The sequence below is a fragment of the Mixophyes fleayi genome, chromosome 1 (assembly GCF_038048845.1).
Source record: "Mixophyes fleayi isolate aMixFle1 chromosome 1, aMixFle1.hap1, whole genome shotgun sequence".
NCBI classification, from domain to species: domain Eukaryota; kingdom Metazoa; phylum Chordata; class Amphibia; order Anura; family Limnodynastidae; genus Mixophyes; species Mixophyes fleayi.
Window position 1 is genome coordinate 162,227,183 of NC_134402.1, and position 72,089 is coordinate 162,299,271.

Here is a 72,089-nt window from a genome sequence, read left to right on the forward strand (position 1 = left end):
GTCCCTGCATCTCCCTGTGGACAGACTGTTCTACTGAATAGTGGTATGCCGATCTGTTATTGACTTTCTACGTTTACTCTGCATATCCGCTAGGACAAGTCTCCACTCTTAGGAGCGGTATCCATACCCGCTATAGACTGTTATTGTTACGCTGCTTATCTGTTTGGAACAAACCATACTACTCAGTCGTTATATGCACAAGTGTGATTGACTATCCGTTATTGGCTGCATATCTGTGCTGAGCAAGTCTCTACCAAGCAGCGCCACACATACCGTTATATAGACTTTGTTGGATACGCTGCATATCTATTGGGATCAAGTTTCTCTGTGCTATCAGTGTCTGCATCCTATTATCCTTTGTATGCTTCCACTCATCGACACCTGTACACCTCCTCACCTATTAAGCAGTGGTACAACTTGCTATACGCAGACCACTGACTTCCCAGCTACCTACCTGCACCTGGACAAGTCTTCTCACCATAAGCAGTGGTACAACTTGCTATACGCAGACCACTGACTTCCCTGCTACCTACCTGCACCTGGACAAGTCTTCTCACCATAGCAGTGGTACAACTTGCTGTACGCAGACCACTGACTTCCCCGCTACCTACCTGCACCTGGACAAGTCTTCTCACCATAAGCAGTGGTACAACTTGCTATACGCAGACCACTGACTTCCCCGCTACCTACCTGCACCTGGACAAGTCTTCTCACCATAAGCAGTGGTACAACTTGCTGTACACAGACCACTGACTTCCCTGCTACCTTTCTGCATCTGCTCACGTCCATCCTGATCTCCGTGTTCAAATCTGCCTTTCTACAACAGCAGCTAGTCGCTGACTCATTGACCAAGATAACTGCAAGTCACTGACTTTCCTATTCTCCATTGCCATCCTCTCTCCATCTGCTGTGATATATGTTCCGCTAGTCACCCTGCTACCAGAGGACCGTTGTGTTAACTTCACCGCTCTGGTAAGCCCAGTCATCTGGTGAATTCCTGGGCAAGACTCCTAGGGCCCGTGACAGTAAGATCAGGCCATGACAGACCCAGGATCGGAACCAACAGCTAAAGAGATGCTGCAGTATCTGGTCACCCGAATCGAACAACAAGATGTTCGCCAACAACAGTTGTTGCAATATTGTCAGGCTTTAGCCTCCCAAGGAATCCCTGAGCAAAATGTAGCAGCTACTGTTGATCCTCCAGTACCTCCATCTTCTTCCCCAGTGCCATCCCAGATGTCCATCGCTTCCACGCTACACCTGCCTACTCCTTCTAAATATGATGGAGATCCCAAAACCTGTAGGGGCTTTCTTAATCAATGCTCCGTTCATTTTGAACTTCAACCTCATAACTTTTCTACTCATCGTTCCAAAGTGGCCTACCTCATCTCTTTGTTTTACGGACAGGCTCTCGCATGGGCCTCCCCTCTGTGGGAAAGAAATGACCCTTTATTGCAAGATAGTGCCATGTTTATTTCTACGTTTTGAAGTATTTTTGACGAACCTGGTCGTGTTATCTCTGCAGCTTCCAGTATCCTCCGACTACGCCAAGGATCTCGGACTGTAGCTCAGTATGTCATTCAATTTCGGATCAGTGCCTCTGAACTTCAGTGGAACACTGAGGCACTGATCGCCGCCTTCTGGCAGGGGCTTTCCGATAAGATTAAATACGCACTGACCTCACAAGAATTACCCTCCTCCTTGGATGATTTGATTTCCCTTTGCCATCGTGTAGACATGAGGTTTCGCGAGAGAGAGATTCCGAGAGAGTAACTTCCTGCAAAGCGCCTTTTCGCTCAGTATCCCAAGTTCGTCACTCTCCACCTCCAGTAGAACCTATGAAGGTAGGTCGCTCTAAACTAACATCAGAGGAGAGAGAACGAAGAGTGAAAAATAGACTCTGTATCTATTGCGCTGACTCTACTCACATGCTGAACTCATGTCCTAGGAAGTCGGGAAATGCCAGGCCCTAACCAGTTCTGGAGAGGTAAGGTTAGGGTCCCTGGAGTCCTCTCCATGTTCTACGAATGTGAAAGTTTGTGCTTTTGATGTCACCGTTTCCTTTGCTACCAAATCCTTTGTGTCCCAAGCACTTATAGATTCTGGAGCTGCTGGAAATTTTATCTCTAGTTCCCTAGTGAATCAATGGTCCCTACCAGTGATTTCTTTAAAGGTACCTATTGCTGTTACTGCTATTGATGGATCACGTATAATTAATGGTCTCATTACTCAAAGTACGTCTCCACTGACTCTTCAAATTGGAGCCTTACACCAAGAAAAAATTTCATTACTGATCCTTCCTGTTACTACCAGTCCCATCGTACTAGGCCTTCCATGGCTCCAACTTCATTCCCCTCAGATTGACTGGAACACTCCTCAAGTCACTTCCTGGGGTCCCGAATGTCGACATCGTTGTCTCTCTCAAGTTGTTCCACTCAAAATACAGCAGTCTTCCATTTCACCGTGTCCACCGGGCCTCCCTCCACAGTATGCTTCCTTTGCGGATGTGTTCGATAAGGTTCAGCCAGAACGCCTTCCTCCTCATCGGGCATGGGATTGTCCGATTGACTTACAACCTGGCAAGAGTCCTCCTAGGGGCCATGTGTATCCACTTTCATTACCTGAGACTCAAGCAACATCTGAGTATATTAAGGAGAACCTCCAGCGAGGATTTATCCGACCTTCTACCTCTCCCGCTGGAGTGGGGTTCTTTTTCGTGAAAAAGAAAGATGGATCACTACGTCCCTGTATAGATTTTCGTGGACTCAATGCCATTACCATCAAAAATCGGTATCCTATTCCGTTAATTACCGAGCTCTTCGATCGCATTAAGGGAGCCCGGATCTTTACCAAGTTGGATCTTCGAGGTGCCTATAATTTAATCCGGATCAAGTCCGGAGACGAATGGAAGAGAGCTTTTAACACCAGGGATGGTCATTATGAATATCTAGTTATGCCCTTCGGGTTGTGTAACGCCCCCGCTGTCTTCCAGGGTTTTGTGAATGAGATCTTCCGGGAATTGCTGTATGTCTGTGTCGTCGTCTACCTGGACGACATATTAATTTTTTCCCAGGATCTGCCCACTCATCATCAACATGTGGCAGAGGTCCTTTCCAGACTTCGAAGAAATTCTTTATTTTGCAAATTAGAGAAATGTTCATTCGAGTTATCCCAGATTCCATTTCTGGGATATATTGTGTCCGGAGTTGGTCTCAAGATGGATCCAGAGAAGGTGAACGCTGTATTACGTTGGCCCCAGCCAACTACTCTCCGAGCAATCCAACGTTTTTTAGGTTTTGCGAATTATTACAGACGCTTCATTCAAGGTTTTTCGTCCATTGCCTCTCCTATAGTGTCCCTGACCCGCAAGGGGGCTAACACTAAACAATGGTCCTCTGAGGCTCTTCAAGCTTTCCAGTCTCTCAAGGAGTCCTTCTCTTCCACTCCTGTTCTTCGACAGCCTGACGTGACGCTTCCCTTCTTCCTAGAGGTAGACGCCTCTAATGTTGGCCTAGGGGCCATATTATCCCAAAGATCGGAGCAACAAAAATTCCATCCTTGTGCCTTCTATTCCCGAGGTCTTCTACCCGCGGAGAGGAATTATACCATCAAGGACAAGGAGTTGTTGGCCATAAAGCAGCATTGGAGGAGTGGAGATATCTGCTGGAGGGAGCTCGTCATCCTGTAACCATTTTTACGGACCACAAAAACCTGTCATATTTACAGTCAGCCCAATGTTTGAATCCCCGTCAAGCAAGATGATCTCTTTTCTTTTCCCGTTTTGAACTTATTATAACCTTCCAACCGGCTTCCAAGAATAAAAATGCAGACGCCCTGTCTCGGGCATTCGTGACGTCCTCAGACGTTGAAGATGGTCCTAACCATTCTATACTAGACCCCAAATGTGTGTGTCTGGCCACTTCGTCCACCAATGTGCTACCATTTGGGAGAACCCTCGTGCCTCGATCTCTAAGGAGGAAAATTTTGTCTTGGTTTTACGCCTCACGTTTTTCTGGACATTCGGGTGAACGCAAGACCTTAGAAGTCCTTTCTCGAAGCTACTGGTGGCCCTCTATGAGGAAAAATGTCAAAGACTTTGTGGCCGCTTGTGAGCTATGTTCCCAGTTTAAAACTTCCCGCAGAACACCGGCGGGATTACTTCAACCACTACCCATTCCTTCCAAACCATGGACCCATATTAGTATAGACTTTGTCACCGATCTTCCTCCGAGTAAAAAGTGTAATACCATCTGGGTAGTGGTAGATAGATTTTCGAAAATGGCACATTTCGTTCCTTTGACCGGTTTACCTTCTTCATCTACTCTGGCTGATCATTTCATCAAAGAGATTTGCCGAATTTATGGATGTCCTTCTGAGATTGTTTCGGATAGAGGAGTGCAATTCGTGTTCAGATTCTGGCGAGCCCTTTGTAAGACCTTGGGTATTTGATTATCACTCTCATCCTCCTACCATCCTCAATCAAACGGACAGACCGAGAGAGTCAACCAAGATCTTGAAACTTTCATAAGGATGTTCTCCTCAGCCAACCAAGACAACTGGGTAGATTTACTTCCATGGGCTGAATTCGCCCATAACAACATGTATCACGAGTCATCTTCAAGAAGTCCATTCTTTGTGGTTTACGGTCACCATCCGTCTTTCCCGGAATTTCCTGCCCTCCCTCCCACCCAAGAACCTGCAGTGGAGACTGTTTGTCAGACCTTCAAGGATATCTGGTCTCAGGTTAAATCCTGTTTAAAGAAGACATCTGCCAGATACAAGTCTTTTGCGGATAAAAAGAGGCGGGCTATTCCATAACTTAAGATTGGAGACCGCGTATGGCTTTCTACCAAAAATATTCGCTTGAAGGTTCTATCTATGAAGTTCGCTCCTTGTTTCATTGGTCCATATAGGATCACTCAAGTGATAAATCCAGTCTGTTTCAAACTTCTACTACCTAAGAACCTTCGTATATCCAACGCCTTCCATGTGTCATTACTCAAGCCTCTTATCATCAACCGTTTCTCTGTTCCTCCTTCAGCACCTCGGCCAGTTCAAGTTCATCAAGAGGAGGAGTTTGAGATCACTCATATATTAGATGCAAAAATTTTGCGAGGAGTTCTTCGTTTTTTTGTACATTGGAAGGGCTTTGGCCCAGAGGAGCGTTCGTGGATCCGGGCAGATGATCTCAACGCCCCAACTCTTCTGAAGAAATTCTATTCCAAGAATCCGGGTAAACCCGGCTCCATGTGTTCTGTGCCCACCTTTAAAAGCGGGGGTACTGTCACTCACCGGACCGTGAGTGTCTCTACGCTGGTGCGTGGCTCCCTAGCCTTCCTGCCGGCACCTGTCCTGAACCGCGGCCGTCCGCCATCCTGATGGACTGCGCATGCGCAGCACCCAAGAACTCTTGTGACCTGCCACAGTCTCCTGCTTCCTGCCTGTGTCCTCAGCTGGTCTCTGATTACCGCTTCTACTCACCTGTGGTTCCTATACCACTTTGCTGCCGTTCAGCGTCTCTGCAGTCCCTGCATCTTCCTGTGGACAGACTGTTCTACTGAATAGTGGTATGCCTATTTGTTATTGACTTTCTACGTTTACTATGCATATCCGCTAGGACTAGCTTCTCCTCTCGGCAGCGGTATCCAGACCCGCTTTAGACTGTTATTGTTACGCTGCATATCTGTGCTGAGCAAGTCTCTCTACCCAGCAGCACCACACATACTTTTATAGACTTTGCTGGATACACTGCATATCTGTTGGGATCAAGTTCCTCTGTGCTCTCAGTGTCTTCATCCTATTACCCTTTGTATGCCTCCACTCATCGGCACCTGTACACCTCCTCACCTATTAAGCAGTGGTACAACTTGCTATACGCAGACCACTGACTTCCCAGCTACCTACCTGCACCTGGACAAGTCTTCTCACCATAAGCAGTGGTACAACTTGCTGTACGCAGACCACTGACTTCCCCGCTACCTACCTGCACCTGGACAAGTCTTCTCACCATAAGCAGTGGTACAACTTGCTGTACGCAGACCACTGACTTCCCCGCTACCTACCTGCACCTGGACAAGTCTTCTCACCATAAGCAGTGGTACAACTTGCTGTACGCAGACCACTGACTTCCCTGCTACCTTTCTGCATCTGCTCACGTCCATCCTGATCTCCGTGTTCAAATCTGCCTTTCTACAACAGCAGCTAGTCGCTGACTCATTGACCAAGATAGCTGCAAGTCACTGACTTTCCTATCCTCTATTGGCATCCTCTCTCCATCTGCTGTGATATATGTTCCGCTAGTCACCCTGCTACCAGAGGACCATTGTGTTAACTTCACCGCTCTGGTAAGCCCAGTCATCTGGTGAATTCCTGGGCAAGACTCCTAGGGCTAGATTTACTAAGCTGCGAGTTTGAAAAAGTGGGGATGTTGCCTATAGCAACCAATCAGATTCTAGCTTTCATTGATTTAGTACCTTCTACAAAATGATAGCTAGAATCTGATTGGTTGCTATAGGCAACATCCCCACTTTTTCAAACCCGCAGCTTAGTAAATCTAGCCCCTAGTGTCCGTGACATCGTCCATTTTGGGCAGACTTTCGACCATCGTGTCAATGTACACACTGACCCAACTTTTGAACGAGCGGTCGTATGTCGGCTGATTTAGCCGATTATTGGATGAAAACTGTGTAGTGTGTACCCAGCTTTAGATAACAAATGAAAGCACAAATTATTTGTCCATGCAGACTCTTGCAACTTGAAATCACATTCTTCAATAAACTATATTTAGTAACATGCTCAACATTAAAAAAGCTGAATGGATATCATTAGAATAAGCAAATAAGACAAAGATTTCAGATATACAAATTACTTAACATATAATAACAGATCATCTCAGGAGTATATACAATTCAACCAGCTCTGAATTTAGTAACAGGATTAACATTATAGATCCATTTTATTTAGCTGCACTAGCAAGCAAGCATGTTTGATGTGAGTAATCTGATTCAGATAATTACCTATAGTCCTACTGAACAGCACAAATCATTTTTCTGTGCAGATTCTTTTAATAAGTCATACTCAGTAATGTGCTTGGTATTAAAAAAATTTAAACTAATAAAATCAAATAAACGGTATAAAATATTCTAGCCATATTAATTACTTTTATCTTAGTTTACAAGTTACACACAGATGGGAGTAATTGGCTGCATGATTATTTATTAGAATTTTAAAACGCCTCAGAATTGTTACTACAGTCAAGTCCATAAATATTGGGACATTGACACAATTCTCATATTTTGGGCTCTATACACCACCACAATGGATTTGAAATGAAACTAACAAAGTGTGCTTTAACTGCAGAATTTCAGCTTTAATTTGAGGGAATTTACATCCCAATTAGGTGAACAGTGTAGGAATTACAACGGTTTCTATATGTGCCTCCCACTTTTTAAGGGACTAAAAGTAATGGGACAAACTAAACAATCCTACATCAAACTTTCACTTTTAAATACTTTGTTGCAAATTCTTCTCAGCCAATTAGTCTGGAAGGCATAGACATCCCTGGTGATGCTCTGCCAGGCCTCTACTGCAAATGTCTTCAGTTCCTGCTTGTTCTTGTGGCATTTTCCCTTCAGTTTTGTCTTCATCAAGTGAAATGCATGCTCAATTGGATTCAGGTCAGGTGATTGACTTGGCCATTGCATAACATTCCACTTGTTAGCCTTAAAAAACTCTTTTGTTGCTTCTGCAGTATGCTTCGGGTCATTGTCCATCTGCACTGTGAAGCACCGTCCAATGAGTTCTGAAGCATTTGACTGAATAAGAGCAGATAATATTGCCCAAAACACTTCAGAATTCATCCTGCTGCTTTTGTCAGCAGTCACATCATCAATAAATATAGGGGAACCAGTAGTTTCATTGGCAGCCATACATGCCCACACCATGACACTACCACCACCAATGCTTCACTGATGAGGTAGTATGTTTTGGATCATGAACAGTTCCTTTCCTTCTCCATACTCTTCTCTTCGCATCACTCTGGTACAAGTTGATCTTTGTCTCATCTGTCCATAGGATGTTGTTCCAGAACTGTAATGACTTTTTTAGATGTTGTTTGCCAAACTCTAATCTGACCTTCCTGTTTTTGTGGCTCACAAATGGTTTACATCTTGTGGTGAACCCTTTATATTCACTCTTGTGAAGTCTTCTCCTGATTGTTGACTTTGACACATATACACCTACCTCCTGCAGAGTGTTCTTGATTTGGCCAACCGTTGTGAAGGGGTTTTTCTTCACCAGGGAAAAAATTCTTTTGTCATCCACCACAGTAGTTTTCCGTTGTCTTCCGGGTCTTTTGGTGTTGCTGAGTTCTCCGGTGCGTTCTTTCTTTTTAAGAATGTTCCAAACAGTTGATTTGGCCACACCTAATGTTTTTGCTATCTCTCTGATGGGTTTGTTTTGATTTTTCAGCCTAATGATGGCTTGCTTCACCGATATTAACAGATCTTTGGATCTCATATTAAGAGTCAACAGCAACAGATTCCAAATGCAAATGTCACACCTAGAATCAACTCCAGACCTTTTATCTGCTTAATTGATGATGAAATAACGAGGGAATAGCCCACACATATCCATGAAATAGCCTTTGAGTCGATTGTCCCATTACTTTTGGTCTCTTAAAAAGTGGGAAGCACATATAGAAACCATTGGAATTCCTACACCGTTCACCTTATTTGGATGTAAATGCCCTCAAATTAAAGCTGAATGTCTGCATTTAAAGCACATCTTGTTTGTTTTATTTCAAATCCAATGTGGTGGTGTATAAAGCCCAGAATATGAGAATTGTGTCGATGTCCCAATATTTATGGACTTGACTGTATAGACATAGTCATTTAGGTAGAAAGTAGCAGAGTTTATGGTTAAATATTGTAATGTTATATACATTTTTGTGAGATCAAAGGTTCAGGTCATAGGAAACATATCATGTCTGGTATCATTCGAATCCCCTATTTATTCGCAGACTTCCGGTTCAATCACCGAACTGATCGTACCTTGCGTATGCTAGATATGAATTGTAGGGAATAAATGGTTAAGAATGATATTGTTTGTGTAATGCAAATAGACCAGTTAAAACAGATTATTGGCGGGAAGATTAGGAATGCATCTCCAGGAGAGCTGACCCCCACCTTTGGATGTGATCTTTTGAACTGGCCAATGACCTGCATTGCACTGGACCCTCCTGAAGTTGAACCAATGGAAGCAAGCCAACTCATCTGTATTGTTTTCCCTGTACCACTAACTGTATATAAGCAGGGGTCCTGGGTCCAGTATGCAGTCTCTTTGACCACAGACTTCTGGATTGAATGCTGTATACTGGATCCAGGGCGCCTGCTAAGTAATGGCTGTACTTTTTTTATTATGACTTGTTATTCTGCTACTTTTGGCTATTAAATCACATTGTGCGTTGGAACCACATCACTGGAAGTGGACAATCGTTATTGGATAGCAATTAGTACGATCATAACAGTCTGACCATCCATCACCATCTCTGCTGTCTCCGGGCCTGTGCTGTGGTTTAGTATAACGAACCTACACTACATTGGAGTTAAGTCCTGGGGGCATCCAAGTACCAGTGAGCGCGTCTAGCTCTACGGGAAAGACGGCTGCTGTAGGTGAAGACCTCCGTCTATCAGTTCCGCAGGTTCGTTATCTGACCAGACAGCCTAACATTATAACCGGCCAATGAATTCTGGGGAGGATTGTTCATTAAAAGTAATGGGATGAACCCCTCTTCAGCCCAAGTCTTAGCAGGACAGATCCAAACTCTGTCCCAGATGGTCTAAGGACTTTCGCACCGTCTATCTGCTCAAGAGGAAGCTGCAAGGTCTTCTCAAGCCCAACAGGATTCCTCGACATCCGTTCCGGAACCTAATTTGAACTGGCCAGACCGCTTCTCCAGGGAAAGATTACTGTTCCGCAATTTCAAGGAATGCTGCAAGCTTTATTTCCTGATAAGATCCCGTTCCTCTGGGTCAGAACAGCAAAGGGTTGGTATTATTATATCCCTCCTCCAAGGTGACCCCCAGTCCTGGGCATTTAGTCTTCCTCCTGCAAGCCCATCACTACTCTCCGTTGATGCGTTCTTTAATGCTTTGGGCCTACTGTATGATGATCCAGATCGGGTGGCTTCAGCCGAGGCTCACCTTAGGGCTCTGAAACAGGGCTGGCGCTCTGCTGAACAATTCTCTGCCGAGTTCAGGCGTTGGTCTACCGACAGCAAATGGATTGATCATGCGTTACGCAGTCAACTTCGCTTAGGCCTATCGGAACAGATCAAGGAGGTATTGGTACAGTATCCTTCTCCAACGTCATTGGAAGACCTTATGCAACTCACCATTAAAATCGATATGCGGATCAGGGAGAGGAAGGCAGAGAGAGAGACACCGTCTGGTCTACCATCTGTATTTACTTCTGCACCATTGGATCCGGAAGAACCTATGCAATTAGCAAAGGAAAAAGCCAGAAGACGGACTCAAGGCTTGTGTCTTTGCTGTGGCACCAAAGGACATTTTTCTCGTTCCTTGAATGCCAAGTCGGGAAAAGATTTGGCCTAGGAGATAAAGAGGGCTTCACCTAGGTCCTCAGATTATCTTCTCTAAAAATGCTTTGTTGGTTCCCACTCACATCACTTATGGTGTCCACTCTGTCGACATTTCAGCTTTTATAGATAGTGGTGCCGCTGGGAACTTTCTAGACATTGGATTTGCTAAATCTTCTGGAATCTTTTTCCGGAATATCAAGACAGTTATTACTATATGTGGTCTAGATGGGGATCACTTCCAGGTGGCAAGGTTTTGTATGAAACTCCACCATTACACCTAACAGTGGGAACTCTCCATTGAGAATCTTTGATTTTCTACTTGATTAACTGTCCGTCTGTATCAGTGATATTGGGTCATCCCTGGCTGCGACTTCATAACCCTATAATAGATTGGGCACAAGGGGAGATTACCCAGTGAAGGGTCCCTTGTTCTCAGACTTGTTTGAAGCTACCTCTTCGGATTTTTCAGCCTGCTTCACCGTTACTACCTCCGCAATACCAGGAATTTTGGGATGTATTCTCTAAAAAAAGCAGCTGACACTTTGCCTCATCATCGGGAATACAATTGTGCCAACAAATTAATTCTGGGCGCTAAGAGACCTAAAGGGAGACTGTACACACTCTCCAGTCCTGAAACTCAAGCCATGCAGGATTACGTCAAAGAAAACCTTCAGAAAGGCTTCATTAGGCCTTCAAAATCACCAGTGGGAGCTGGTTGCTTCTTTGTTTCCAAGAAGGATGGCGGACTACGTCCCTGCATTGACTTTAGAGGTCTTAACAAGATCACTGTTAAAAATATGTACCCACTTCCTCTCATCTTGGTTCTGTTCGACCAACTCAGAGGTGCTACTATCTTTACCAAAATTGACCATCGCAGGGCATACAATCTCATCCGCATTAAAGGAGAGGAGTGGAAAATGGCCTTCAATATCCATACCGGACTACGAGTATCTAGTTATGCCATTTGGTCTCTGCAACGCACCAGTGGTCTTCCAGGATCTTATTAATGACGTTCTCCGGGAATTCCTTGATCAGTTTGTGGTGGTATACCTGGATGACATACTGATATACTCTCATTCCTTGTCGCAACATCGGCTCCACGTCCAACAAGTACTCCATAAATTACGGGATCATCACTTGTTCGCCAAGCTGGAAAAATGCGAGTTTGAAGTCCAGAGTGTATCGTTTCTTGGGTATATCATATATTCGACCGGTTTTTCTATGGACCCAAATAAAGTGGAAGCTATTCTTGATTGGGTGCAACCTGTGATCTGAAGGCCGTACAAAGGTTCCTGGGCTTCGTTAATTACTGCCGAAGATTTATTCAAAGTTTTTCTGATTTGGTAGCCCCTATTGTTGCCCTCACCAGAAAAGGGGCAGATCCCAGGGGTAAACGCAGGATTTGTAGAGGTGGGTTTCCACGCCACCAGTGGACTTAACCAGCATGCATGGGGTCATGGCTACAGTATTAGACAGTGCTTGGCTGCTCTCCAACTCTTCCTATCCCTATAATATACATGGACAATGCTGCATGCACTACTGTTAGGTACACGCGGCTCTCTCTTTTGAAGCAGAGCCGTGTAAAGCGAGGGCAAGGTCCAGCCACCTCAATTATGCAGTGCCCCAGGCTTGGAGGGGGGTTTCCAGGCACAAGGAAACCCCCCTTTGGTTTGCCTATGGATCCGGGCGACTGGTCTACAGAAGCTATCAGTTCCTTTGAGGCTCTAAAACAGGCATTCATCTCCGCTTCTCTCTTGCGGCATCCTAATCCTGACTTGCCTTTTGTTCTAGAGGTTAATGCCTCTGATGTTGGTGCAGACGCTGTACTCTCACAAAAGGATCTTGATAATCATCGATTGTTCCCTAGCGCCTTCTTCTCCCGGAAATTCTCTTCTGCAGAGGCCAACTATGATGTTGGTAATCAAGATCTCTTAGCCATCAAATGGGCTTTTGAGGAATGGCGTCATTGGCTGCAAGGGGCGATCCATGTCATCTCAGTCATTACTGACCGTAATAATCTCCAATATATTGAATCAGCAAAACGGCTGAACCCAAGGCAAGCCCGTTGGTCATTGTTCTTTACTCGCTTCCGTTTTATTATCATTTATAGACCAGGTTCTAAGAACACTAAGGCTGATGCCTTATCCAGAAGTTTTACCTCTCATCATGCACCAGCTCCGAAACCACTGCCAATTATACCATCTACAATCATTCACGCTGGTTTAGCCCAGGATTTCAGTTCAACCCTTCAGAGATTCCAAAAATTGGCTCCAGCTGGGACACCTGCGAACTCCTTATTCGTTCCAGTTCACCTCTAAAAGGCTGTCCTCACTGAGGCCCATGACCACAAAACCGCAGGACACCCCGGTATCTGTAAAACTACAGAAAACCTTTCACGTTCAGTTTGGTTGACTACCATGTCTTCTGATGTTCAAGACTATGTTATGTCCTGTGAAGTCTGTGCCAAGAACAAAACTCCTAGAAACCGTCCTTCTGATCAGCTTATGCCCTTATCTGTTACTTGTAGACCGTTGATACACCTGTCAATGGATTTTGTTGTGGAACTTCCTTTCTCAGCGGGCTACAATACTATCTGGGTAGTGGTTCACCGCTTCAGTAAAATGGCCCATTTCATACCTCTAACCAGACTCCCTAGTGCACAGACTTTGGCGTCACTTTTTGTTAAACACATTTTCCTGCTCCATGGTTTACCGGTGGATATTGTTTCTGTCCATGGTTCTCAGTTTGTGGCTCAATTCTGGAAGTCCTTTTGAACTCTCCTTGGAACAAACATCAGCCTCTCCTCAGCATACCATCCACAGTCCAATGGACAAACTGAGAGGGTCAATCAGTTCCTGGAACAAATTTTACATTTATATACCTCTGAGTTTCACAACAACTGGTCAGCTTTGTTACCCTGGGCAGAGTTCGCATACAACAATTCCTGCCATTCTTCCACTTGTACATCACTATTCTATTGCAATCTTGGTTTCCATCCTAGATCTAATTCTCTGGCTATGCCTAACTCTTCTGGGCTCCATGGCACACACTCTACGGCTGCTGCGCTGAAGAGCATCTGGAAAAAGTTTACACCGTTTTAAAACGGGCTTCATTTCGATCCAAAAAAATTGGCGGATCAACACCGTAGGAGCTGCTCTTTCAAAGTGGGTCAGAAGGTTTGGCTCTCTACCCGTAATATCAGGCTCAGACAACCGTGTAATAGCTTGGTCCTAGATTTATCGGTCCCTTTGCCATCATCAAGCAAGTGAATCCAATGGTCTTTAGATTGAAGCTCCCGTGCTCTTTAAAAATCCCAAACACGTTCCATTGCTACTTACTTAAACCTGTAATGTTTTCCAGTAAATTTAAATGTATTCAGCATCGGAGGTCTCACTCTGTTTATGTGGAAGGACATCTGGAGTTTGAGATACAGAAGATTCTTCATTCTAAGAAGGTCCAGGGGCAAATTCATTTTTTGGTCCAATGGAAGGGTCGTGGTTTGCAGGAATCTGCCTGGATTCCACAGAACCGCCTTCATTCTGACAGACTCATTAGTAATCTCTTCAAGCAATAACTCAGAAAGCCAGGGTGTCAGCGTTTCCTAACCCCTCCTCAAGGGGGGGGGGTACTGTTACGAGCCGCGGCAGTACTCACAGTTGCCGCGACTCGCTTCCAGTGCTCTCCAGCATCCCGGCCGTCACCTTGATGACCAGGACGTCACTTCCGGGATGCGGCGCTGAATAACTAGCGTCCGACCTTTGCCTTGGCAGCGGTCGGTTGCTAGTAATTCAGCGCCGCGTCCCGGCAATGTAGAAAGTCGGGCGCGCACGCAAACAGTCCCCCAGCCTGCGGGCTAAGTAATTTTATTAATTAAATTATATGCTGGGGCTGTAGATACTTGCAGAGCTAGGCTCTGATTGGCTTCCATTAGTATTAAAGGCAGGGAGGGCTGAGCCTCCCTGCCGGTTATACTGTCCTAGTTGTATACTATTGCTGACCTGCTCTGGATACTCTGATTGCTGGATACTTGTTGTGACTTTCTGCCTGTTTACTGGACCTTGCCTGCTTGCCTGTGACCCTAACCTTTTGGCCTGTACTTTGGATTCTGCTGTTCTGCTTGTGACCCTGACCTTTGGCGTGTATTCTGACTATTCTACCCTGCAAGTGACCCCTGACCTTCGCTTTCGTCTTACCATCCATCACCATCTCTGCTGTCTCCGGGCCTGCGCTGTGATTTACTATAACAAACCTATACTACATTGGAGTTAAGTCCTGGGGGCATCCAAGTACCTGTGAGCTAACTATACGGGAAAGGTGGCTTCTATAGGTGAAGACCTCCGCCTATAAGTTCTGCAGGTTCGTTATCTGACCAGACAGCCTAACATGTTTGTTTTCTTTCAACTACCACTTTGACAATTTAATGCTATGGCTGAGGAGTTACCTAGATAAACTGAATTGTTTTTCCATTTATGTAAGAAGTAAAAACCCTTAGGTTGTACCAGCCTATTTTTATATTCCTCTGGTTCTAGAACATTTTTATAGACAATTGTCCTTGTTTTGGCACAGAAAGAACATAGGCAACCCATCCACTTCTTGCTATTATTAAATGATCTAGAACAATAATGGATATGATTTTAAAATGTCCTTCTAATAATCACTAAAGAAGGGACAATTATTTTTGAAGGAATGTTTAACTTGTTGTCTAGAGATTCATAAAATTTGTCCCAAACTTGAAGAAAGAAACTCTGTAATGTTCACAAATGATTATGGATATCCCTAACTAAGTAAGGAGAAATTACTGCTAGGTGCTGTGAATTTAACGTAAACCTGACCTTGCTTTTGTGTAATGATTTGGTACTTAACCTTGCCTTTTGTGGTTGTCATTTACAAAGCTCACATGGGACCTCATTTAGAGTCAGACGCAAAGTCCATTTTAGGCGCATCCAACAAAAAACACTATCATGCATATGCAGAAAGCACCAAATCCGCCTGCATTTTGGACACTTGCGCCTGAAAGAGACTTTGCATCCGACTCTAAATGAGGTCAATGCAGGCCCAGCGCTCCCATTAAGCAAGGTTAGGCAGTTGCCTAGGGCGCCGGGCTCTGGAAGGCGGCACTGAAGCGGGGGACCCAGTAATAATTTAAAAATAAACGCTGGCGGTGCGATCACCTAGGGCAGATCGGCCGCCTGCCCTCAATTATGCGGTGCCTTTTAAAATACACCCGGCGCCTGGATTCTGGCAGCGTCATGATGTCACGACGCTGCCAGTGTAGAGGAGCCAATAGGAGACAGAAGAAAGAAGAAACGAAAGGCACGCAAGAAGAGAAAGGAAGAAAAGTGAGGAAGCTAAGGTGAGTACAGGAAAGAGGAGTCTGCAGAAAAGGGGGAGAGAGCGGAGGCTGCAGACAGAGGGGAGAGAGCGGAGGCTGCAGACAGACAGAGGGGAGAGAGCGGAGGCTGCAGACAGAGGGGAGAGAGCGGAGGCTGCAGACAGAGGGGAGAGAGCGGAGGCTGCAGACAGAGGGGAGAGAGCGGAGGCTGCAGACAGAGGGAAGAGAGCGGAGGCTGCAGACAGACAGAGGGGAGAGAACGGAGGCTACAGACAGACAGAGGGGAGAGAGCGGAGGCTGCAGACAGACAGAGGGGAGAGAGCGGAGGCTGCAGACAGAGGGGAGAGAGCGGAGGCTGCAGACAGAGGGGAGAGAGCGGAGGCTGCAGACAGAGGGAAGAGAGCGGAGGCTGAAGACAGAGGGGAGAGAGCGGAGGCTGCAGACAGACGGAGGGGAGAGAATGGAGGCTACAGACAGAGGGGAGAGAATGGAGGCTACAGACAGAGGGGAGAGAGCGGAGGCAGCAGACAGGGGAGAGAGCGGAGGCTACAGACAGAGGGGAGAGAATGGAGGCTACAGACAGAGGGGAGAGAATGGAGGCTACAGACAGAGGGGAGAGAGCAAGGCTGCAGACAGAGGGGAGAGAATGGAGGCTACAGACAGAGGGGAGAGAGCAAGGCTGCAGACAGAGGGGAGAGAGCGAGGCTGCAGACAGAGGGGAGAGAGCGGAGGCTACAGACAGAGGGGAGAGAACGGAGGCTACAGACAGAGGGGAGAGAACGGAGGCTGCAGACAGAGGGGAGAGAGCGGAGGCTGCAGACAGAGGGGAGAGAACGGAGGCTGCAGACAGGGGAGAGAGCGGAGGCTACAGACAGAGGGGAGAGAAGGAGGCTACAGACAGAGGGGAGAGAGCGGAGGCTGCAGACAGAGGGGAGAGAGCAAGGCTGCAGACAGAGGGGAGAGAGCAAGGCTGCAGACAGAGGGGAGAGAGCGGAGGCTGCAGACAGAGGGGAGAGAGCGGAGGCTACAGACAGAGGGGAGAGAACGGAGGCTGCAGACAGAGGGGAGAGAGCGGAGGCTGCAGACAGAGGGGAGAGAACGGAGGCTGCAGACAGGGGAGAGAGCGGAGGCTACAGACAGAGGGGAGAGAAGGAGGCTACAGACAGAGGGGAGAGAGCGGAGGCTGCAGACAGAGGGGAGAGAGCGGAGGCTGCAGACAGAGGGGAGAGAATGGAGGCTACAGACAGAGGGGAGAGAGCGGAGGCTACAGACAGAGGGGAGAGAATGGAGGCTACAGACAGAGGGGAGAGAGCGAGGCTGCAGACAGAGGGGAGAGAGCGGAGGCTACAGACAGAGGGGAGAGAACGGAGGCTGCAGACAGAGGGGAGAGAGCGGAGGCTGCAGACAGAGGGGAGAGAACGGAGGCTGCAGACAGGGGAGAGAGCGGAGGCTACAGATAGAGGGGAGAGAATGGAGGCTACAGACAGAGGGGAGAGAGCGGAGGCTGCAGACAGAGGGGAGAGAGCGGAGGCTGCAGACAGAGGGGAGAGAACGGAGGCTGCAGACAGAGGGGAGAGAACGGAGGAGGTGAGAGTTAATATTTTTATTTTAGAAATAGTGTGTTAGGGGCTGGGAAATAAAAAAATTTTTTTTGGGGTGGCGGGGGGTGTATTGGGCGGCTAAGCTTAGGCTTTGCCTAGGGTGCCGAGCAACCTTGCACCGGCCCTGGGTCCATGATGCACACTGCAAAACTCCTTGGGGTAAATGTATCTATCGGCGGTTACTTAAAACCGCCAATTCTCTGTGTTTTGATGTCATTTTTTTTAAACTGTCTATAGGCCTGATTCATTAAGGAACTTAGGCAAGAAATGTCTTACTTAAAAAAACAGTGTTTAAATTATGTGCAAAATAGAAAGCGAGATATCACCCCTTTTGTTTTAACATGGTTTTGTCCTGGAAACTTAAGTAAGAAATGTCTTGTTCCTTAATGAATCAGGACCAATGTTATCAAAGGCAAATAACATTGTACATTTAAAAAAAATTAAGGTATTTAACATTTAGTCAAATGATAAATCCCTCCATATTGTTGTATTAATCCCTTTGTAATAATACTTATTGTGATACTGACACAAATATTTGCTTGGAAAATGGTGCTTTCTATTGTTCACGTCACACTAGCACAACAGATTTTTGTCAGGATGAAACCAGACCACCCTCGCTTTAGCTAGACAAAGTTCACCTGCCTTACCACCGGCCAACTAGCTGGCCTTGGTCAACCTGCCCACAAGAACAAACAGTATTATATCCCGTGTTTTATCATCCAACCAAGCACTACAAGCCAGTCACACAAAAAACAACAAACCAATTACATGTGATCAACTTATCTGTTTGTGTGCTACAAGATAGACACAGAGGGAATTTAACCCTGTCTGTAGCCTGTTCTACAGACTCCTGGAGTTTTAACCTATCCCTCTGCAGCAGAGGTGTGTCACATTATATATCAGATATTACACAGGTGTTTGAAACCCAGAAGCAGATTTGTCATTTACATGGAAGGAAACAGAGGTTTCAGGTAAGTAATCAAACAAAATGGATCGAGAAAGCACAGAAGAGTGCCAGAAGTATACAGCCATGTATTTAGTAAAAGATTAATATCTATTATTATTATCATCTTTTATAAGGTGACACAAAGGATCTGTAGCACTGTACATAGGGGACATGCACAGTCTAATAATTTGAGTAGGTTGAATCCCTCTCAAGAGATGAGTAAACTAATGTATGTAATGTAAGTCCGCATTTGGAGTACCTTAGCAGATTCAAGACCAACCAGACCCGGATTACGACCCCATGGGCTATAATCAACATACTGGTTTGGCCCCCGCTTGCACTTTCCATTTGTTAAAAAACAAAACATAAAAATAGGTTAGGGTAATCTGGGCACTCAGTGTCCACTGGGCCCTAGGCGAGAGCCTAAGTTGCCTAATGGATGACCGGCTATGAGGCCAACTAATATATTTGCTGTAAAATATAGAATTAATCAGTAATTGTGCCCATTTTCACTATTGCAATAACAAAGTGAGTCTCCAGTTTATTGCTTTTTGGAGGAAAAAGGTCAGTGTTTGTTACTATAGTGTCTCGTGATTTTGAGGGATCACTGGTTACTTAGCACCTGAAGATCTACTGTGTAGAATATAAATTTTCCCTTCCAGTGCAGTACTGATGTAAACATGAACTACCATTTGGAATCTGTGCCTATGTTCATTTTTCACCTTAGCAGAGAAGGAGGAGTGTAACTTTAATGTAATAGTTTATTCTGTTCCGAGTGGACTAATGTCAGTTGACAATGAGAAAATTGTCCTTGCACCATAAGGTAGTTGACCATGTTACAGGAAATATTGCAGATGCTTGCAGAAATGTCTGAGCTCAGAAACGGCTCCAAGTTGTACTTCATTTGTATTAAAAGTAATAATAAAAGTTTTATATATATATTTATATATATATATATATATATATATATATATATATATATATATATATTTTAGAAAGTCATGGACCAGTATGTTGTTATTGAGTCCAATATTTAGCATTTATTTACCTTCACCTTTTTCATTTTTCCCATAGGATTATCATTCCAACTTTATATTTCTAATTATTTTCTGTTTGAGGCTGCTAGTGCAATAGTCATTTTGTTTTTGAGTTGTGTAAAGCACTTAAAATGGTTCCATCTACGAGTAGTAGAGTAAACCAATTATTGATGCTACAAATTTTACTTGCTGGATTTGTGTTCTGTGGAAACATATTGGTCTGGCCAACAGAAGGCAGTCACTGGTTAAATACCCAAATAATAATCGAAGAATTGATTAATAGAAACCACAATGTGACAGTGTTGATTTCTACAGGAGCCGCTTACATTAACCCAAATAATAAATTCTACTCAGAGAATTATGAGATCTATAAAGTTCCGTATGAGAAAAAGGATTTATTATCAACTATTGATGATTTTGTCAAGCTCTGGTTGTATGAAAAGCCAAACATGAACTTCTTTCAGTTTTACCAGCGTTTAAACCAACTGGTAACTCAAATAAATATGATGATCAAGGAAAACTGTAATTCTGTACTTAAAAGTCCAGACTTAATGGCAAAGCTGAAGTCCAACCAATACAATGTACTTTTGTCTGACCCTGTCACTATGTGTGGAGAACTTATAGCTGTGACCTTGGATATTCCTTTTATATATACTCTGAGATTTACACCTGCCTCAGCAGCAGAAAGACACTGTGGACAACTACCCTCAGTTCCCTCCTTCACCCCAGCATTTTTGTCTGAGCTGACTGACAAAATGTCCTTCTCTGAAAGGCAAAAGAATATTGTTTCTTATCTAGTCCAAGACTTCATCTTCTTCTCCCTCTGGGGTGAATGGGATTCATACTACAGTGACATTCTAGGTAAGATATATTTTATAAAATTAAATAGATGGTGTGGTCCTTATACAGATAAGTGTTGTACCTTCACTAAAACTGGTCTTTACCAAGGATGATGTGCAATAGGTCATGGCTTGTTTATTGAAAGTATAACAGTGTCAAATCTGGAAAAGGCAATATCTAGTTCTTTAGCCTCAGATCTACAATGCTTAATATTTCTCTCATTTGCTTAGTTTCATAGTAAATACCCAGTTTTCTTCATATCTATGCACAAATAAGAAAGGGTCAGTAGCAGTTATTTAACTGGAGTTGGCTGTCAGTTCTTATATATTTTTAAGAATTAAGTCTACAGTGATATTTTGCTTTATTCTACATCGCTGCAATAGTTGATCACTTATGGTCCTTAGGATGAAAGCACTACCTAACCAAAACAGCTAAGAACATATCCCAGTAAATATATAAGGATAGATTGCTGTGAATATTGTAAATGTATAATAATATCAATATTAATATTGGGCATAGTATTTCTTTACATCACACATTTTCCCAACTTGTTCCCCACCCAAAAAAATTAACCTGCATTTCTGTTGAACGACCAACTCGCCGCCAGAGTATAATCTCAAAAATAAATACAAAGCTTATTGCACATAGACACAAAAATAATGCAAATAAAAAACAAAATCAAGCTCAGTTGTATCAATCCTATTTATCAAAAGTAACAAATATGAATAAAAAATGTCATTTTAAAGAAGTCACCATAGGACACTGATATGCAAAAAATAAATATTAGGCAAGCATGATCTGTATTTCATAAAAAGATTGTTTTTGCAGTGCATACCGGTTTTGAATTGTCCATTAGATAATTACTGTCCCTTGTCCTGTGGGCTCAGTGGGCTAGTGAGTGAAACAGGTGTCATCTGTAATGCCGAAACCTTCAATTTTCCTCTTGCTTCATTAATGCTTAATACTCATAGCCTTTTCAGGAGTGACAGTTCATTTTGCTGCCCCAGAAACCCATCTATATGTAAGTTGGTGATTTTTTACTGCTAACAATAGTGTTGTTTGCTGCCCCATTTGTGACTCTGAGTTATACTGTTAAGTGTATGTACAGTATTAATTTTGGGATGGTGCACAAGCAATTATTTCTGTGTCCAGCAGGTCTGCAGTCCCCTCAAGGATATATGATTTGATTAAAAATCCGGTCCCTCAGACTGTTTTTTAAATCAATTAAAAATCCCCTAATTACTTCATATTGTTGCAGATCAGCACTTTGAAACGGCTCTGTACAAGAATCAGACCTACAATGTAAATCCTCTTAGTCACAAATTATTCAAATCATGGTACAGCTGTCTCCGGGCCTGTGCTGTGGTTTAGTATAACAAACCTACACTACATTGGAGTTAAGTCCTCGCTGATCTAAGTACCTGTGAGCTAACTATACGGGAAAGGTGGCTTCTATAGGTGAAGACCTCCGCCTATAAGTTCTGCAGGTTCGTTATCTGACCAGACAGCCTAACATGTTTGTTTTCTTTCAACTACCACTTTGACAATTTAATGCTATGGCTGAGGAGTTACCTAGATAAATTGAATTGTTTTTCCATTTATGTAAGAAGTAAAAAACCCTTAGGTTGTACCAGCCTGTTTTTATATTCCTCTGGTTCTAGAACATTTTTGTAGACAATTGTCCTTGTTTTGGCACAGAAAGAACATAGGCAACCCATCCACTTCTTGCTTTTATTAAATGATCTAGAACAATAATGGATATGATTTTAAAATGTCCTTCTAATAATCACTAAAGAAGGGACAATTATTTTTGAAGGAATGTTTAACTTGTTGTCTAGAGATTCATAAAATTTGTCCCAAACTTGAAGAAAGAAACTCTGTAATGTTCACAAATGATTATGGATATTCATAACTAAGTAAGGAGAAATTACTGCTAGGTGCTGTGAATTTAACGTAAACCTGACCTTGCTTTTGTGTAATGATTTGGTACTTAACCTTGCCTTCTGTGGTTGTCATTTACAAAGCTCACATGGGACCTCATTTAGAGTCAGACGCAAAGTCCGTTTTAGGCGCATCCAACAAAAAACACTATCATGCATATGCAGAAAGCACCAAATCCGCCTGCATTTTGGACACTTGCGCCTGAAACAGACTTTGCATCCGACTCTAAATGAGATCCATGATGCACACTGCAAAACTCCTTGGGGTAAATGTATCTATCGGCGGTTACTTAAAACCGCCAATTCTCTGTGTTTTGATGTCATTTTTTTTAAACTGTCTATAGGCCTGATTCATTAAGGAACTTAGGTAAGAAATTTCTTACTTAAAAAAACAGTATTTATCTTATGTGCAAAATAGAAAACTAGATTTTACCCCTTTCATTTTAACATGGTTTTGTCCAGGAAACTTAAGTAAGAAATGTCTTGTTCCTTAATGAATCAGGGCCAATGTTATTAAAGGCAAATAACATTGTACATTTTTAAAAAAATTAAGGTATTTAAAATTTAGTCAAATCAAAAATACCTGCCTATTGTTGTATTAACCCCTTTATAATAATACTCATTGTGATACTGACACAAATAATTGTTTGGAAAATGGTGCTTTCTATTGTTCACGTCACACTAGCACAACAGATTTTTGTCAGGATGAAACCAGACCACCCTCGCTTTAGCTAGACAAAGTTCACCTGCCTTACCACCGGCAAACTAGCTGGCCTTGGTCGACCTGCCCACAAGAACAAACAGTGTTATATCCAGTGTTTTATCATCCAACCAAGCACTACAAGCCAGTCACACAAAAAACAACAAACCAATTACATGTGATCAACCCATGTGCTTGTGTGCTACAAGAGAGACACAAAGGGAATTTAACCCTGTCTGTAGCCTGTTCTACAGACTTCTGAAGTTTTAACCTATCCCTCTGCAGCAAAGGTGTGTCACATTATATATCAGATATTACACAGGTGTTTGAAATCCAGAAGCAGATTTGTCAATTATACAGAAGGAATGAGAGGTTTCAGGTAAGTAATCATACAAAATGGATCGAGAAAGCACAGAAGAGTGCCAGAAGTATTCAGCCATGTATTTAGTAAAAGATTAATATCTATTATTACTATTATTATTATTATCATCTTTTATAAGGTGACACAAAGGATCTGTAGCACTGTACATAGGGGACATGCACAGTCTAATAATTTGAGTAGGTTGAATCCCTCTCAAGAGATGAGTAAACTAATGTATGTAATGTAAGTCCGCATTTGGAGTACCTTAGCAGATTCAAGACCAACCAGAGCCGGATTACGACCCCATGGGCTATAATCAACATACTGGTTTGGCCCCCCTTGCACTTTCCATTTGTTAAAAAACAAAACATAAAAATAGGTTAGGGTAATCTGGGCACTCAGTGTCCACTGGGCCCTAGGCGAGAGCCTAAGTTGCCTAATGGATGACCGGCTATGAGGCCAACTAATATATTTGCTGTAAAATATAGAATTAATCAGTAATTGTGCCCATTTTCACTATTGCAATAACAAAGTGAGTCTCCAGTTTATTGCTTTTTGGAGGAAAAAGGTCAGTGTTTGTTACTATAGTGTCTCGTGATTTTGAGGGATCACTGGTTACTTAGCACCTGAAGATCTACTGTGTAGAATATAAATTTTCCCTTCCAGTGCAGTACTGATGTAAACATGAACTACCATTTGGAATCTGTGCCTATGTTCATTTTTCACCTTAGCAGAGAAGGAGGAGTGTAACTTTAATGTAATAGTTCATTCTGTTCCGAATGGACTAATGTCAGTTGACAATGAGAAAATTGTCCTTGCACTGTAAGGTAGTTGACCATGTTACAGGAAATATTGCAGATGCTTGCAGAAATGTCTGAACTCAGAAACGGCTCCAAGTTGTACTTCATTTGTATTAAAAGTAATAATAAAAGTTTATATATATATATATTTATATATTTTAGAAAATCATGGACCAGTATGTTGTTATTGAGTCCAATATTTAGCGTTTATTTACCTTCACCTTTTTCATTTTTCCCATAGGATTATCATTCCAACTTTATATTTCTAATTATTTTCTGAAAAAATTACACATTTACTTTGAGGCTGCTAGTGCAATAATCATTTTGTTTTCGAGTTGTGCGAAGCACTTAAAATGGTCCCATCTACGAGTAGTAGAGTAAACCAATTATTGATGCTACAAATGTTACTTGCTGGATCTGTGTTCTGTGGAAACATATTGGTCTGGCCAACAGAAGGCAGTCACTGGTTAAATACCCAAATAATAATCGAAGAATTGATTAATAGAAACCACAATGTGACAGTGTTGATTTCTACAGGAGCCGCTTACATTAACCCAAATAATAAATTCTACTCAGAGAATTATGAGATCTATAAAGTTCCGTATGAGAAAAAGGATTTATTATCAATTATTGATGATTTTGTCAAGCTCTGGTTGTATGAAAAGCCAAACATGAACTTCTTACAGTTTTACCAGCGTTTAAACCAACTGGTAACTCAAATAAATATGATGATCAAGGAAAACTGTAATTCTGTACTTAAAAGTCCAGACTTAATGGCAAAGCTGAAGTCCAACCAATACAATGTACTTTTGTCTGACCCTGTCACTATGTGTGGAGAACTTATAGCTGTGACCTTGGATATTCCTTTTATATATACTCTGAGATTTACACCTGCCTCAGCAGCAGAAAGACACTGTGGACAACTACCCTCAGTTCCCTCCTTCACCCCAGCATTTTTGTCTGAGCTGACTGACAAAATGTCCTTCTCTGAAAGGCTAAAGAATATTGTGTCTTATCTAGTCCAAGACTTCATCTTCTTCTCCCTCTGGGGTGAATGGGATTCATACTACAGTGACATTCTAGGTAAGATATATTTTATAAAATTAAATAGATGGTGTGGTCCTTATACAGATAAGTGTTGTACCTTCACTAAAACTTGTCTTTACCAAGGATGATGTGCAATAGGTCATGGCTTGTTTATTGAAAGTATAACAGTGTCAAATCTGGAAAAGGCAATATGTACTTCCTTAGCCTCAGATCTGCAATGCTTAATATTCCTCTCATTTGCTTAGTTACATAGTAAATACCCAGTTTTCTTTATATCTATGCACAATGCTTCATTCTACATCGCTGCAATAGTTGATCACTTATGGCGCTTAGGATGAAAGCACTACCTAACCAAAACAGCTAAGAACATATCCCAGTAAATATATAAGGATAGATTGCTGTGAATATTGTAAATGTATAATAATATCAATATTAATATTGGGCATAGTATTTCTTTACATCACACATTTTCCCAACTTGTTCTCCACCCAAAAAAATTAACCTGCATTTCTGTTGAACGACCCACTCGCCGCCAGAGTATAATCTCAAAAATAAATGCAAAGCTTATTGCAAATAGACACAAAAATAATGCAAATAAAAAACAAAATCAAGCTCAGTTGTATCAATCCTATTTATCAAAAGTAACAAATATGATTAAAAAATGTCATTTTAAAGAAGTCACCATAGGACACTGATATGCAATAAATAAATATTAGGCAAGCATGATCTGTATTTCATTAAAATATTGTTTTTGCAGTGCATACCGGTTTTGAATTGTCCATTAGATAATTACTGTCCCTTGTCCTGTGGGCTCAGTGGGCTAGTGAGTGAAACAGGTGTCATATGTAATGTCAAAGCCTTCAGTTTTCCTCTTGCTTCATTGATGCTTAATACTTACAGCATTTTCAGGAATGACAACTCATTTTGCTGCCCCAGAAACCCATCTATATGTAAGTTGGTGATTTTTCACTGCTAACAATAGTGTTGTTTGCTGCCCCATTTGTGACTCTGAGTTATACTGTTAAGTGAATGCACAGTATTAATTTTAGGATGGTGCACAAGCAATTATTTCTGTGTCCGGCAGGTCTGCAGTCCCCTTAAGGATATATGATTTGATTTAAAGTCCGGTCCCTCAGACTGTTTTTCGAATCAATGACAAATCACTTAATTACTTCATATTGTTGCAGATCAGCACTTTGAAACGACTCTGTACAAGAATCAGAGCTCCAATGTAAATCCTCTTAGTCACAAATTATTCAAATCATGGTACAGTGATGATCTCATTGACAATTCAATGACTGTATTTACTTGTAAGGACTGCAAATGCTTCATGAACAATAAATCCTGTTTCAGTATTCTCGACAGATATTTTTGCCAGCTGTGTGATATTAAAAAGTAGTCGGTTGGGGGCAATGTAATACTTCCCAAAAATAATAATGAAAAATGTTGGAGATTATTGCCAATACTTATATTATTTATACAGACTCTGAAGGTTATTGCCAAAATGCTGCCTGGATTATATTTTCTTTAGAATTAATTATTTTTTTATGCCTGACTGCTGAGCCTCTGACCAGTCCTGGCATGCAGTCTAGACAGGCCGAGTGGTGATTAGTGGTCTAACATACTCTGCTGGCTAAGGTGCTCACATGGTGCCTATTATAATTGGACTCTGACGGACTCCAAGAGCCGGTTGGCAAGTAAAAATGGCCATGAGAAGTGCAAAATAGGTCTTGGGGAGAACCCTGCTGCTTGTTTGAGATCATACTTAGTCACCTACATTGCAGTATAATGTTGTGTGTGTGTGTGTGTAGATGGGGGGAGACTAATGGGGTATATCTGTGTTATGTGTATATGTAGTGTACGGCTCTGCGGACCCTTTGTGGCGCCTTATAAGTCTAAGATAATAATACTAATAATAATAATAATAATAATAATAATAATATGTAGAAATATTTTGGATATTTGTTTTGCTATTGTTGACTACATTTTCTTGTACCACTCACTCAGGGTGTTCACTGACCCTTTCTTAGCTTGAGTACTTTCCCAGGGTTGCTTTGCTTATGTTTACAACTTGCCACAGCTCAGATTATTATTTCACTGAAAGCTTTTCTTTGTGTATTGTGCAACTTGTGTAATTTAAGGAACAGGACTTATGTTGTGCAATAACATTGAATACACACATTAACTGTACTCAGATAACATGTGTTTAAACAGAGGTAATAATGATATGTTTAATACCCATACACTGATGAGAATTGTAAGCCCACTAGAGTACATCACGACAACATATTGAGAAGCAGATCATGAGAATTTTTCAGAATAATCTGTTCAATATATTTTTTTACAAAATATTAGTTTCATCTTAAATTTCTAAAGAAGATTAATGGCTTAGTCTTCCCCATGCTCAATGACCCTGTGTAAAAATGTTTACCATTATAACGCCATAGAGGAGGCTGTCTGCAGTCATGAAGGTATTGCAAGTTTGTGTTTTCTTATAGCACTATTATATTCACTGTATTTGCATGCTGATACCTTTGCTTATATCCATGGGACATATGTCAATACACTTGGCCAGAAGGTTTCATTTGCCACTTTTGAATTTTTGGAATAAACGTATGTTTTTTATTTTATATGAACATTACCTCTCACTAAGTTGTTGTTTTTTTATTTTCTTTTAATGAAGTGCTCATTGTACAATATTCAATGATTCTGGAAAGTAAAGGGTTAATGTGTCTGTCTTAACTTCAAGTGTCACTAAGGGAGTTCTTAATATGAAATGCATTGGATAATTTGCCCTACTCTGCTGGGCAGGCATATCTTCAGGAGTATGGTGTCCAAACTGCATGAAAATAGTGGTTAATGCCACTTACAAGTGGGAGTTTAAAGCTAGGACATAGCTACGTCTAGACAAGGACTGGGCCACATCACAATATATCTGATGAATTCGGGCGCACACAAAGCCTAAATACGGGAGTGAAATTCTGAGCGCAACTCATGCTCAGGCCCCTTATGTTTATAGAAAATTCTCATGTTGAAACTTAGAGACTGAGGGCCTGATGCAGAGGGAGACAGAATTTTTTTAGGAAGTTGTTCATAATAGCAATTTTGCTCATAAAATATAAAATAAACGTTTTTTGCACATGTTTGCAAGTTGGACGTAAGTGTCTGGGGCATATCTATTGCATCTGCTCAGTATTCAGGGATGTAACTAGGAATAAACAGGCCTTTGTCACGATCTGCATTAGGTTGCAATTCAGTATCTCCTTTCTAGATGCTGCACTGCCTTCATCTGATCCTGCCTGCAAGGGGTTAAACCTTCATCATTACTCCTGGACCCTAATTACCTGTGTCTGGCATTTATGAGACTGCCTTTCCCAGCAATCTGAGCCAGTTCATTAATTGCCGTTGCTGCAGGTTTCGCTGCTTCATCTGCTAAACTTGGTGATTCTGATATCCTGCCTCATCTGCTAAACCTGGTAATCTTGGTATCCTGCTTCATTTGCTAAACATGTCCGTTCTGCTACCTTGTGCTGCAATTCCCCCTTTGTGTTTAGGATTCTGCATTTATCCATTATACCTGCCATCATGAACCTGCTGCTTCTATCGACTATGCTTGCTGTTAACCATTGATTGCACCTATTTACTATCTGTGTGATCCGTGTTAAATAATAAAGACATTCAGTTTTCACTCCCACAACTCTCCGTAGTATTCATACTGGGAATCCTAACAGCCTTATAGCATCATACCAATGCTTTGTGAGGGGAGCTGTGAATAGACATGCACAGCAGTGAGTAGGCTAACGGTATACAGGTGCTTTACACAGCCAATTTTTTTAGCCTAGGCAACTATGTACTTATATTTGTGTTCCTGCTTTCAGGTTTCGACAAAGCAAAACAGTCATAAATCATAAATTTAGCTCTTATGCTGCCAGGTATCTGCAAGAAAAGTGTAAAATCCCCTAGGCTTATATTCATGGGTTCTCAAAGTACGTATATGCTGTTGACTTTAGAGGTCAGAGTCTCACTGGGCCCATTGTGTCTTGAGGTACCGTATGAGCTGCCTGGGCTGTTGGATGGATGGATGGATGGATGGATGGATGGATGGATAGATAGATAGATAGATAGATAGATAGATAGATAGATAGATAGATGAGAATATAGAAGTGTCTTTATGGAAAATTTTAAGTAATGGCCATGGACCTTGGGGCCGCCTTGGCCTGCAGAAACTCTATGAATTATTATACCGTGAGGTTATTATAAAACATATTAAACAATGCAAGGCTAGCTATGCACTATTTATTTGCATGCTTGTAAATCAGTATAATTATGGTGAGCCTTCCAAAGATCTTTATTTCTACAACGCTCATGCATGTGTTTAAATGCAAGAAAAGTAAAAAGTTGGATTGGCTTTTTCTTTTAACACATCTAAATGCCACTCTGACGAAATAATACACTAGAAATTATGTCTGGGATTCCAAAATGCTGAGGGAATGATAACTGGGTAAGTAAATGGCTGGTAAAGTAAATGTTCTATGTGTCAGAAAGCCCCTGTATTATACTCAAAATCTTCAATATTTCATCAAATAAAAGATGCCCATATTGCCATATTATTAAAGATGGGAGTATATTTACTAAATTGTGGGTTTGAAAAAGTGGAGATGTTGCCTATAGCAACCAATCATATTCTAGTTATCATGTATTTAGTACATTCTACAAAATAACAGCTAGAATCTGATTGGTTGCTATAGGCAACATCTCCACTTTTTCAAACCTGCAGTTTAGTAAAGCCTATGGTGTTAAAAAAGTGTCCATGTAGGCATCTGCCATGAAAAAGGTTTTGCCTAAAATGTGAAAAACTGCTAAAAATCAGTAATCTGATGGACTTCTGTTGGGCAGAGCATCTGGAATGGCAGTGTTTTAGCTTGGCTCCGTGTTGCTATCTGATATCCATTACCATTACCATCTGTGGCTGACTTCTCTGAGCTTAACAACTGCTGGGGAGTATGTAGCCTTATTTTGGATGCCATCTGTGTCACGGAGCTCACTTTAATCCCCGGAGTCCATCTCTAGTTAAAAGCCGTGTCAAGTTTTCCCGCCATTCTGCAGTGGAGCGAAACAGACCACTGACTGTTTGGATCATCGAGACTGCTCTCAGAGGAGTTTATCGGGATCCCAGTCCTATTGGCGAAGACACACCAGACACTCTAATTCATCAGTGAAACAGTTACCTTACCTGGGAGTTGAGCGTGTATGCTCCATCCAGTCTAGTTGATTGGGAGATGTGAAGGACCGCCGTCACTGTAGCGTGCAGTATAGTGACACTCTTCCTGCAGTGAGGATGCAGACTTTCACCGCTCACTGCTAATATTACAACGATTCACCTGCAGAGGAGACGTGACTGCCTGAAATCCAGCAAGTATACCTACTCTGCTACTCCCTCCCAGACTGGTAACCCAAAGCCATACTTCATATACATTTGCTGTGACTTACATTGTGGGACACATATGCTGATTAACAAAATCTATTTAAACAAGGGGCAATAGACTTTCCGATGAGGGATCTCTTTGGGTGATTACAGTGATAAAAGTCCCGTTACCAGCTTGAGACTAAGGGGCATATTTAAGAAAGCACGATAGTGCTTTTAACGGGTCATTAAGGTGCCTCCTGTCCTCCGCAAATTCATTAAGGGTGCATCGCAGCAGATATCATGGATATCTGCTGCTTTGCATTCCTCTTCGTTTTTGGGAGCAGTCACCATTCAACAGAATGGTGACTGCTCCTGGCCGCAATGTAACAAGTCCCGAAAAAACTTTTTTGTTCGGGAACTTGTCATGTTAATGTACGCCAGCTGAGGCTGACGTACATCATCGGAAAGAAAGAAATCTAATGCTGTCAGCTCTGCTCCGAAGAGCAGAGCTGGACAGCGCATGTGTGGAGGGATCACATGATCCCTCCCTGTCACTCAGCGCGCTCTCTCTGCAACTATCGTTGCAGAGACAGAGAGGGGATCTGTGTGCGCATGTACAGTTCTTGGAACTCGACATGCGCAATTGAAGAATGAAAAGAACGAGGAGAAGACCCGGAGACAGCGCTTCCGAAGAGGGGGGTAAGTATGATTTTTTACATCGCAGAAACAGCAGTTTTTCGGAACTGCTGTTTCTGTGCAGGGCTGTACATAAATGTGAGAAATAGTTCAATCCTTATCATTGCGATAAGGATTGAAAACTACTTTTCACTTTATGTGAATATTGATAAATGTGCCCCATACAACCTAATTATACACCCCTGTCAACATCTGTGTCCCAAATTGAGACCTACTTCCCCCCTTTGTTGTATTATCGGCAGTGGATAAGAATGCCTGCTCTAGGACCACAATAATATCCGGTCTGTATTGTGCGGTGTTTGGACCTATCTCAAGCAAGTAAGATATCTTTGGTTTCCCTTAGGTGAATACACTCTGCAAACTAAGTGGTGACTATTTGCTGTGCTAGTGCCGAGGCTGTGGTATATTGCTTGGTGCTTGGGGCTAGTAATTACAGTGGAAAACTGCACGCTCCACACTCAGCGGCTACCAGGTACGGTATTATCAGGAGAAGTAATAACAATACACCAGAACATCTTTATTAGGGAAAGCATGTGGAAATGGTAACTATGGGACCTCTCTGTACACATCATTATCACCATTTAGGACAGTCAATACCTTTTTACTGCCATACGTATTCCCGGCAAGTAAAACTCGTAGTAACACTTTTTGTTGGGTCTTATCTTCTCCCAAATGCCCCCCAAAAAAGATGTTTGTGTAGCTTTCAAAACTAAAGGAAAGGGCACCTGCGGTATCAACAGTTGATCAACATTTTTCTCTTTAACAACCCTTGCTTTATACAATAAATGCCCCTTAACAAAAAAATAAGGTACACCGTCTGCCGGACCGGCAGCTTTCACTACACCATTAACGTCAACAACGGATTTAAATGCATTATCTAAGATGTCTCTCTCAAAGACTAAGAAATAAGCCTCCACATCATCTGAGGAGGACATTTTCTGCAATGCAGACTCCCCAGACACAGCATGAACCTGCCTCGCTTGAGCCAGCTCTTTACACAAGAGCTTAGTATTTTCTACCTGGGCCACTCTCTGAGCATTTGGGCCAGCTGCTCCTGTTGTGTAGTGGTCACATTCACCTATGCCCTTAAAAGATCCTACATAACACTCTCCTGGCGTTTAGGAAAACAAAATGTTGCTTCCCCAAGCATAAATTAATATTTTCACTTAAATCACACTTGCATCCATCAAGCAATTTTATACATTTTCTTTGTGATTAACGTTTGCATTACTTACACATTTTCCACATTTGCAGAAAACATATTTGTAATAACCAGATTTTGCATTACTCACCACCCTGGGTTTGCTGGCTGGGTGGACAGCAGCAACTGGCTGTCCTTTGTAATCCCACAATGACACCACTTGTGATAAGCACAGCAAAGAGATGATGCTCACATAGTTCTGCTGAACCACTTTTGCTGCACTTTATTCAGAAATATCAGAATTGCAAAAATCAGCAAGAGGTGTAGTTCCAGCCAATCTATATAAAAAAGTGTTTACAATTTCCTGCGCCCCTGTCTCTGACTAAACATCCAGTCTCCTCACTAGTCACCAGCCATCTAGTTTGGCTTCGTTTGCCCCATCCACTACACAAAACCAGCTATTTATGCTTCCTCCCCAGCACTAACTAAATACTAAATGAAAATTAATTACACCAATGTCCTCCATCTGTAAACCTATGTTCTGTGCGCAGAGATGTATAAAGGACTAACCCTGTCTACAGCATGAGCCTGCAGGCTCCCAGGAAGACTATCAGTTTCTCTTTAAACACTACGTGGCACACAGCCCTTTTTGCCACAATATATATTTAAATAAATAAATAAATATATATATTTAAATATATTATATATCTATATATATTACACACAAAAGAAAACAGAGGGGAAAGGCGCCTATGGTGTAGTATTTTAAGGGAGTATAGTCCCAGAAACCAATGTGTGTATATAGGATATATGCGTACCAAATATATATTTCAAAGCATGCTCATCAATACAAGAAGCCTGGGTTACTTCACTTCTACCATGTAGATCCACTCCAGTCTTGTAGAAAGAAAAGAAAGCCAAATAGTGCAGTATTGTCAAACAAGTAGATCCAGTAAGAACCCAGCCACCTATAATTGTGCGTACCAAACAATGGGATAATGAACACTTATCTGTATAGTTGCTTTATGCGGCTGGGGCTCTCCCTTTCTCGATTCACTCCATCAATAGGTTTAGAACAGGAAAACAAAAATAAGAGGTCTCATATTGTCACGAATCCGAATGATCTTTAGTGGATCCCATGTACCTGCCAAAGGGTAGAGCTCATTCAGGGGTGCGGAGTCTAACGGGTAGGTGGTTTTCGCCAGTGACCCCTGCAAGAGGGTATGGATTTCGCTGCTCCTATCCCGCAGGTCGCGGTTCCCTGAATGAGTGTTGGCAGAGTAAATAGTGGAGCTTGATACAGCGGAATGGTGACGACCAGTGAGCGAGACACTGAAGGTAATGACAATAGGATCAGTCTCATAGGATTTCAGAGTAATGAAGGTATAGCAGAATGTAGCGATGGAGTGGCAAACTGTAAGTAGTAACTGGAAGCAACAGCAGGAGAGTCCCTGGTTCAGCGATAGTGCAAATGGAAGCAATGCCTAAATAGAATAGCTGAGATGTAGATGGCACGTCAGGACAACTGCAGATGGATACTGATACAGCGGCAGTGGAATCAGAGCAATAGTGGAGTAGAACTAGCTGATCCGTAGTTGGTAACTTAGAGCAACAGCGGGTGAATTACTGGTACAGCAACAGTTCCAATAAAAGTGATGGTGAAGTAGAACTAGCTGATCCGCAAGTGGTAACTCAGAGCAACGCCAGGTGAATTACTAGTACAGCAACAGTTCCAATAGAAGTGATGGTGAAGTAGAATTAGCTGATCCACAAGTGGTAATTCAGAGCAACAGCAGGTGAATTACTGGTACAGCAACAGTTCCAATAGAAGTGATGATGAAGTAGAACTAGCTGATCCGCAAGTGGTAACTCAGAGCAACAGCAGGTGAATTACTGATACAGCGGCAGTTCAAACAGAGGCAGTAATGGAGTAGAACTTAGCTGATCCGTAGAAGGGAACTTAAGCAACAGCAGGTGAATTACTGGTACAAGGCCAGTTCAAATATAGAAGCAGTAGTGGAGTAGAACTTAGCTGATCTGTAGATGGTGATTCAGAGCAACGGGTGAGTTACTGGTACAGCGGCAGTTCAAATTTAGTAGCAATAGTGGAGTAGAACTTAGCTGACCCATAGAAGGTGATTCGGAGCAGCAGCAGGTGAGTACAGGTGCAGCAAGCAGTTCTATTAGCGGTAGTGGCGGAGAGGAGTTCAGCAGATCCAGGACGTTCATACAAAGCAACAACAGGTGAGTCAGACCGAAGGAAGCCAGATCCTTGCTGAGAGTGAGTAACTAGAAGAACAGACATCGGACAGAAGGAAATGGGAGGTTTAAATAGTGCTACAAAATGCTAGAACCAATGGGAACAGGTAGGAGGTCATAAGAGAGAGTAATGGGTAGCACCTGTGCAGAACCAGAGACTAGATGGTGGATGTTGATCCGATAATGAAGTTAGTACAACCTGATTACCGCTTACAGGAGGAAGGTAACAACGTTGGTACCCGTCCGCTGGGCCGGCGTGTGACACATATATTGTAAGTGCAATCTTTATCTCCACTTCAGTGGGTTTAGATGTCATGAGGATTCTACAGGTGGTAAATCTGGATACAGATGTCTAGAAGAGAGTAACAGTCTGTACTACTTTACCTCGATGCGTTTCGTCTTAAAAAGACTTTATCAGGAGGATGTGTAGCCCATCTGCCTGTTTATATTATTTATAGAGATGGGCACCGCCATTTTGCATATGCGCACTGCGCAGCACTTACTGTGCATGCACGGCTCATGTATTGCCGCATATATCAATTCGGCAGCTTAAAAGTCTAATTTTAGGGCGGATACATTCCAAAAGGTACTGTTAACCATTGTGCATAAGATTTCCTCAACTATTTCTCTTTTTTTCTGCACAATATAAGTTCTTTTCTCCGGTGGCCATCTTTGTATGGTGCATAAGATAATATGGAGATTGGAAATCGGCCATTTTTAAAGTGGGAATGAATAACTAGATCCATATATAGTACTATAAGGCTGCCCTAGTGTGTAAAGGGGGCTAATTTATCTATAACAAAATGAGTAAGTAACACATTTTCATAAATATAACAATAATTGAGCATAAATTCAGAATTCATGAAGGAATGGGATCATATTTTACACAAATGCTCTATTAAACTGATGGAATTAAAAGTCCATGAGAAGAAAAAGTCAGGTATAGACTCTTTGACATTACATACTTCTGAGTATGTGGACATCTTTCTGAGAACATATGTAGTTAAATTGGAATCCTATCTCAACAATACAACCAGTGTATTGAATTTGTTTGAAAACTTTTTGTGGACCCCTAACTACACTTGGCTTACAATAGATGTACAATCGTTATATACAGCCATTGAACATGATAAGGAGATTTTAGACTGTTGATAATTTTTAGATCCGGATCCTCTCCTTTCCCCAGCACAAAGATTTTATATGTGAATTAATTCTTTTTATCCTCACCCACAATTATTTTAAATTTTTAGATACTTTTTTATCTCCAGCTATATGGTACAGCCATGGGGGTCAATATTCGCGCCTAGTTTCGCAAATCTTGTAATGGGAAGTTGGGAGCAGAAATGTATTTTAAACCCAAACCATTTCTCTAAACACATTAAAATGTATGAGAGGTATATAGATGATATATTGATAGTATGGGAAGGGGATGTGGATTAGATTAAAGAATGTCTATGTTACATTAGTTTCAATGATTACAATCTAAAAGTTGCAGCTAGCCATGATCATAATAGTATTGAATACCTGAACTTAGTCCTATCAGGGGCTAACAATAAGGTTGAAACCAGAAATGTTATCAAATCAGTTGACACCAATAGTTAACTTAATTATAGAAGTGGACACTTTAGGAGATGGAAAATTAACATCCCTTACTCGCAATTTTACAGAGTTTAGAGAAATTGTAGTACTGAATCTCAGTGCAAAGAACAAGTATCTATGTATGCTCAACGTTTCCGAAATAGAGGTTATCCCGATAAATTGTCATCGGACGCTATAATGAAGATTGAAGGGGTCAACAGATCAGACCTATTGAAATATAAAGAAAAAATATAGTGTTCTTTTATCACCAACTATAACTGTTGTGAACATAGAATCAGGTCCACAATCACCAAATATTGGGAGATTCTAAAAATGGATCCTATATTAGTTAATATTATACCTGATAAACTAGATATTGTTTTTAGAAAGAATATAGCATCTTACCCAAAATATATAGTAACACCAACAAAACATTTCTTGATTTTAATGGTTTTATTAAATGTAATCACTGAAATATCTGCAAATACGTAAGTCCAAATAAAAAGTTTTTTTTATAATTTTGAAGTATAATATTAAACAATATATGAACTGTCAAACATTCTCAGTAATTTATCTACTAGAATATTCGTGTGGGTTCAAATATGTGGTGAAAACTAAAAGACCTCTGAAACTGAGAATACAGGATGATGAAGAGTATATAAATAATCTATTATTTTATATATGAACATAACATATGAACAGATTCAGCCACAATTGAATTAGCACACTGATTGGGAACAAACCATCCTTCCCCCACTGGGAAACATGATACTTGATAATCAGGTTTTTGGAGCAGTTGGCCAGTAATTAGCATATGAATGCTGTGATTGGTATCTGTAAAAGGTAGTATCCGCCCACAAGAGGGGATTACACTGGATTCAAGGGAAAAGTTCTGTCTCTTCATGCTTGCTCCCCAGACTGAAGACATGCTGCCTTTTGCTCCTAGGTGAGCATGCAGGGAAGTGAAAAACCTCATGGGCTAAAAAGGCCCTGATTAGTAGGAAGGATGGAGTTTGAATGGAATGAAAGGTGAATGAGTGAGTGAGTGAGTCTGAATACATAAATGTTACCTGATAATGAATGGTCATTTGTTGTAAGTGATATGAAAGTTTGAAAACAGATGGTAAATGTGATTGGAAAGATTTTGGTTTGGAATGGACAGTGTTACATAAATGCATGCCTTGTTGAGATAGATTGTTGGTTTAAATGAAAGCATTTATGCTATACATAGTTCTGTGGTTCAGTGTTGGTTTCATGACTTGCAATAATGTTGCAATGCTGTGACTCCTGTAGTGCTGTACAATTCTTGGAATTCCTGTTGTGTTTGGGATAGATTGTTGAGATAAATGGAGGCGTTTGTGTTATACATGGTTCTGTGTTGGTTAAGTTTTGGTCATGGAAGCATTGGTGTTATACATAGTCTTATGTGATTCTGTGTTGGTTTAATGCTGTAATGGAGTTCTCGAATGGAAATAGTTTGCTTTATGCAGTTTAATGTAAATGCATAGAAAGTGATAAATATAACGTTTTGTTGGACAGTTGGTTTAAAGTAGAGATGAGTGCACTCGGATTTATGAAATCCGAGCCCACCCGAACGTTGCCGATCCGAGTCGGATCCGAGACAGATCCGGGTATTGGCGCCAAATTCAAATCTGAAACTGAGGCTCTGACTCATAATCCCGTTGTCGGATCTCGCGATACTCGGATCCTATAAATTTCCCGCTAGTCGCCGCCATCTTCACTCGGGCATTGATCAGGGTAGAGGGTGGGTGTGTTAGGTGATCCTCTGTCCTGCTATATCTCGTGCTGTTCAGTTCTGTTCAGTTCAGTTCAGTGCTGTGCTGTGCTGTGCTCAGTCCAGTGGTGCTGTGTCCTGTGCTCTGTCCTTCTGAGGTCAGTGGTGCTGCTGGGTCCTGTGCTGTGTCCTGTTCAGTCCAGTGGTGCTGTGTCCTGTGCTCTGTGCTTCTAAGGGCATAGTTATTTCCCCAATATTCCCAAGTGTTTAAAAAAATAAAAAAAAGTTATTTAAAAAAATACAAAAAACTAATTTAATTTTTTTTTAATTACAACAAAATTTGCACAACCAATCCTGCAGTATAAGCCCATTGGTACTGCAATATTACCAAGTTCACACATTCAGCAGTAAAAGTCCAGTGGTACTGCAATATTACAAAGTTCACACATTCTGCAGTATCAGTCCAGTGGTGCTGTGTCCTGTGCTCTGTCCTGCTGAGTTCAGTAGTGCTGCTGGGTCCTGTGCTGTGTCCTGTTCAGTCCAGTGGTGCTGTGTCCTGTGCTCTGTGCTTCTAAGGGCATAGTTATTTCCCCATTATTCCCAAGTTTTTAAAAAATAAAAAAAAAGTAATAATAAAAATTAAAATACAAAATTTTAAAAAAAAATAATTATAATCAAATTTGCAAAACCAATCCAGCAGTATAAGTCCATTGGTAGTGCAATATTACCAAGTTCACACATTCTGCAGTATCTTGTGTTACATATAATGGAGACCAAAAATTTGGAGGATAAAGTAGGGAAAGATCAAGACCCACTTCCTCCTAATGCTGAAGCTGCTGCACTAGTCATGACATAGACGATGAAATGCCATCAACGTCGTCTTCCAAGCCCGATGCCCAATCTCGTAGTACCGGGCATGTAAAATCCAAAAAGCCCAAGTTAAGAAAAAGTAGCAAAAAGAGAAACTTAAAATCATCTGAGGAGAAACGTAAAGTTGCCAATATGCCATTTACGACACGGAGTGGCAAGAAACGGCTTAGGCCCTGGCCCGTGTTCATGACTAGTGGTTCAGCTTCACCCACGGATCTTAGCCCTCCTCCTCCTCCCCCCCTACAAAAAATTGAAGAGAGTTATGCTGTCAGCAACAAAACAGCAAACAACTCTGCCTTCTAAAGAGAAATTATCACAAATCCCCAAGGCGAGTCCAAGGGTGTTGGTGGTTGTCAAGCCTGACCTTCCCATCACTGTACGGGAAGAGGTGGCTCGGGAGGAGCCTATTGATGATGTAGCTGGCGCTGTGGAGGAACTTGATGATGAGGATGGTGATGTGGTTATTGTAAATGAGGCACCAGGGGGGGAAACAGCTGATGTCCATGGGATGAAAAAGCCCATCGTCATGCCTGGTCAGAAGACCAAAAAATGCACCTCTTTGGTCTGGAGTTATTTTTATCCAAATCCAGACACCCAATGTGTGGCCATATGTAGCTTATGTAAAGCTCAAATAAACAGGGGTAAGGATCTTGCCCACCTAGCAACATCCTCCCTTATACGTCACCTGAATAGCCTTCATAGTTCAGTGGTTAGTTCTGGAACTGGGGCTAGGACCCTCATCGGTACAGGGACACCTAAATCCCATGGTCCAGTTGGATACACACCAGCAAGACCCTCCTCATCAACTTCCTCCACAATCTCCATCAGATTCAGTCCTGCAGCCCAAGTCAGCAGCCAGACTGAGTCCTCCTCAATACGGGATTCATCCGAGGAATCCTGCAGCAGTACGCCTGCTACTGCCACTGCTGCTGTTGCTGCAGTTAGTCGGTCATCTTCCCAGAGGGGAAGTCGTAAGACCGCTAAGTCTTTCACAAAACAATTGACCGCCCATCAGTCGTTTGCCATGACCACAAAATACGATAGAAGTCACCCTATTGCAAAGCGTATAACTGCGGCTGTAACTGCAATGTTGGTGTTAGACGTGCGCCCGGTGTCCGCCATCAGTGGAGTGGGATTTAGAGGGTTGATGAAGGTATTGTATCCCCGGTACCAAATCCCGTTGAGATTCCACTTCACTAGGCAGGCGATACCAAAAATGTACAGAGAAGTACGATCAAGTGTCCTCAGTGCTCTAAAAAATGCGGTTGTACCCACTGTCCACTTAACCACGGACATAAGGACAAGTGGTTCTGGGCAAACGAAGGACTATATGACTGTGACAGCCCACTGGGTAGATGCATCCCCTTCCGCAGCAACAGCAACAGCTGCATCAGTAGCAGCATCTACAAAATGGCTGCTCGTGCAAAGGCAGGCAACATTGTGTATTACAGGCTTTAATAAGAGGCACAACGCTGACAACATATTAGAGAAACTGAGGGAAATTATCTCCCAGTGGCTTACCCCACTTAGACTCTCATGGGGATTTGTGGTGTCAGACAATGCCAGTAACATTGTGCGGGCATTAAATATGGACAATTTCCAGCACGTCCCATGTTTTGCCCACACCATTAATTTGGTGGTGCAGCATTACCTCAAGAGTGACAGGGGTGTGCAGGAGATGCTTGCGGTGGCGCGCAAAATTGCTGGACACTTTCGGCATTCAGCCAGTGCCTACCGCAGACTAGAGGCACATCAAAAAAGCATGAACCTGCCCTGCCATCACCTAAAACAAGAGGTTGTGACGCGCTGGAACTCCACCCTCTATATGCTGCAGAGGATGGAGGAGCAGCAAAAGGCCATTCAGGCCTACACAGCCACCTACGACATAGGCAAAGGAGTGGGGATGCGCCTCAGTCAAGCGCAGTGGAGACTGATTTCCGTGTTGTGCAAGGTTCTCCAGCCATTTGAACTTGCCACACGAGAAGTCAGTTCCGACACTGCCAGCTTAAATCAGGTCATTCCCCTGATCAGGCTGTTGCAGAAGCAGCTGGAGAAAGTGAGGGAGGAGCTGGTAAGCCATTGCGATTACACCAAGCATGTAGCTCTTGTGGATGTAGCCCTTCGTACGCTTTGCCAGGATCCGAGGGTGGTCACTCTTTTAAAGTCAGAGGAATACATTCTGGCCACCGTGCTCGATCCTCGGTTTAAAGCGTATGTTGTGTCTCTGTTTCCGGCGGACACAAGTCTACAGCGGTGCAAAGACCTGCTGGTCAGGAGATTGTCCTCTGAAGAGGACCGTGACATGCCAACAGCTCCACCCTCATTTTCTTCCACATCTATGGCTGCGAGGAAAAAGCTCAGTTTTCCTAAAAGAGGCGCTGGCGGGGATGCTGATAACATCTGGTCCGGACTGAAGGACCTGCCAACCATTGCAGACATGTCTACTGTTGCTGCATTGGATGCTGTCACAATAGAAAAAATTGTGGATGATTACTTTGCTGACACCATCCAAGTAGACATGTCAGACAGTCCATATTGTTACTGGCAGGAAAAAAAGGCAGTTTTGAAGCCCCTGTACAAACTGGCTCTATTTTACCTGAGTTGTCCCCCCTCCAGTGTGTACTCGGAAAGAGTTTTTAGTGCAGCGGGGAACCTGGTCAGTGAACGGAGAAGGAGGTTGCTTCCTCATAACGTTGAAAAAATAATGTTTATAAAAATGAATAATCAATTCCTCAATGTAGTACAGCACTGCCCTCCAGATAGTACAGAGGGACCTGTGGTTGTGGAGTCCAGCGGGGAGGCATTGATAATGTGTGATGAGGAGGAAGTACACACTGTAGGGGGAGAGGAATCAGAGGTTGAGGATGAGGACGACATCTTGCCTCAGTAGAGCCTGTTTAGTCTGTACAGGGAGAGATAAATAGCTTTTTTGGTGTGGGGGCCCAAACAAACCAATCATTTCAGCCAAAGTTGTTTGGTAGGCCCTGTCGCTGAAATGATTGGTTTGTTAAAGTGTGCATGTCCTATTTCAACAACATAGGGGTGGGTGTGAGGGCCCAAGGACAATTCCATCTTGGAACTTTTTTTTTTGCATTATATGACCAAACAACAGTCGTTTGCCATGTTCAAAAAGTAAAACCAAATTTAAACAAATTCAAGAAATTAAACCAAAAGTAAAATGCCCTGTCATAATTTAAAACAAGAGGTATTCACGTGCTCTAAAACTACTGTATTGTTGTTTATATTTTATAAACACTACACTTGAAAGCTTGAGTCTTTCAATGAAAAAGTAACTCTCCATTGCACGAATATTTGCAACAGGGACAATTTTAGGGTTAAGAAAGTCAACTAATAACACTTCGACGCTGTCTGTCTTTATAAACACTACACTTGGAAGTTGGAGGAGGTATTGTGGCCCCGGCACCAAATTTACTACCAGGGCCACTCCACTGTGCAGTCCATATTTTGGTGTATCAGATATTAAACAACGGTGACAGTTGATGCCCAATTTTTTAATTATATTGTTGGCGCTGTAAAAAATTGTGTTTCGGGCACACCACACTACGCAGTCCATACCCTTTTTTGGTGGAATTCTGACCCGTGGAGGGTTTTTTAATTATATTGTGGCCTCGGTACCAAATTGTGTACCGGGGCCTCCACACTACGCAGTCAAGAAAGATAGATGCGTATCATAGATAAAGTACATTCAGTGTTGTGGGGCAAATTGAAAAATATTCAAAATGCACTGACATTATCAAAAACAAGAGGTTTTCACACGCTGAAACTCCAACATGTATATGATGGAGAGGATGGAGGAGCAGCCGTATGTGCAGTGTAATGCAGACCTGTTGAAGGTTTTTTATATATTTTATTGTGGTGGCCAGTGGCCAGTCCTCTACGCAGTCCAGATACTATTTTTGTGTGTAATTCAGAGCTGTTGAAGGTTTTCTATATATTTTTTATTGTGGTGCCCAGTGCCAACTACTCTACGCAGTCCAGATACTATTTTTGGGTGTAATTCAGACCTGTTGAAGGTTTTCTATATATTATATTGTGGTGGCCAGTGGCCAGTCCTCTACGCAGTCCAGATACTATTTTTGGGTGTAATGCAGACCTGTTGAAGGTTTTCTATATATTATATTGTGGTAGCCAGTGGCCAGTCCTCTACGCAGTCCAGATACTATTTTTGGGTGTAATTCAGACCTGTTGAAGGTTTTCTATATATTATATTGTGGTGGCCAGTGGCCAGTCCTCTACGCAGTCCAGATACTATTTTTGGGTGTAATTCAGACCTGTTGAAGGTTTTCTATATATTATATTGTGGCGGCCAGTGGCCAGTCCTCTACGCAGCCCAGATACTATTTTTGGGTGTAATGCAGACCTGTTGAAGGTTTTCTATATATTATATTGTGGTGGCCAGTGGCCAGTCCTCTACGCAGTCCAGATACTATTTTTGGGTGTAATTCAGACCTGTTGAAGGTTTTCTATATATTATATTGTGGTGGCCAGTGGCCAGTCCTCTACGCAGTCCAGATACTATTTTTGGGTGTAATGCAGACCTGTTGAAGGTTTTCTATATATTATATTGTGGTGGCCAGTGGCCAGTCCTCTACGCAGTCCAGATACTATTTTTGGGTGTAATTCAGACCAGTTGATGGGTTTTTAATTATATTGTGGGGAACACTCCTCTACGCAGTCCAGAAAGATACCTCGTTGCAACGTTTTGTACTAAAAAAAATAAAAATATTGTGAGGTGTTAGGTGTTCAGAATAGCCTTTAAATTAGTAGAAATTATTGTTATTGAATGTTATTGAGGTTAATAAAAGCGTAGGAGTGAAAATAAGCCCAAAAAATTGATTTTTACACTTTTTAGTTTTTTTTCAAAAAAAATCAGAATCCAAAACCTTAAATCCGAACCAAAACCTTTCGGCAGGTGTTTTGTGAAACAAATCCGAACCCAAAACATCGAGAAAATCCGGATCCAAAACACAAAACACGAGACCTCAAAAGTCGCCGATGCACATCCCTAGTTTAAAGGATAGTTTGTGGATCTGAATCTCTGAGGTAGTGGTTGAAATACCATATGTTAAAAATGGCCGTTGGACTTTGAGTGAGATGTGTGCATGCGTGTCAGTGTGGATCCCCCCCCCCTCCCCCTTCACATACACGATACATTCAGCCTAGCAAAATAGGTATAGCTTAAAACATACACACACACACACACACACACACACACACTTATATATTTATAGAACAGGAAATTAATGATGTATGGCATTAAAATCTATACTTTGTGTAAAATATTGTTACGCTGTTAATTGTTCTATAATATAATACAACACACTTTAAATGAAGTTATATCTTGCTGTGGTTATTCTTGAAGCCTGTCGATTAAAAGGAATTTAAGAATGATGTTTCTTGGGTTAATTTAGAAATACCTTTGCGAGGAGTTGGTTGACGGTAATAGTCATATATATAACAGTATTAAATGGTCATACATACATTTGCCAGAATATTAAGGAGATTAAAACCCCATAATCAAGGAGTAAAAATCCTTTAACACAGGAACATGTTTGGAATATTAACAATGAAGCGGTAAGCCACTCTAAAGGTTTTTAGTCATGTGTCTCCATCTATACATATAATTTTTATGACTATGATTATATTATTTGTTCTTTATCTTTTGAAAAATGACATGGTCTTTTAGTATATTCCCTATGTTGCCATATTAACTTATGAGAGATGGCTCAGGGATTGTAGTTAATAACTATTACTATATTTTATATTTCTTATTTTATCTTTTTGTATTACTGATTCTAAATTTATTTATATTCTTTGAAAAGCTGAGTAGACTCTAGGATTTTAATATATATTGGTGTTATGAAAGCAGTTTGATTTATTTTTGTTACTAATTACCAGTAATTATATAATTTATGCTCAATTATTGTTATATTTATGAAAATGTGGTATTTACTCATATTGTTATAGATGAATTAGCCCCCTGTACACACTAGTGCAGCCTTACAGTACTATATATTGATCTAGCTATTCTTTCCCACTTTAAAAATGACCGATTCCCAATCTCCATATTATCCTATGCCCCATACAATGATGGCCACCGGTGAAAAGAACTTATATTGTGCAGAAAAAAAGAGAACTCTTATGCACAATGGTTAACAATACCTTTTGGAATATATCTGCCCTAAAATTAGACTTTGAAGCTTACAAATAGATATATGCGGCAATACATGAGCCGTACATGCGCAGTAAGTTCTGCTCAGTGCGCATGCGCAAAATGGTGGCGCCCATCGCTATAAATAAACGAACAGGCAGACATGTTGAGGTAAAGTAGTACAGACTGGTTGGTACTCTCTTCTTGGCATTTGTATCCAGATTTACCACCTGTAGGATCCTCATGACATCTAAACCCACTGAAGTGGAGATAAGGATTGCAATTGCATTACAGATAAGCTCTGTTTTATATTTGTATTGTGAGTGTGTATTTTACTTTGTTAATAAATTTGGGCTGTATTTGAACATACTACACTATATGGGACCTCTTATTTTTGTTTTCCTGTTCTAAACCTGTTGATGGAGAGTATCGAGCAAGGTAGAGCTCCAGCTGCATAAAGCAACTATACAGATAAGCATTCATTATCCTATCTTTTGGTACGCATAATTATAGGTGGCTGACTTCTTACTGGATCTACTTGTTTGACAATACTGCACTATTTGGTTTTCTTTTCTTTCTATGAGCATACAAGACTGGAGTGGATCTACATGGTATAAGTGAAGTAACCCAGGCTTCTTGTATTGATGATCACACTTTGAAATATATATTTGGCACGCATATATACACGCCTTGGTTTCTGGGACTATACTCCCTTAAAATACTACACCATAGGCGTCTTTCTCCTCTGTTTGTTTTGCAGATTTTAATATCGGCTTTACCACCCGAAGTTTGAAGGGTAGCTGCCATTTTGCATGAAGGAGGTGTTCTGGTGTGAATGAACATTGAACTATTATCCACACAATTGTGATTTAAACGCCATATTTATTGACATTATATATATATATGTCATATATATATGTGTTATAACACCGGACACTAAAGGCTATCTTCCAGCACCAACCGGTGGACACTGTACTTGGAGTTAATCGGCGATGAATCCCTCACCAAGTCAGCATTTATTGAGCCACCTTCCGGCCTTCCTACCGTCTCAAAGTATTTTTAAATCCAGGCATACATCTAAATAAAAAATATTTTTATTTATTAACACAGACCCCAAACAGTTATATGAGGCATATCAAATGCGCTAAAACACTCTAATACAACATAAAAGCAAACAATACATTACAATTACCAGCCTGTTTAAGCTTATTCCTTAGGTTTGGGCACAGTCCTATGGAATCAGGTTTATCTCACTGTGACTGCTGGCAAGGCAGTGGTCCTGTTCAAGAATTGCCCTACTTTTGGTGGACACTTACTGTAATAAGATGTTGGGTAGCTAGAATGAGACTATACAGTTTTCACAATCATGCTTCGTGGCTTCTGTTTCAGTCCAGCAGGAGCTGGAACCCCTTGGCCAGTCCTGTCTTCAAGTCTCCCCAATCTTTCAGAGCTTCAAGTTCCTGAAGAGTATTTGGAGTCCGGGCAGCGCTCTGTTTTTTTGCATTCTTCCCCATGGTTTTTGCTTCTGAGCGCTTCTCAAAGCTAACTCTTCTGGTTATGTGATTGGTGGCACCTATCTAATAGGGACTGGATAGGGACCAAATCTCTACCCCTCTCTCCCAGACCATCGGCTGACTGTAGCTTTGTTTATTCTGTGTTAATGACAATATGGCATGTGATCCCCAACTACCAGAACTGCTTAACAAGGTATTCACCTATAGAATAACAGCCCCCTTTCCAAAGAACTAGATGTGTTTTACATTACATATTTGCCATTAGGACTTATTCTCGAGTAGTACTAGCAGTTGATCACACTATTTTCAATGGAGTGGACAGAAAAGAAAGAGGCAGTAAGTAACCTAGATGGTAACAGGTGAATTAATAACAGAGAACAAGTCTAGCAAGGATTAATGTAGATTCATAAAACAAGACAAGGTGAGAAGCAGGAGAAGACAGGAACTCTGTTTAGCAAGCCAGGGGTCAGGGCTGGTAGAGACAAATGCAGATCTATTTAACAAACTGAGGTCAAGGGCTGGACAAGACAGCAATTCCATTTAACAAGCCAGAGGTCTGGGCAGGTAGAGATAAATGCAGATCCCTTTAACAAGCCAAGGTCTGGAGCAGGAGAAGACAGCCATTCCATTTAAACAATCTAAGTCAAACATTGAGAGAACAGAAACAGGTCAGGATACACAGGCATACTAGGTCAAGCAGGAACTATAACCAGGATTGGTGAACAACAGAAAGCCAGAGGACAAGTGCAGCAAGTGATTAACAGCAAGTAGACAGCTGATACTACCTAGTGAATAGCTAAGAACTGAGAAGAGAATGGTTGTTATTTACATAGCAACCTGGCAGGAGTCAAAGTAGCATTGGCTGCATCAAAAGGGGAGGACGCCACTACTGTCGCTAGGCAACCAGTCCGTCGAGTAGCAGAGAACATTCTGCAACCATATATGGAACCTGGATGACATCAGGGCACAATCCGCTTCTGCCTGACAGGGTGCGGATGGCGGCAACTGGTTCATTGTGAAGTGGTGATCACATTTCTTAACACATCAGGGCACAGTCCACTGCAGTTTGATGGGGATGCTGGTTACTGTCACTAGGCAACTGATCTGGCGTGCGGCAGTGATCATTATGTTTCACAATAGATAATCAACCTGCACAATGTTCTTTAATAAAGGGGTATAATCACTGCAGAGCAAGATAGCAATATTTGTGTGAGATCCAGAGGTTCAGAATCACCAACACTTCCAGTGGGTGCTAGCTAATCCTCTGCTTGCATAGGCCCTCTTACCTCTCTGTCTGTAATACCAAGGGGTCTATGCATCAATAAGATGCAGTACAGCTAAGTATGCATTGCTGCAAACCGCAGCAATGCATATTTAGGTACCACTAAGATGCACCATGACGGGGCTACTCTAGGAGCTACAGCGAAGTGACCCCTATGATGCAATCTTTTTTTCCTATTTACCGATAGCTTAGCGCTGCCGGTGATAGGAGGAAGTGCTGTTTACAGGTTTCTGCAAAGCCAAAGAGGCTTCATCAGAATCCCATAGGGAATGACAGATAATGCCATCCTGAGATGGCGTTATTTGTCTGTGCAATGGACAGCTTATCAATGCTTGATGCATTGCAGAACATCACAATCCCCATAGTAATTTATGGGGACTGCAATGCTGAACTGTATTTCTGTGAAATCTCATTCGACAGGCAGTTAATGCATGGCAACTATACTTAAAAGATGCGGAAACTACCGGAAACTACTGTTTCCGCATAATAGTGCTTACCCATTTCTAAGACAGTGGGGACTGACAAATTATGAGAGTTCTCCAATACCACCCAGGAGCCATTACATGAATGGTTCACAAATCAGTTACTACATATACTATATTATACTTATATTTTTAAGAAGATCTTTCTACATCAGGTTTTTTGATAAGCGATTATCAATTACCTTATCTGGTATGTGGTTTGACCATCTTTTGTCTTAATTTACAATAGGCCACCTCCTGTATTCTCTCTATTTACCACACTGAATTCCACTCGGATAGCAAGGGGTTTTTGGGTGACTGCCACCCTTTACCATTAATGGGAGTAATATGTATAGACTTCCTTAGACATGTGTGCATTTGTTTTTTGACAATAGATATTCTCTGATAGTGTTGAGTGATAAATTATTTATTTACTGCTCTGAGATTTTATATATCCTTCATGTGGTCTATAAGTACTATTTTTCTATATACAAGTTTTTTACACTGCACTGCTCAAGTTAGACCCATCTTTATTTTCAGTTCCAGGCTGACTAGACTCTTAATTATGAACTGCTGGTGAACACTTTATAAATGCAAATCCTATCCTGGATAGTGCTATACAATGCACTGCAAATCTGTAATCACAATCTCTCCTTATATGTTCTCCCTATATTAACTTGGATCTATTCCAGGTAGGAGGGAGAAAGGGAGAAAGAAAGAAAGCCTAGTGAATGTAAGCCTGTAATGTTTTCTGTATTTCCTTGAATTTGTTGGTTATATCCCTGTTGGGTGTACAGTATTGCCATGAAAGATAATTAATCCCGCATAAAGTAAAGAAAAACTTATATAAATATGAATACACACTGAGCCCTGTTTTAAGCGCTTGTTCACATACATATGTGCTGGGTATATGAATAAAATGCATAAAAATTTATTTTAGTGATATATTTTATTTGTTTTATATGCATTGTGCTTTTACCAAAGAGAGCAAAAATGTGTCCTCTATTAGAAATTAGACAGTGTGAGGGGTTATTAGATTTTAAGAGTAATATCACAGATCTTTTAGGATAGTTTTATAGCTTGAGCTACGTGTATGGCTGTGCTTTAATTAGCGCTTTGGCTATGTCAAGGGCTAAAATGTGATGTAGGATGTATAACTTAAGTTGATGCGAGGATAATGGGTCAGTATTTACATGATTAAATTGAGGCAAATATTTATTTTTTAAGTTTCTTCTTTTATTTCACATAAAGAATAATAAGTGGTTAGCACTTCTGCCTCACAACACTGGGGTCATGAATTCAGTTCCCGACCATGGCCTTATATGTGTGGAGTTTGTATGTTTTCCCCTGTTTGCGTGGGTTTCCTTCGGGTGCTCTGGTTTCCTCCCACACTCCAAAAACATACTGGTAGGTTAATTGGCTGTTTTCAAAATTGACCCTAGTCTGTCTGTCTGTGTGTGTATGTTAGGGAATTTAGACTGTAAGCTCCAATGGGGCAGGGACTGATGTGAATGAATTCTCTGTACATTCGCTGCGGAATCAGTGGCGCTATATAAATAAATCGTGGTGATGATGATGATCATGATGATGATGATGATGATGATCATGATGATGATGATGAAGAATAAACTCTCAATCAATGCGAGAATGACACACACACACACACACACACACACACACACACACACACACACACAATGGTTATTCCCATAAAGACCACACGTTCAAATTCTGAAAACAACCAATAATGATTGGAAACTATTAATAGCCTTCACGTAACATTAATCCCCCCAACCCGTTCCCCATATAACATGAATCTCTTCACATCAGTTCTTACATAACAATAATCACCCCACACCCATGCCAACATCAAATTTCCATCCCCCCAACAGTTTCACATTTCATCAACCTCCTACACCAACCCCATATAACAAAATTGTCCGCAACAATTCACCATTAATAATAAAAGAGAAATGTCTGTTGAAAGAGTAGCGTGTGTGACAGGGAACACAGCCGGCTGGCGTCTCACCTCAAGGAACTTCAGCAGACCGGAACTCGAGGTATACTTCACTTGAAGGTATTTACGATTACCAGAGGTGTTTGTGATGATGAGAATTCAGGACTTTATGTGATCTTCTGGACTTATTTTTCCAGTTGGAACTTTCTCTTTAATTAGGGGATATTTTGATGTGTGGAAGCATCTGTATAGACTAAGGAAATCTCCAGTGTTTTTTTTGTCTTTTCCAATCATTGGCCATACGTTTTTATGCATGCAAATTTTTTTTTATTTTTCTACATTTTTATTGGACATTATTAGACAGTGTTTTGGTTTTTTATTATGACATTTTATCCTATTTTTTTCTCTTTGTCTGCAGACTATTGGTAATTTTATCTATATAAAGTTTTTCTATATTCATCATATTTTGAATTCTGTGTATGTCATTTTTTATCTTACTATTTATATTATCTGCCTAACACTTATATCGTTGTTCTGTTGGTTCTAAGTCCTTTCATCTAGCACCAGGGATTTTTTTCTGATTCATTGATATTAACCCTACCCCACACCAGTCACCAAATAACAAAGTAAAACTCACAAGTCACCACATTGTTAGGGCTGATGGTATTGACATTAACTCCCAGAAGAGGACTTCTACTTCCCTTATATACTCATGCTGACCAATGAGAGGCCAAAGATCCAAATAGCCTAATTACCTCCTCAGGAGGCTTCTGATTAATGTGCACAGAATGCACACACATCCAACTGTCAGTTGCCGAGATGCATCACTGATTAGAGAAGAGTCTTGGCTGTTGCCAAGATACTTTAAAACCTTAATCCAGCAATGCCCATAGCAATTTGTTTATGCATCCCATGGCAGCAGCAATAAAGGCATTGTTCCCCAAAAACAAATAAAAAAACCCTCACTCACTGTATGAAGCTAGCAATCCCTGCATACCAGGCAAAGAAATATATTAATAGTACATTAACTCTTAATACTTTTAACCAGAAGAGATATGTGAAAAGTCAGGTATACATAATACGAAAACTCTTAATATTTGGGCAGAATATCCATGTTAGATATCTTGGCAGGCCTTACAGGTTGAACATTAACATTTGCAGACTGCTGCAGCCACTCCTGTCACACGCATACTTGCCTACATTTGAGATCTCCCCATCGGGATGGAAGAACTCATGATCGTGTCATGGGGGCATGGTTAGATGATTGCGTCATTAGGCCATGCCCTCTTGACGAAATTATCGCATTTTCAGTCTATTGCAGTAGGGGGACGTTCCCAGCGAATCGTGTGGCTCAGGCCCGCCCACCACCCACTTCACTAAAGAAATGGCAGGATGCGGGAGGCTGCCTTGCTCTCCTGGGAGTCCAGGAGCACTCCCAGAATTTCGGACATTCCCAGACAGTAGGCAATGATGGATAAACAATGATAACAAATGTATTCTGACCCTAGTCAAACACCAAAAATTTTATCGGATAACGTTATATAAATATTTTTTACATGTTAGTAGATGTGAGATGAGAAAACAAATAATTGATGCTATGTCCCCAGCACATTTTGTTATTTAAATTAAGAATCTTCACATTAAGATCCAGAATAAACCCCTTCACCCTAACTAGAAAAACAACAGGGGTCCAAAAATGTATTCGGTATCCTAGACACTGGAAGTGCTTAATATTTATAGTTGGAAGGAACAGGTTTTTACTCTATAAAATATGTGAAGTATAGGGTCAGGGTGCTATTCTTTGAAAGATATTTTAAGTTCCATCCTATACTAATCTAATCTTATACAAGTTCCATAAATGTAGTGCACACAAGTTTTCTGTGCCTTTGTGAGCAAAACATCATTTACATTAGCCTTGCACTAATAAGTGAGTGAATAGATAATTTGATTTACCCTGTATTAAATAGATTACTTAACATAAAATAAGCAATAAACTAGTTAAAAGAAAGGAAATCAAAAGCTTGTAGGCTGCCAATCAATGTTTCAAGTGAATTTCTACAAGTTAGCTGCTTGCCTGCCTCATAATTGGATCCACTGACAGTCGGGACCGTCACCTTGAGACTAAGGGCGGCCCCGAGATTGAAGGAAGAAGGTGCTGATCGCCGGTAATTAAAAAAAAATAAAATGAAAATATAAAACCAAATATTTATGTGCCTGGCACTGCACCCCCCGAAGACCCAGCGCCCTGGGCTGTACCCTGATCAGCCTATTGGCTGAACAGACCCTGTATACATATAGACTAGGCTTGAATAAACTGTAGTTCTCTAGGTGTTGTAAAACTGCAAGTCACAGCATATCCTGCCAGATATTGGCTAGCATAGCATAACACCTGGAGAGCCACAACTTGTCCAGGCCTGATATACACATTTGGGTTATTTTAGAGAGAATGCTGGTGAAACATAGATTGAAAAACTAATAGAAGATGTGTCCTATCTGAGGGTTATTTCTGGTCCATTTAAAATCAAGTAAATAGAGCAGTAAACGGAGGGTGGCACAGGGGAAATGTCCAGGTGTAGAGTGTGTAAACACCCTATTGTTACTAAAAATGTAGTGATGTTACACTTGTGGAGTGATATAACTAATGAGCTACTAACTAGACCATCCATACATAGCAATATACTCATTGAGAACTAACATAAGAGATCAGGTAAGTTGCTGTCTGTATGTAAGTCCACACATAGTGTTGGTCACACTGATAGGGTGGCGGTGGAGGGCAATGGGGGTTATCACTGTGCAATATATGGATGATTGGCAATGGGGATTTTGTCTTAGTGATATTCGACTGAAAATGGTCTTAGAATCTATCACCCATAGTTTTAAAGTTATGCCCTCTTTAAGAATATATGTTACAATATATAACCCATTTATACAGCTTTTAAGGAGGGTTTTTTCTTCAGTAAAATTGTTTTCTTTAATTATACTGTTCTGGAAAGATTAGTAAAAGTTAAGAAGGGTACAGAATAATAAACAGTTGAGTCACATTCTGTTGGATGATGCGCTTTGGACATGATGAGTCATAGGAGTGATGGCATTTAATGCTGTGTGTTTCTCTGTCAAGTTGAAATTTATATGCTTCAGTATATATTTTATAGTGTTTAGAATACAAAGTGGCACAATGTCTAGATATTCTCTTAACCATCCAAAATCTTTTTGCTACATTTGTGGTGAGGTAGCATTTAAATTTCAGAAATGTTGTTTTACTCCACTCATTAAGAAGTGTTCTTAGCTTTACTTTGGACGCAATGTTGGTGGCCAAGATAAAAATTGGGTCCTCATTTTTGTTGTATCATTTGTGTCAGGCTCCTCACAGGTTGGTGAAAGGGTTCTCGACACATGAATATTGCTGTTCCAATGATTTGGCTGGAACCAAAAGATCACTGTACAGAATATTACTTTTGTCTTATGAATATTTAAGGCATTAATTTTAAGTCTGAGCGCACTGTGCACTGTGACATACCCTAATTTACCATCTGCCATAAGTCCTGTGCCTCATAATGGAGAATTGCCTGTGCCAAAGCTTCCAGAAAGTGTCATACTTAGTGATGATGAACAAGAAATAGCCTCTGGAGCATGGTGATGATCATGTAAGGCTTGATCCAACCTTTGAAGCTTCCTGTTCATCTTCTGGATTAAGTTTACTTGCCCAAGGAGATTTCAATGACCTTGTCCGAGATTTGTACCTATCTAATTGGCAAGCAGAACTTTTAGGCTTCAGATTGAAAGGTTGGAATCTCCTCCACCAATAAACAAAAATATGTGTTTTTAGATATAGGCATAGTGACTTTAAGGATTTTTTTCCCTTGAAGATGGACTTGTTTTTTGATTATGTTAATTCTGTTATGGAAGCACTCAGTCAAGAGTAAAAAACAGAATATTGGTGTATGTTTATATATTCTTCTAAATTTAGCTTGAAAGTGGTGCTTTTCCACAATGGAAATAAGTTTCCATTAGTACCACTAGCTTATGCTACTGATTTGAAAAAAATATATGAGCGCATGAAACACCTGCTGGATAAAATCTAGTATAAATAATATAAATTGAATGTCTGTGGTGACTTAAAAGTCATTGCTCTTTTGCTTTGACTGCAACTTGGTTTCACAAAGTACTGTTGTTTTCTTTGTGAGTGGGACAGCTCAGAAACTGTGGCTAAAGCAAACATCCCTAATCCCTGGACAGAAAAATGCTGTCAGTACACCAGTTGTTGATCCAGAGAAGTATATTTACCTCCACTCCATATAATGCTTGGTGTTATGAAAAACTCTATTAAAGCAATGGATCAAAGTGAACTTGGATTTGCATACTAAAGAAAAAAATATCCTTAGGATCAGTTATGCAAAGATCAGAGAGCATCTTTGTAGGGTCTCAAATAAAAGAACTGATTCAAGATTAGATGTTTAGTTCAGGCAGAAAAAGCTGAGTCTTTCAAGACTATTTACCGGAATTTCTTAGGGAAACATAAGACAGACAACTACGAAGAAATAGTGGACAATCTTTTAAAATCTCACAAGAACATGGGATGTAATAAGTCTTTGATAATCCATTTGTTGGACTTGCACCTGGATTTCTTCCCAGCAAATCTTGGAGCAGTCAGCAATGAACATGGTGAATAGTTCCACCAGGATAATTTCTTAATGGAAAAGTGGTATCAGGGCAAGTGGAGTCCAGGTATGCTTGCCTACTATTGTTGGACCCTTAAAAGGGATGCTCCTGAGGCAAAATACAGCAAAACATCCTATACATCTACATTTTAAGTTAACCATTTACTATGTATGTATTGTTAATAAACTTAATATTGTAAACTTTAATTAGATGTCACTCAAAATCCTTACGTTATAAAGACATTCTAAAACGATGTTTGACTTCAGCACATAAAATACTATTAGATTCACTTATATTCACTCCTGTGACAAAAAGTAATAAACATTTTGTTAACTAGTGAATTGGTGTTAAACCTGTGTAGTATCTGATTTGTAAAGGGTGTTTAACAATATGCATGATAGGCCTCTTATAATTTTCAGCTCCAATCCCACTAGACCCTTAATTCAACACAGAGGGCCGTTTGTTTCTCATCTTATTGGGAATAAGTGCAGGTGATAGGACCATTATTGCCACAATAAAAACAAAGACTTTGGCTACGCCTCCGTGATTTTTCTTCATGGGAGTCTAAAAGCACCAAGCTGCATTGGTTCAACAGAATCAGGCATTATGGGAGAGGTGATTTGAAGGAAAACATATCTGTCTCCTGTTTCCTTTCTTTATTCTGCCTGTCAATTTTGATGATTAGTTACATCAGTTTTTCCAGAGTATCGGGAGCCATACTCTGGGTGCTCATAGAAGCTTCTCAGCAGAAGCCAACTGCCTGGGTCATCATATAACAAACTGAGCGCATCTATGCTGAACAGAGATGGATTAACATAACTGAGACCCAAAACCCAAGTCTGGAGATCACCATGTAGTAATGATATGACTATTCCCACCTTTTGCTGCTCTGAACAGGTTGAATTTGGTCTCAGTCTAAAATAAAATTTGTAACTTTCTTTAAAATGGTGAAATAATTTCCAATCCCCCAAGAAGGTGTCTGGGAGGTTGAGTTTTGGTTTTTACCATATTTGCAGCCTGAGGCATTCCGGGGGCTTCCTCTTGGGTGGATAACCTAAGGGAAAGATCTGTACCAGTTCTGACATGGTCTGGAATGTTTTCCCAGGACATAAGCAGGGATAGGTGGTGTAGTCTACATGGAAACTCTCTCCTCATTGGCCAGTTATAATGTTAGGGCTACCTCTAGACACTAGATGATTACCTAGAACCAACACATTTCCGGTCTTATGAGGTGTTTAGCTATAGCAAGCCACTTTTCTTGTTGAGCACAATTTGCCTGCAGGTACAGGGATGCCCCCAGGACTTGAGCGCAAGATAGTAAGGACTTATTTAAGTGCCAGCTTAGTGTGAAGGTATAAGAGACAGAGAAAAATGCATACAGGAGCAACAGAACCAGAGGATCACCAAAGGTCAGGACAGGCAGCAGACAAGTGTATTTCAGCAAAATGTAGCCAAAAGTCAGGACAGGTAGCAGACAGCAGCCAAAACAAAAATCCATAAGCAAATCACAAGAAATGTAGCATAGCGTGCAGTAGCAGGGCAGCATGAGAAAACACTATCACTGGCTTGCACCAAGGACTGGACACACTGCTCTATAAAGGAGAGAGGAGCCAATCAGGACCTTGTTCTCAAACTCACCATCAGCCAGCCACCGGAGCTGCAGTATTATGACCACCCGATGACAAGGATGCCAGCTGCCTAGCAATCTGCTGCAGCCGGGACAAGAAAGATGGTGGCATTTTACTGATGAGTGAGTCTTCACTAAAGCAAGCCACGCAGTGACTCGTGACACAGACACTGCAAAACCAGTTGTTTTATCTAAACTCTTTCCTACAGTTCCCTTTTGTCTTTGCCATTCCTTGGCTTATGATTCATGACAATGTTTGGTATACAAGGGTTTGACTTTTTATTTTTAATATTGCCACCTTAGCTGTCATTCTTAGACAACCTCTCATGGCTCTGAGGGTATACAGGGTCTCACCATTGCAGAAATTGACAGACTCCTCATTATCATGAGTTCTGTGATGAAAGGAATGATTATCAACTGCATCTCCATCAACTTTATGAATGTCTCACTCAACTTCTGCCAGGCGTTGTAATACCTTTCAGCTGTATTTCTTCTCTCTCTTGTTACAATTCTGTTTCAAAACTAGATTCTTGCAATGGCAGTCATGAAGCCAGAATTATGATAAAAATGTATTGCAGTGAGAACACAATCCAGGTAATGCAAGGTAAACACAGTCCAGGTAAGGCTTGGTAATTATACAGGTGTGGCAGGATAACAAGTAAATGATAATAAAAACAACACAGTAGGTACAGGTAACATAGCTGTACAAATATTAACAGCGAGGGCCAGGAATGCACAGGATCTATAAGTTTGCAGTATGTCCGGACATAAGACAGATATCAGGATAACATCCTAGTGACTGGGTACAGCTGAGTAGTAAGTAGTTACTGAGCAGCAGGTACAGGCAAGAGCAGGGATTTCCCAGACACTGAATGTAGCAATGCTTGTAGTCCAAGGGAAAAACAAAACATGACCAGCAAGGTGCCTTTTGGGATACAGGCATAAGTAATCAGTTACAGGTGTTGCTCTTATTAAAACGAAGCAGAAGATTATCTCCTGCCAGTGAGGGTAAAATGTTCCAAGGTAGAACATCAGCACTTCTGGTGGCATAGAGGTACTGCAGCCAGACACAAACAGAGGCAGAGACTTAGCACAGAGTCCTAACATGTCCCCCTTTAAGGAGCAGATTCCAGACACTTCATAAAACAAAAGTTCCATTCAGGCTTTTCTCTTCCTCTGCTTTTTCTTTTTATGGGATCTCCTTGGAGAAACAATAGAGCCTTTCTCCAACGGAGTGTAAGCAAAACCCAGTTCTTCAACAGCATAAAAAGAAAAGGAAAGTTTGTCAGCTAACTCTCTAGAGTCATTAAGAAATTTGGTCTCAGAGTCTGAGTCCCAGCCTAGAGTCGGGATAGGACTTTTTATTTTATCACAAGATATCCCCATGAAGCCGTCAACCAAGGTACGTATTTGTTGTGACTGATATGGTCTTGGAAGGGGTATTCCTTATTGTTCATTTTACTTTTTGAAGACATACGTAGACTAATTGAACCTATGTGCATTGATGATTTATGGATAAGCTCAGGAACTGATACCAGAGGATGGACTGTGAATGGAAACAGAAAAACTATGATCAGTAGATTTGACAGTGGATGGAGTGTATTTCTGATAAACAGCTTTAATAAAGGCCATGGTATTATAGATAATGGGGTCATCGGAAATAAGAAGGGAGATGTCTCAAGTCTGTGGCTCCCCTCTAAACCTCATGATTATAAAACTAACTTGATTAAATTGGTCAGAAAAATATTCCGGAGATTCTTGAAACTGTTCGATACAGAGTTGAAGGACTGTAGAAAACTGTTTGAGGTCTCCATCAAAGAAGATTGGAGGAGGATCTGAAGATTAAGAAGTGGCTTCTGGGTGCTCTGGCTGTCTAGCAGACTCTGGGCGCTCTGGCTGAACAGCAGTCTCTGGAGAGTCCCCGACGGGGGCAGCAGTCTCTGGAGAGTCCCCGACTGGGGCAGCAGTCTCTGGAGAGTCCCCGACTGGGGAAGCAGCCTCTGGAGAGTACCCAACTGGGGAATCAGCCTCTGGAGAGTCCCCGACTGGGATGGTAGGGCAGGAGTCTCCGACTAGGGGCTCAGGCTGAATACACTTGACAGAAGGCCTGTACTGGGCAAACCACTCGGACTAGACAGCACTGTGAGAAGCCTCGAACCAGACAGCACTGTGAGAAGCCTCGGACTGGACAGCACTGTGAGAAGCCTCTGGCTGAACCATAGTATATGGCAACTGAGGCTAAATCATACTATGTGTCAACTCAGGCTGAACCATACTATGTGGCAACTCGGGCTAAACAGTACTAAGTGGCAACTCGGGCTGAACCATCAGCAATGTCTCTGTAACCAGACCCTCTCTGGAACAAACTGTAGGGGCAGCGCCCTCTCTGAAACTGGCTGTAAGGGCAGTGCCCTCTCTGGAGCAAAGACAGAGGCTAGCAACTTGGAGCTGGAGGTAGAAGTTGACACAGTGGAACAGGAAGCAGAAGCTGGCAACATAGAACAGGAGGCAGATGCTGGCAATGTGGAACTGGAGGTAGAGACTGGCACCTTGCACAGGCAACTGGGACTGGCACCTTAGGACAAGTGACCGGATCTGGCACCTCAGGACAAGCGACCGGAACTGGCACCTCTAGACAGGAGGCAGGAACTGGCACCTCTAGACAGGAGGTAGGAACTAGCAGATTAGGCCCCATCTCAGGGAACAGATCAGGTTGTCATTTAGCAATAGGAAGAGAAGTGTGAACAAACCCAAAGCAGGAGAGGAGCAAGCTGAAGACTGTTCTATAGTATATTGTGGTCTGCGGAGTGGGCAGTCTTGTAAGAAATGTTCGTTACGAACACAGTATAGGCATGATCTGCTAATCTTTCTGCACCATCGCTCCTCCTCAGATGGGCAGCGGGCCTGGGTTCTGTTACACAATAGTTCTTGTTTAACAGACACGTTGTTGCAACCCAATTGTGGATGTGAATGCTGACTGATTAATCAAGTCATGCAGAATGGGAGCACCAGGCACCCTGCTCAGGAAAGCCACTTAATACAGCCTTAAGTAGTAGTAGTATTATTGAGAGGTGCTTCCAGCATAGAATCAGTAGCAGACAAAGTGTACTGAAGCAAATCCACAACATTAGAACAAGGAGAACTGGGAGAAACAATATCTAAGAGTTTCTTGATGGGATATGTAAGTAATGCAGTAAGCTGAGCCAGCTGAGAGCGTAGCAGGATTATGTCTGCCTTTAAAGTTTGAAGTAAAGGCAGTTCAACTATTTGCAAGGTAGACAAGTTCACAGAAAAAACCATGGAAACAGATGGCAGCTGAACTTGTCTACCTTGCAAATGGTTGAACTGCCTTTACTACAAACAGAATTAACACTTAGGGCTAGATTTACTAAACTGCGAGTTTGAAAAAGTGGAGATGTTGCCTATAGCAACCAATCAGACTCTAGCTATCATTTTGTAGAATGTACTAAATAAATGACAGAGAGAATCTGATTAGTTGCTATAGGCAACATCTCCACTTTTTCAAACCCGCCGTTTAGTAAATCTAGCCCTTAGTCATAACATCTCTGAACCAGAGTTATCAGGAAATAAAGGAGAATATGGCTTTAACCATTCTTCAAACTCTCTGGCTGGAGCATCCTTATCTCTTGTGGAGAAAAACACCATTATATCCAAGTATTGACTAAAGGTAACTTAATAATGTAACTGTTAAAAAAAAGCAATATCCTCTCCGAATTATCCCTGGGTTTCTGGTAATAATGCAATCTTCAAAGATCTTCACAAAACTAGAAGACCTTTTTCCAGACCAGTTATGGACACTTGTATATCTCTGTGTGCCCAAAGGCCTTTATGAAACACTTGCAACACTCCTTAACTTTTTTTAAAGATGTTCTATGGGATTTCTTGGACCAGTTTTTGGTGGCCTTTTTTCATGGCATGATATTTTCTGACAAGTTTCGAGACCTCCAGCAGCATAGTGGCACAATGGTTTGCATATCTGCCTTTCATTCCTGGCCAAGACCTTATTTGTGGGGAGTTTGTACATTCTACCCGTGTTTCCGTGGCTTCCCTCTGGATGCTCCAAAAACTTGGTGGTAGGTTAATTGGCTGCTGACAAAATAAATCCCAATGTGCGTGTTAGAGAATTTAAACTGGAAACTGGGGAAATGACTGAGGTAAATGTGCTCTATAATTGGTGGTGCTATATAAATAAATGATAATAAATTTCACTTTTTTAGATAATATCTCCTAACATTAATTATATATGAAGCTAGATAAGAGTGAACTCAATAAGACACCAATCCAATTTTTCGGCTATATCATCTCCATGCAAAAGTAAATATTTACTAGTATGGCCTATTACCGAAAATGAGAATGAGCTGCAGAGATTTTAAGGGTTTACAAACTAATACAGAAAATGTATTAAAAAACTATCTAGAATTATTGCTCCCATCACCTCACTTAATCAAAATTATGTTCAATTAAACTTGTCTTCTTATTAAAGATGCTCACTGACCCCCGTGTTTTGGTTTTGGATCTGGATTACCTTTGGGTTTTGGTTTTGCCAAACCCGCCCTTGCGTGTTTTGGTTTTGGTTTTGGATCTGTATTTTTTTTTAGAAAAATTGCTAAAATATGCTAAAATAACATAATTTTGCTCTTTTTTTGACCCTACATTATTATTAACCTCACTAACACTAATTTCAAGTCATTTGCAGTCAATTTTGATCACCTCACAGGTCACAATAAGATTTTCATACACTTTCAAACAAAGATTGCAGCAGTTCTTGCCAGTGATAAGAAAAAGGCCATTGTCATGCCTGGGCATAAGACCAAAAATCCACCTCTTATGTGTGGAATTATTTTTACACAAATCCTGACAACAGTTGTCTAGCCAATTGTAGCATTTTTAAAGCCACACTCAGTAAAGGTAGGGACCTTAACAATCTAGGACCCTCATCCATGTTACAGCATTTGAAGCGAGTTCATTGAAAGCTGTTGGAAAAATCAGAAACTTATGTTAAAAAAATAACAACAAGCAGTCCAGCATCATCTACCTCCCTTCTCTCATCTAGATCCCAGTCCCTGCAATCTACATCACCAACACCTTCATCATCAATATCCTCACAAGTGATGGGAGTTAGTCCTGCATCCAAGTTGCTAAGGCTAGATGACTCCTCCACTAACCATGATTCCTCTGATGAATTATTGAGCGTTAGTCCCGCTGCTGCTGGGGGTGGATCTTCAACCCAGAAGAAGACTACTAGTAGTTTACAACAATTGACTGTTAAACAATCCTTTGCTAGAGAAAGTAAGAAAGCTGTCACCCAAACGCAAAGCGAATCACAGACGCCATGGGGACTATGCTAGTATTAGATCTGCATACAATATCCACTATTAATGCAGCTGGTGTTAAACGATTACTTGAGGTCTTGTTTCCCCATTATCAAATTCCATCACGACACCATTTTACTACAAAAGCTATTCCTCACCTCTACCAGAAGGTGCGTAAAAATTTAATTATTGGGCTACAAAATTCCATTCTACCCACTGTACACTTAACCACAGATATGGGGACAAGTGGAACTGGGCAAACTAAACATTATATGACTGTGACAGCCCACTGGGTTGGTGATTCACCTTCACCAGCAGGAACAGCAGCAGCATGTACCCAAGTACGTCACATTTTTCAGAAGTACGCTACTCTGTGTATCAGCAGCTTCACTAAGAGGCATTGCAACAAGGCTAATCCTGCTTGGACTCTCCTGAGGATATGCGATTTCTGATAATGACACCAATATTTTTAGAGCATTACAGTGGGGGGGAATTCCATCACATTTCCTGTTTTGCTCACACAATCAACTGGATGTTACAGAACTTTTAAAAATTGACAATGACATGCAGGAGTTTGAGGGGAATGTACTTTAGTCCAGCAAAGTAGTCACCTGTGAAGAGAGTGCAGACACAGTTAGCTTGAGTCAAGTGATTGCCTTAATTATAGTTTTTGAGAATCAGCTAGAGAAATTGAAGGAGGAAATTAAACTAAACAAATCCGCTAACTATATTGTAATTGTCGATTAAGTACTTAATTTGCTTCGCCAGAGTCAAAGAGCTATCAACATCTTGTAATGATGTCTCCTTTTTCAGTTTTTCTGGCAACTGGTTCTAGGAAAAAACTTAGCTTTTCCAAGACACCTAATGGTGATGCAGATGAGTGAGCACAACATTTTGACATTTGCTCCGCTATAAAAGAATTGCCCAAAAATCGTGACAGCTCTGCCATAAAATGAACTACAAATTCCACAAGGAAGGCCATTATCGGCAATTACATCAAAGTACACAGACTTCTGTGATGGTGGATTCCAGCGATGAATTAGTATTGTTTGAGGAAGATGTACACAATGATGAGGGTGAATATGATGACAGTGTAGATTGCAGGTGCTGAAATCTAGCTAAGAGAAGGGAGCTACCTGATGCTGGTATGCCTGGTAATATTTTGGGAAGAATGGCATGTTAGAAATTTTATGTTTTTCTACAGTAAACTTTCACCTTTTTAGAGAGGTTTATTTCTTTAGAAAGGTACAAGCTTTTTATTTACATTTTTGTTTCCCTGACTTAAAACCATTATGCACTTGAACATAGTCTTTAGCACATGAGGTAGAGGGATTAGTATTATCTTGACTGAGACTGGAGAGTGACAAAAACAATGTCACCCCTCTTGTTTCTGCATGGCTATGGCACAGTACAATGGCACTGGAGAACACTGACAGCCCTATTATTACAATTTCTGTTTAAGCACTGAACCATGCCACCTCTCCTGCTTCTGAGTGAGCTATGGTGCAATAAAATGTAACTGCAGATTTAGACCAAGCCAGCCAGGCTTATAATTTCTATTTGAGCAATTACAATTAGCAACAGAGCTCTTCTTTTTGTGTGTAGCATATATAAGGCAGTAGAATTTTCCTGCAAATTCAGAAGACAAGCTTGCTTGTTTTCCTATTCATCAATGACTCTTAGCAATGGAGTACTAGTCTTTGGGTGTATATTAGACCCTACACTTATTAGTGCAAATTAAGAAAAAAAGCTTGCAAAGACTTGTAGATTAATAAAAATGACCAAAGCAGCTCTTCTATAAGGGTGTATATTAGACCCTACACTTTGTAGTGCAAATTCAGACAAATACAGTGCTATATTAGGATTTGAGCACTCAGAAAATACAGCTTTTATATAAGGGGGTATATGAGACCCCAAACACCTTGTAGTGCAAATTCAGAAAAATACCCACCCTCCTATTTCTACTCTATCACTTTGCCTGCTCTATACTGTGACCTAAACCTTCTCTGTCCCTCTCTCAAATGGCGTTAGATCGCCGTGGGGGCATGTATTTATTGATTCCAAAATTCGCAAGATCCAACGACATCACAATGACGTTTTGCATCGTTCTGGAATTCGAATAGGCTCGAGAGTACCGAGCCGACTCGACTCGGTACTCGGAAACCTCAAAGTTCGGGTGGGTTCGGTTTCAAAGAAATTGAGCCCGCCCATCTCTACTTCTTATGTTAACGCTGCATTTGAAAACTTACTTTCCCTCTACTCCTATTCTTTTCCAACCTAATCCAGAATTGCCATTTGTGGTCTAGGTGGAATGATTTGGTATCTGCAGTGAAAACTGTTCTTTCCTCTGGAACTAGGCTTAAAATAATATTATCAACATAAAGAAACTATAATATAGGAAACAAAGAATTACTGACCATAAATTATATTTGTTATCGGAATGGAGGCATCTTCTTGATGCCTGCCCATGACCTTGGCCTGTCTATTGGAGGTTGCTCTGGACCGCTGCCTGCCCTGACTTCTGCCAGTCCTTTGAATTCTGTGTCTGGACCACACTTGTCAGTACCTGTTAGGGCTACCTTTTAAATCAGTCTGCATTCAACCCTTTTCTGTCCACCATGACAACTCCACAATACCCAGAAATAATAAGCCCCTACTACTACAACACAAGACTTGGGGGCAACCGAATATTAACAAACAAATTGTGCTGAACAAGAAGGTGAAGTCCCCATGAAGCTATTCTAGGTCAAGATGTCTTCTAATCACATTGGGTATTGAAGTAGCACCTACAGCACAGTTTTGTTTTCTTTTATAATAAATCAAGATCTTTAAGCTTCTTAAAGACTTTTTTTTCAAATTATGAAAATCATTAAATTTTTTATTCCTGGCCTTCCTATTTCCACTTTTATTTCAGCTGTCTCTTTTAGCTTTACAAAAGAACTGTTAAAGGATTTCCTACTCTTATGGGTTTTAATCTCCTTAATATTCTGGCAAATGTATGTATGACCATTTAATACCGTTTTATATATAAATATAAATATATATATATATATATATATATATATATATATATATATATATATATAGCTATTACCGTCAACCAACTCCTTGCAAAGGTACTTCTAAATTAACCTAAGAAACATCATTCTTATATTCCCTTAAATCCAGAGGTGTCAAGAATAGCCACAGCTAGATATAACTTCATTTAAAGTGTGTTGTATTATATTATATCACAGTAAGCAGCGGAACAATATTTTACACAAAGTATAGATTTTGGTGCCATATATTACAATTATTGCCTGTAATATAAATATATATGTAATTGTGTGTGTTTTGACTAACTATTGTCTAAAGGTGTGTGTGTGTGTGTGTGTGTGTGTGTATGTTTTAAGCTATGTGTAGGTGAATGCATTGTATAGGGGGAGGGGGGAAAGGCCACACTGACACACTCCATTCATCTCACATGGTCTCAGAGGTTCAGAGCCACAAACTTCCCTATAAACCAACAGTCCTACAAAACATTTTATTTAACAATCTGATCACTTCCTGAATAATCCATCACTTTCTATGCATTTACATTAAACTGCATAAAGCAAACTATTTCCATTCAAAAACTCCATTACAGCATAAACCAACACAGAATCACACAGAACTATGTATAAAACCAATGCTTCCATGACCAAAACTTAACCAACACAGAAACATGTATAACGCAAACGCCTCCATTTATATCAACAATCTATCCCAAACACAACAGAAATTCCAAGAATTGTACAGCACTACAGGAGTCACAGCATTGCAACATTATTACAAGTCATGAAACCAACACACACTTCAAATAACTCTTGCACTAAACTTCAGACAATTCCGATCACATTTACCAGCTTTATAAATGATCTTTCATTCTCATATACTCTACACATATTCGACCATCCTCCATTTAACAACACACCACAATTCCAGTCTCACACTCACCCATTCCATTCCATTCAAACTCCATCATTCCCACTAGTCAGGGCCTTTGTAGGCCATGCGGTTACTCACTTTCACCTAGGAGCAAAGACCGCATGTCCCATCAGTCTGGGCACCAGGCATCAAGGGAGAGAGCTTTTTCCTTGAATCCTGTGTAAACCCTTCTTGTGGGCGGATACTACCTTTTACAGGAACCACTCACAGCATTCATATGCTAAGTGCAGACCAAATGAAGACTAGTTTTACACGTATTCACAAGCCAAATGTCTGCAATGGGGGAGGAAGACTTTGTTCCTAATCAGTGTGCTAATTCAATTGTAGCTAAATCTGTTCATATATTATGTTCATATATAAAATAATAGATTATTTATATACTCTTCATCAAGAACCAAAAGTTGTTTCATGCAATACTCAAAGAAGCTAAGGAACACTATAGAAATATGGCTGCTGAACACTGCAGAACTCTCCCTGATTATCATGTAGAAGATAAGTTTTTACTGTCCACAGTGAACACGAAATTAAAAATCGTGCTTTTTGAAACCTCAGTACAAATAAACTTGATTCATTTTGAAAAATTCTGATTCCATAGATGTAAGAAGATGGAGCATGTGTTGGAAATAATTGACCATTCAAGAATACTTTGAAAAAAGATAATGTGACATAAGCGCCGGCAGTTATTAAAGACAGATATATATCTCACAGGCTTCTGACTTGTACTTTTTAAAAAAACGCAGGGAGATAGAGTTTGGGAAAACTTTCTGAAAGTTTGTTTTCAGCTTTAGGAAAAGCTGGTGTAACTGTATGAATGGAGAGAGAAGAGTGGGCTCTATTCATAAGGCCCATTCCTGGTCTTACAAATTATCTGCTTCAATGCTGGGTAATCAGGAATTGCATCTGCTTGGTGCTGGTAAAGGACTGCAAGGTAGTTCAATTAGTCTCTCAATACCTGGGGAAGAGGTCAGATGACTCCTGAGAGTTACTGCAATTTTTAACATGTAAGCTCTGTTGTTTTGCATATATGAGAGACACTAGGTCCCTCACTGTAGAGAGGGAGTTCCTGAGTAGTAGTTGCCAGACAGGCAAGCATTTTGTTTATATTTTGTTTATTTTCATGCTAATGAATAAAACTAGTTGACAGTAGTTAAACCAAAGCACTGGACTGGTGTGACACATTTGGCTGATTGCATGTAAAGTGCAGTCATCTACCAGAGGAGATGTACCCTAACCCGATTTTATGACAATACATTATCTGGTATGATTGGAAGAAAATCTCCATGCTCCCTGACTGGTTTCGGTTTCACAAAATTCCATCATTTTACTCTAACAAACCTGGAGAAAGTTTTTGCTGAGTACATCTCTTTGAGAATGTGGAATGAAGTCAACTTAACCTGCTGCAGCCTTTTAACCCTATGTCTCGCCCAGGGCACTAAAATGTCTAATTACGGCACTGAATGCAGATGCCTTAGTAAAAAATTATGAAACTGGTATGTGGGTGATGGGTGCCATCTAAAATAACCCCAGGGGGTAAATGTATCAAAGTGCGAGTTTGCCAGCGTGTTTAAATCGCGGCAAATCGCGGGTGTTTATCCGCGAGTTTTGAAAAAAAAAACCTGAAATGTATCAAGCTGCGATTTTGACACTGATGTTCAAATTCGCTGGTCATCTCTGGCGATTTTGTGCGATGTAAACACTCCCGAGTTTAGCTAACTCTCCTGTGTTTGGCAAACTCTCCTGTGTTGTAACAGTGAGCTGTAAACACATCACTATTATACTGCCCCTGTCATACAGCTTCCGGAGCTCCGGCAGCTGTAAAAACTGTAAAGAATAGATCAAAGTGAAAAAAAAAAAAGTGTGAGGTCCCCCCGCTATTCATGCTTAACCCTAGAGCTGCCTGACTAGTGCTGGTCCTGTGAAAATCGGGGAAAAATTTTGCGTGGGGTCTCCCCGATTTTCACTTTTCCAGCACTAGGCAAACCAGCCAGGGTTGGCGGCACTATAGCAGTGGAACACACGGCAGGGGTCCCCCTGCCATAATAACTAACCAACCCTAGACTGTTCAGCGCTGGGCCGGATTCCCTAGGGAGTGGGGTCCGCCGAAAAAAATTAGCGGGCCCCCCCCTAGAAAGAACCAGCCCAGTGCTGATAGCACTAGGGCTCTTCCTACTACCCCTGGGCTGTGGGTAGTAGGGTAATACGGCGAAAAAGAGTGAAAAAAATAAATGGACGCCATTTTGTTTTGTGGAACTACAAGTCCCAGCCAGCCAGGTTGCCAAAAACAGTGTGGCCATGCTGCTGCTTGTATAACTACAAGCACCAGCATACCCACGGCAGCCAGGGCATATTGGCACTTGGAGAACCACAAGTGCCAACATGCCCTGATATTCCTAGCTTGCTGGGACCTGTAGTTCCACAAAAAAAATGTTAAATAAATAACAACACCCTAGTAAATACCACACATATTTATTAAAAATAAAAAACCCACAATAAACACACTAGCCACCCTCATTTTCACCACATCTATTTAATAAAAATAAAAAAACACCCCAAATACTCACCAAAGATGTCTTCTTCCTTCTCCAAAGTCTGCTTGCCTCAGTCCCTTAATAATTATACCTTCCAATAGTCTGTGCTTGTCCTAGTCCCAGCAAAATTATAGTTCCAAAAGTGATAGCTTGTCCAATATCTTCTTTGCTTCGGCCAGGAGGGCCCCATATTTGTAAATCACATGACACTTTCATCTTGATTGTAGAAAAATAAAAAAACTGTGGAGCCGCCGCTAACACCTCCTACCTAGTAGGAGGTGTACGCAATGAACTTACGTTCATTGTGCAAGCTCTAACTACTGTATTATGTGATTTTCCCACGCTAGTGGGGGAATCACCTAATACTGTAAATAGAGCTTACGCAAATAACGTAGCGCATTGCGCAGGCGCTACGCTACTTGCGTAAGCTGTATTTACTGTATAATTTTGCTGGGACTGGGGCAAGCACAGACTATTGGAAGGTATAATTATTAAGGGACTGGGGCAAGCAGACTTTGGAGAAGAAAGAAGACATCTTTCGTGAGTATTTGGGGTGTTTTTATTTTTATTAAATAGATGTGGTGAAAATGAGGGTGGCTTGTGTGTTTATTGTGGGTTTTTTATTTTTAATAAATATGTGTGGTGTATACTAGGGTGTTGTTATTTATTTAACTTAAAATCGCTGAAGTTGCAAAATCGCACTTTGATACATTTACCCCCAGGTCTTCCACCAGCCCTGTACACAGAGCATGAACGAGATGTTAGTTAGTTTTGAAACAGAGTTTGTTCTACGAATATTCAAAATTGTGTGACAGAGAATTTAGACTACAATCTCCAATGGTGTAAGGATTGATTACAAATTATGTGCACTGTATAATAAAAGATAAAAATGAAATACTTTTTTTATTAAGTTTCATTCATTATTATTATTATTATTATTATCATCGTAAATGTGTATGGTGCCACAGTGCTCTGCAGCACCTTACAGTAAGAAAAACAGTAAGTATATAAAACAGGGACAATCGAGGTATACAAAATAAACACAGACATGAAAACAAAGGGTATGAAGGACCCCGCTCATTCTACGTGGAAGAGGACACAGCTGAAACAAGAGGAGCAAATGTGGTTCAGAGTGGAGATTGGGACAGTTGTGAGGGTGCATTAGTGTGAATAGTGTTATCGGGGATAAGGCTAACTCGAAAAAAAAGACGGATTTGAAAAAAATGTCTAAAGATTTGGGTAAAAGTGGAAAAGTCTGATTGAATGTGGTAGGAAATTCCACAAGTGGGTAGCAGCACAGGAGAAGTCTTATAGACGGGAGTGACAAGTGGTCACTAGAGACAAGACAAGGCACAGGTCAGAGGTAGATTCAAGAGGACGGAAGGGAGAATATTTTGATATGAGATTTGAGATGTATGCAGGAGTAGTGTTGTTGAGGGCTTTGTAGGTAAGGGTGAGTAATTTGAATTTGATTCTGGAGGACACAGGGAGCCAGTGTAGCGATTTGCAAAGTGGTGCAGCAGATGTGGAGAGGTGAGAGAGGAAGATCAGTCTTGCAGCAGCATTTAGGATGGATTGAAGTATGAATATATGGGTGTCCGGAATGCCGGATAGTAGGAGGTTGCAGTAATCAAGACAGGAGATGATGAGGGAATGGATAAGAGTTTTGGTAGCATGTTGAGTAAGAAAAGGGCATATTCTATCAATGTTTTTAAGGTGAAATCGACAGGACTGGAAGAAAGTCTGGATGTTAGGAAAAAAGCAGAGGATGGAGTCAAGTGTGACAGCAAGGCTACAGGCTTGGGAGACTGTGGGAATTGTGGTGTGATTGACAGTGAGGGAGATTTAAGGGCAGATGGTAACTCTGGCAGGAGGAAAGATAATAAGCTCTATTTTGGACATGTTGAGCTTTAGGTAGCGTTGGGACATCCATGTGGAGAAAACTAGTTGGCTGCACAAGATAGTACAGAAGGAGAGAGGTCAGTGAAAGAGATATAGATTTGGGTGCCATCAGCAGAGAGGTGATATTGGAGGCCGAATGAGCAAATTAGTGCCACAAGAGAAAAAGTGTACAATGAAGAGCCAAGAACAGAGCCTTGTGGGTCCCCAACAGAAAACACTAAAGGAGCAGTTCAATAGGTAGGAAGTTAACCACAAAAGAACTGTGTCACAAAGGCCAATGGAGTGTAGGGTGTGTAGGAGAAGAGGGTGATCAACAGTGTCAAAAGCAGCAGAAAGGTTCAGGAGAATGACTATGGAGAAATGACCCTTAGACTTTGCAGTAAGTAGATCATTGATCACTTTTCGGAGAGCAGTTTCACTGGCATGTTGGGGGCGGAAGCCTGATTTCAGAGAGGAATTAGAGGAGAGAAAGTGAGACAGGCATTTGTACACTAATAGCTCAAGTAGTTTGAAGGCAAAGGGGAGGAGAGAAATATGACTGTAGTTGAAGAGAAAGGCTGGATTGAGAGATGATTTCTTTAGAATTGGTGAGAGGAGTGTTACGACAACCAGTGCGGCGTAAACTTATAGAACTGGTAGAAGAGGTCTTCACCTTTAGCAGCCGCCTTTCCCGTAGAGACTGGTTATGCTCACAGGTATTCAGATGCCCCCAGGTCTTAAACTCAAAGTAGTATAAGTTTATACTCACACAGCTGCGCACAGGTACAGAAGATGACACACGGAACAGAGGCGGGCCAGCGATCTGCAGACTGGACGGAGCACCGGAGGGGATGTCAGGTATCAGCACAGTTAGGGTCAAAGGCAACGGTTCAGTATCCGGGGACAGGCAAAGGATCAGGATCACAGGCAATGGTTCAGAGTCCGGGTACAGGCAATAGGTCAAGGGCACAGGCAAAGGCTCAGAATCCAGGGACAGGCAATAGGTCATACAGAGGTAATCAATACAAAGGTTCACACCAGACAGAAGCTAAGGAGCAGGCTAGACACAGGAAGACTGGAACTATAACCAGCAGGGAGGCTAAACCCTCCCTCCCCTATATACAACTACTGACCAATGGCAAGCAGGGAGGAAACCAGCCCACTAAGTAGCCCCAGGAGGTGAATAATATTATAAATGATCCCCCATATTTTGCGGCGCTGTATAGATAGAGCGTCCCGACTGTTGTTTAGACAACGGCCGGGGTGAAACAGGAAGTGACATCCCGGTCATCATGGAGACGGCCGGGACGCTTCCTGTCGGGCACAGAGAGTCGTGGCGGCCTGAGGCACCGCTGTGGCTCATAACAAGGAGCCCATGTTTAAAAGAGGATGGAAATGTGGAGAAAGACAGGTTGAAGAGGTTAGATAAAGGTGGGCATGTAGTGGAGGAGCAGGAGCGGAGAAATTGGGAGGGAATGGAAAAATGTATTATGATTGATGTATTTTTGCCCATGATTCTTCTTGACCTGGAATATAAATTCTTCTTTGATTAAGTATGTTTGTTTTCTTTCGACTACCCCTTTGACAATTTATATATGTTACGGCTGAGGAGTTACCTAGATAAATTTAATTATTTTTCCATTTATGTAAGAAGTAAAAAAACCCTTAGGTTGTACCAGCCTGTTTTTTATATTCTTCTGGTTCTAGAGCATTTTTCTAGACAATTGTCCTTGTTTTGGCACAGAAAGTACATAGGCAACCCATCCACTTCTTGATGTACACATGATGCACACTGCAAAACTCCTTGGGGTAAATGTAT

General features: G+C 41.3%; 1 protein-coding gene across 1 annotated transcript; it reads left to right on the forward strand.

Annotated features, from left to right (window-relative positions):
* The first annotated feature begins 18,331 nt into the window (after positions 1–18,331).
* Positions 18,332–45,899, forward strand: LOC142106597 (UDP-glucuronosyltransferase 2A1-like). Its single transcript, XM_075189605.1, has 4 exons — positions 18,332–18,504; positions 19,554–20,377; positions 24,611–25,240; positions 45,823–45,899. Exons 2-4 carry the CDS (start codon positions 19,648–19,650, stop codon positions 45,876–45,878), a joined length of 1,416 nt encoding a protein of 471 aa, XP_075045706.1. The 5' UTR covers positions 18,332–18,504; positions 19,554–19,647; the 3' UTR covers positions 45,879–45,899.
* Positions 45,900–72,089: the final 26,190 nt, after the last annotated feature.

Coding starts and splice junctions, on each gene's coding strand:
- LOC142106597 (XM_075189605.1), top strand. CDS start 19,648: ATGGTTCCATCTACGAGTAGTAGAGTAAACCAATTATTGATGCTACAA. Junction 20,378..24,610: donor ATACTACAGTGACATTCTAG/GTAAGATATATT, acceptor TCTGGCCAACAG/AAGGCAGTCACTGGTTAAAT. Junction 25,241..45,822: donor ATACTACAGTGACATTCTAG/GTAAGATATATT, acceptor TTTGTTTTGCAG/ATTTTAATATCGGCTTTACC.